The 59,516-nt window shown below is 35.2% G+C and overlaps 12 non-coding genes across 12 annotated transcripts; all 12 read left to right on the top strand.

Annotated features, from left to right (window-relative positions):
- The first annotated feature begins 1,575 nt into the window (after nt 1-1,575).
- On the top strand, nt 1,576-1,649 carry TRNAN-GUU (transfer RNA asparagine (anticodon GUU)). The gene has a single exon. It is a non-coding gene; the product is annotated as a tRNA-Asn (tRNA).
- A 5,459-nt stretch (nt 1,650-7,108) lies between these two features.
- TRNAN-GUU (transfer RNA asparagine (anticodon GUU)) lies at nt 7,109-7,182 on the top strand. The gene has a single exon. It is a non-coding gene; the product is annotated as a tRNA-Asn (tRNA).
- Nucleotides 7,183-13,118: 5,936 nt separating this feature from the next.
- TRNAN-GUU (transfer RNA asparagine (anticodon GUU)) lies at nt 13,119-13,192 on the top strand. The gene has a single exon. It is a non-coding gene; the product is annotated as a tRNA-Asn (tRNA).
- Nucleotides 13,193-16,229: 3,037 nt separating this feature from the next.
- Nucleotides 16,230-16,303, top strand: TRNAN-GUU (transfer RNA asparagine (anticodon GUU)). The gene has a single exon. It is a non-coding gene; the product is annotated as a tRNA-Asn (tRNA).
- A 6,048-nt stretch (nt 16,304-22,351) lies between these two features.
- TRNAN-AUU (transfer RNA asparagine (anticodon AUU)) lies at nt 22,352-22,425 on the top strand. The gene has a single exon. It is a non-coding gene; the product is annotated as a tRNA-Asn (tRNA).
- Nucleotides 22,426-23,612: 1,187 nt separating this feature from the next.
- TRNAN-GUU (transfer RNA asparagine (anticodon GUU)) lies at nt 23,613-23,686 on the top strand. The gene has a single exon. It is a non-coding gene; the product is annotated as a tRNA-Asn (tRNA).
- Nucleotides 23,687-31,120: 7,434 nt separating this feature from the next.
- TRNAN-GUU (transfer RNA asparagine (anticodon GUU)) lies at nt 31,121-31,194 on the top strand. Its single transcript has one exon. It is a non-coding gene; the product is annotated as a tRNA-Asn (tRNA).
- Nucleotides 31,195-34,231: 3,037 nt separating this feature from the next.
- Nucleotides 34,232-34,305, top strand: TRNAN-GUU (transfer RNA asparagine (anticodon GUU)). Its single transcript has one exon. It is a non-coding gene; the product is annotated as a tRNA-Asn (tRNA).
- Nucleotides 34,306-43,363: 9,058 nt separating this feature from the next.
- Nucleotides 43,364-43,437, top strand: TRNAN-GUU (transfer RNA asparagine (anticodon GUU)). The gene has a single exon. It is a non-coding gene; the product is annotated as a tRNA-Asn (tRNA).
- Nucleotides 43,438-50,747: 7,310 nt separating this feature from the next.
- On the top strand, nt 50,748-50,821 carry TRNAN-GUU (transfer RNA asparagine (anticodon GUU)). The gene has a single exon. It is a non-coding gene; the product is annotated as a tRNA-Asn (tRNA).
- A 1,437-nt stretch (nt 50,822-52,258) lies between these two features.
- On the top strand, nt 52,259-52,332 carry TRNAN-AUU (transfer RNA asparagine (anticodon AUU)). The gene has a single exon. It is a non-coding gene; the product is annotated as a tRNA-Asn (tRNA).
- Nucleotides 52,333-55,267: 2,935 nt separating this feature from the next.
- Nucleotides 55,268-55,341, top strand: TRNAN-GUU (transfer RNA asparagine (anticodon GUU)). The gene has a single exon. It is a non-coding gene; the product is annotated as a tRNA-Asn (tRNA).
- The last annotated feature ends 4,175 nt before the right edge of the window (nt 55,342-59,516 follow it).

Here is a 59,516-nt window from a genome sequence, read left to right on the forward strand (position 1 = left end):
CTTTTAAGTAGTTTAAGTTCAGTTCTGCTGGTTCATCTTCGCTTACTGATAATATCCATTAGAAAGCACTTTCATGTGACTCTGTGGCGCAATTGGTTAGCGCGTTCGGCTGTTAACTGAAAGGTTAGTAGTTCAAGACCACCCAGGGATGTGTTTAGTATTTGTTATTTTGTGGTATTAGACAAAATTTACCAGGCATTTGTCTTCATTTTACCTCAATACACAAACTTACATGGAAATTAACAGCTATGACTTTACTAACTCTACATCCATGGCTTTCGAGCTAGTGTTAGATAATACTAGAAAGAACTTTACAAATTGAAAACAATTGATCAGTTCTAAGAAGATATAGAGAATAAGCTAAAAATTCACAGTGACTTTTAGCCAGAAGAATAAGAAAAATTTATTAATATATACCAGATACTGGGATCCACTGGGTTAATTCTGAGAAGTGGATTCAATTATTTAAAAAGGGGGTAAGTTACCTTGCAAATGTCTAGTAATACCAGTTACAGCAGTTGAAATTGGACCCCTAGTAACACCATATCACTTTTTTATGCAGCATTATGGGGCTACAACAAATTGGTGCAAGTTTGGAGCTACCATAAGTGTGGCTTATAGTCAGTTACTCACAGGAAATGTGGTGTATCAGCTCTTTGACTCAACCCCAAATTGTTTGCATGTAATTTTCAAGACAACAATATGTCACTCCGCATTCCTCTGGGGCATCAGATGAAAATAAAAACAGTGAAAAATTTTGGTCTGGAATGTTATTCTTCACTTGATATATTGCAGCAAATTTTGGTTGCAAAATCTTATCTGGAGAATGCAGACTGGATTACATTTAGAAATAACATCTCAAAAACTTCCATTAGCCTCAAGTTTAGTGAAATCCCATTATCGTTGGTATTTAGTACCTTAATGATTTCATAAAATGTTTCCTTCTTTATCACCATTGTGTTGGAGACTTTGTGGGGCTGAGGAAACTGTCTCACATCTGGTGGCACTGTCCCAACTTACTTCCATTGTGGACAGAGATACATTGTCTTACTTACCTTCTCATCGGAATTTTAATGCCCAACTCCCTGTCATATTCCCTTTTATCTCATTATATTTCTGATATTCCTAAGTATACCCACAAATTTATAACACATATTTTAAGTGCTAGCAAATGCCATATAGCTTTATATTGAAAAAACTCAGTTCCACCATTCTCTATCTTTATTATAAATACAATTTGGCACATCTATCATTGTGAATACATCACCAGAATTTTTCATAACACTGCAAATAAGTTCTCATATACTTGGATCCTTGGACTAACTGAAATCCCCCTATTTCAACCCTTTTATAACAGGATTGATTCGCCCCCATCATGACTAAGATATTTTCACACCCTGACAAAATTCTCAATTCACAGGGTATAATCCTGTTATTTCTTACTTTGCACAAGTTCATATTATAGTGTCCATTTGTAAGAAATGATCCATGTTAGAAACTTTTAAGTAGTTTAAGTTCAGTTCTGCTGGTTCATCTTCGCTTACTGATAATATCCATTAGAAAGCACTTTCATGTGTCTCTGTGGCGCAATTGGTTAGCGCGTTCGGCTGTTATCTGAAAGGTTGGTGGTTCAAGCCCACCCAGGGACGTGTGTAGTATTTGTTATTATGTGGCTGGAGGATTATATTTTTGACAAAATTTCCATGGCATTTGTCATCATTTTACCTCAATACACAAACTTACATGGAAATTAACAGCTATGACTTTACTAACTCTACATCCATGGCTTTCCAGCTAGTGTTAGATAATACTAGAAAGAACTTTACAAATTGAAAACAATTGATCAGTTCTAAGAAGATATAGAGAATAAGCTAAAAATTCACAGTGACTTTTATCCAGAAGAATAAGAAAAATTTATTAATATATACCAGATACTGGGATCCACTGGGTTAATTCTGAGAAGTGGATTCAATTATTTAAAAAGGGGGTAAGTTACCTTGCAAATGTCTAGTAATACCAGTTACAGCAGTTGAAATTGGACCCCTAGTAACACCATATCACTTTTTTATGCAGCATTATGGGGCTACAACAAATTGGTGCAAGTTTGGAGCTACCATAAGTGTGGCTTATAGTCAGTTACTCACAGGAAATGTGGTGTATCAGCTCTTTGAATCAACCGCAAATTGTTTGCATGTAATTTTCAAGACAACTATATGTCATTCCGCATTCCTCTGGGGCATCAGAAGAAAATAAAAACAGTGAAGAATTTTGGTCAGGAATGTTATTCTTCACTTGATATATTGCAGCAAATTTTGGTTCCAAAATATTATCTGGAGAATGCGGGAATCGATCCCACTAGCTCTCGCATGCTAAGCGAGCACTCTATCATTTGAGCTAATTCCCTTTGATGTTAAAAGCATTTACACCACTCACACCAAGAGGACTGGAGTACATTTAGAGATAACATCTCAAAAACATCCATTAGCCTCAAGTTTAGTGAAATCCCATTATCGTTGGTATTTAGTACCTTAATGATTTCATAAAATGTTTCCTTCTTTATCACCATTGTGTTGGAGACTTTGTGGGGCTGAGGAAACTGTCCCACATCTGGTGGCACTGTCCCAACTTACTTCCATTGTGGACAGAGATACATTGTCTTACTTACCTTCTCATTGGAATTTTAATGCCCAACTCCCTGTCATATTCCCTTTTATCTCATTATATTTTTGATATTGTAAGAAATGATCCAAGTTAGAAACTTTTATGCAGTTTAAGTTCAGTTCTGCTGGTTCATCTTCCCTTACTGATAATATCCATTAGAAAGCAATTTCACGTGTCTCTGTGGCGCAATTGGTTAGCGCGTTCGGCTGTTAACCTGAAAGGTTGGTAGTTCAAGACCACCCAGGGACGTGTTTAGTATTTGTTATTTTGTGGTATTAGACAAAATTTACCTGGTATTTGTCTTCATTTTACCTCAATACACAAACTTACATGGAAATTAACAGCTATGACTTTACTAACTCTACATCCATGGCTTTCCAGCTAGTGTTAGATAATACTAGAAAGAACTTTACAAATTGAAAACAAGTGATCAGTCCTAAGAAGATATAGTGAATAAGCTAAAAATTCACAGTGACTTTTAGCCAGAAGAATAAGAAAAATGTATTAATATATACCAGATACTGGGATCCACTGGGTTAATTCTGAGAAGTTGATTCAATTATTTAAAAAGGGAGTAAGTTAATCTTGCAACAGTATAGTAACACAAGTTACAGCAGTTGAAATTGGACCCCTAGCAATCCGATATCCCTTTTTTATGTAGCATTATGGGGCTACAACAAATTGGTGCAAGTTTGGAGCTACCATAAGTGTAGCTTATAGTCAGTTACTCACAGGAAATGTGGTGTATCAGCTCTTTGAATCATCCCCAAATTGTTTGCATGTAATTTTCAAGACAACTATATGTAACTCAGCATTCCTCTGGGGCATCAGAAAAAAATAAAAACAGTGAAGAATTTTGGTCAGGAATGTTATTCTTCACTTGATATATTGAATCAAATTTTGGTTCCAAAATCTTATCTGGAGAATGCGGACTGGATTACATTTAAAAATAACATCTCAAAAACATCCATTAGCCTCAAGTTTAGTGAAATCCCATTATCGTTGGTATTTAGTACCTTAATGATTTCATAAAATGTTTCCTTCTTTATCACCATTGTGTTGGAGACTTTGTGGGGCTGAGGAAACTGTCCCACATCTGGTGGCACTGTCCCGACTTACTTCAATTGTGGACAGAGATACATTGTCTTACTTACCTTCTCATCGGAATTTTAATGCCCAACTCCCTGTCATATTCCCTTTTATCTCATTATATTTCTGATATTCCTAAGTATACCCACAAATTTATAACACATATTTTGAGTGCTACCAAATGCCATATAGCTTTATTTTGAAAAAACTCAGTTCCACCATTCTCGATCTTTATTAAAAATACAATTTGGCACATCTATCATTATGAATACATCACCAGTATTTTTCATAACACTGCAAATAAGTTCTCATATACTAGGATCCTTGGACTAACTGAAATCCCCCTATTTCAACCCTTTTATAACTAAATTGATTCACCCCCATCATGACTAAGATATTTTGACACCCTGACAAAATTCTCAATTCACAGGGAATAATCCTGTTATTTCTTACTTTGCACATGTTCATATTATAGTGTACATTTGTAAGAAATGATCCAAGTTAGAAACTTTTAAACAGTTTAAGTTCAGTTCTGCTGGTTCATCTTCTCTTACTGATTATATCCATTAGAAAGCACTTTCACGTGTCTCTGTGGTGCAATTGGTTAGCGCGTTCGGCTGTTAACCAAAAGGTTGGTGGTTCCATCCCACCCAGTGACATGTTTAGTATTTGTTATTCTGTGGCAGGAGGATTCTGTATTTGACAAAAATTACCAGGCATTTGTATTCATTTTACCTCAATACACAAACTTACATGGAAATTAACAGCTATGACTTTACTAACTCTACATCCATGGCTTTCCAGCTAGTGTTAGATAATACTAGAAAGAACTTTACAAATTGAACACAAGTGATCAGTCCTAAGAAGATATAGAGAATAAGCTAAAAATTCAAAGTGACATTTAGCCAGAAGAATAATAAAAATTTATTAATATATACCAGACACTGGGATCCACTGGGTTAATTCTGAGAAGTTGTTTCAATTATTTACAAAGGGGGTAAGTTAACCTTGCAACATTATAGTAACACCAGTAACAGCAGTTGAAATTGGACCTCTAGCAACCCGATATCACTTTTTTATGCAGCATTATGGGGCTACAACAAATTGGTGCAAGTTTGGAGCTACCATAAGTGAAGCCTATAGTCAGTTTCTCACAAGAAATGTGGTTTATCAGCTCTTTGAATCAACCCCAAATTGTTTGCATGTAATTTTCAAGACAACTATATGTCACTCCGCATTCCTCTGGGGCATCAGAAGAAAATAAAAACAGTGAAGAATTTTGGTCTGGAATGTTATTCTTCACTTGATATATTGCAGCAAATTTTGGTTGCAAAATCTTATCTGGAGAATGCGGACTGGATTACATTTAGAAATAACATCTCAAAAACTTCCATTAGCCTCAAGTTTAGTGAAATCCCATTATCGTTGGTATTTAGTACCTTAATGATTTCATAAAATGTTTCCTTCTTTATCACCATTGTGTTGGAGACTTTGTGGGGCTGAGGAAACTGTCCCACATCTGGTGGCACTGTCCCAACTTACTTCCATTGTGGACAGAGATACATTGTCTTACTTACCTTCTCATCGGAATTTTAATGCCCAACTCCCTGTCATATTCCCTTTTATCTCATTATATTTCTGATATTCCTAAGTATACCCACAAATTTATAACACATATTTTGAGTGCTACCAAATGCCATATAGCTTTATATTGAAAAAACTCAGTTACACCATTCTCTATCTTTATTATAAATACAATTTGGCACATCTATCATTGTGAATACATCACCAGAATTTTTCATAACACTGCAAATAAGTTCTCATATACTTGGATCCTTGGACTAACTGAAATCCCCCTATTTCAACCCTTTTATAACTAAATTGATTCACCCCCATCACGACTAAGATATTTTCACACCCTGACAAAATTCTCAATTTACAGGGTATAATCCTGTTATTTCTTACTTTGCACATGTTCATATTATAGTGTACATTTGTAAGAAATGATCCAAGTTAGAAACTTTTAAACAGTTTAAGTTCAGTTCAGCTGGTTCATCTTCGCTTACTGATAATATTCATTAGAAAGCACTTTCACGTGTCTCTGTGGCACAATTGGTTAGCGTGTTCAGCTGTTAACTGAAAAGTTGGTGGTTCAACCCCACCCAGGGACGTGTTTAGTATTTGTTATTCTGTGGCAGGAGGATTCTTTATTTGACGAAATTTACCAGACATTTGTCTTCATTTTACCTCAATACACAAACTTACATGGAAATTAACAGCTATGACTTTACTAACTCAACATCCATGGCTTTCCAACTAGTGTTAGATAATAATAGAAAGAACTTTACAAATTGAAAACAAGTGATCAGTCCTAAGAAGATATAGAGAATAAGCTAAAAATTCACAGTGACTTTTAGCGAGAAGAATAAGAAAAAATGTATTAATATATACCAGATACTGGGATCCACTGGGTTAATTCTGAGAAGTTGATTCAATTATTTACAAAGGGGGTAAGTTAACCTTGCAACAGTATAGTAACACCAGTTACAGCAGTTGAAATTGGACAACTAGCAACCCGATATCACTTTTTTATACAGCATATGGTGCTACAACAAATTGGTGCAAGTTTGGAGCTACCATAAGTGTGGCTTATAGTCAGTTACTCACATTAAATGTGGTGTATCAGCTCTTTGAATCAACCCCAAATTGTTTGCATGTAACTTTCAATACAACTATATGTAACTCTGCATTCCTCTGGGACATCAGAAGAAAATAAAAACAGTGAAGAATTTTGGTCAGGAATGTTATTCTTCACTTGATATATTGCAGCAAATTTTGGTTCCAAAATATTATCTGGAGAATGCGGGAATCGATCCCACTAGCTCTCGCATGCTAATCGAGCACTCTATCATTTGAGCTAATTCCCTTTGATTTTAAAAGCATTTACACCACTCACACCAAGAGGACTGGATTACATTTAGAGATAACATCTCAAAAACATCCATTAGCCTCAAGTTTAGTGAAATCCCATTATCGTTGGTATTTAGTACCTTAATGATTTCATAAAATGTTTCCTTCTTTATCACCATTGTGTTGGAGACTTTGTGGGGCTGAGGAAACTGTCCCACATCTGGTGGCACTGTCCCAACTTACTTCCATTGTGGACAGAGATACATTGTCTTACTTACCTTCTCATTGGAATTTTAATGCCCAACTCCCTGTCATATTCCCTTTTATCTCATTATATTTTTGATATTGTAAGAAATGATCCAAGTTAGAAACTTTTATGCAGTTTAAGTTCAGTTCTGCTGGTTCATCTTCCCTTACTGATAATATCCATTAGAAAGCAATTTCACGTGTCTCTGTGGCGCAATTGGTTAGCGCGTTCGGCTGTTAACCGAAAGGTTGGTAGTTCAAGACCACCCAGGGACGTGTTTAGTATTTGTTATTTTGTGGTATTAGACAAAATTTACCTGGTATTTGTCTTCATTTTACCTCAATACACAAACTTACATGGAAATTAACAGCTATGACTTTACTAACTCTACATCCATGGCTTTCCAGCTAGTGTTAGATAATACTAGAAAGAACTTTACAAATTGAAAACAAGTGATCAGTCCTAAGAAGATATAGAGAATAAGCTAAAAATTCACAGTACCTTTTAGCCAGAAGAATAAGAAAAATGTATTAATATATACCAGATACTGGGATCCACTGGGTTAATTCTGAGAAGTTGATTCAATTATTTAAAAAGGGAGTAAGTTAATCTTGCAACAGTATAGTAACACAAGTTACAGCAGTTGAAATTGGACCCCTAGCAATCCGATATCACTTTTTTATGTAGCATTATGGGGCTACAACAAATTGGTGCAAGTTTGGAGCTACCATAAGTGTAGCTTATAGTCAGTTACTCACAGGAAATGTGGTGTATCAGCTCTTTGAATCATCCCCAAATTGTTTGCATGTAATTTTCAAGACAACTATATGTAACTCAGCATTCCTCTGGGGCATCAGAAAAAAATAAAAACAGTGAAGAATTTTGGTCAGGAATGTTATTCTTCACTTGATATATTGAATCAAATTTTGGTTCCAAAATCTTATCTGGAGAATGCGGACTGGATTACATTTAGAAATAACATCTCAAAAACATCCATTAGCCTCAAGTTTAGTGAAATCCCATTATCGTTGGTATTTAGTACCTTAATGATTTCATAAAATGTTTCCTTCTTTATCACCATTGTGTTGGAGACTTTGTGGGGCTGAGGAAACTGTCCCACATCTGGTGGCACTGTCCCAACTTACTTCAATTGTGGACAGAGATACATTGTCTTACTTACCTTCTCATCGGAATTTTAATGCCCAACTCCCTGTCATATTCCCTTTTATCTCATTATATTTCTGATATTCCTAAGTATACCCACAAATTTATAACACATATTTTGAGTGCTACCAAATGCCATATAGCTTTATTTTGAAAAAACTCAGTTCCACCATTCTCGATCTTTATTAAAAATACAATTTGGCACATCTATCATTGTGAATACATCACCAGTATTTTTCATAACACTGCAAATAAGTTCTCATATACTAGGATCCTTGGACTAACTGAAATCCCCCTATTTCAACCCTTTTATAACTAAATTGATTCACCCCCATCATGACTAAGATATTTTGACACCCTGACAAAATTCTCAATTCACAGGGAATAATCCTGTTATTTCTTACTTTGCACATGTTCATATTATAGTGTACATTTGTAAGAGATGATCCAAGTTAGAAACTTTTAAACAGTTTAAGTTCAGTTCTGCTGGTTCATCTTCTCTTACTGATTATATCCATTAGAAAGCACTTTCACGTGTCTCTGTGGTGCAATTGGTTAGCGCGTTCGGCTGTTAACCGAAAGGTTGGTGGTTCCATCCCACCCAGTGACATGTTTAGTATTTGTTATTCTGTGGCAGGAGGATTCTGTATTTGACAAAAATTACCAGGCATTTGTATTCATTTTACCTCAATACACAAACTTACATGGAAATTAACAGCTATGACTTTACTAACTCTACATCCATGGCTTTCCAGCTAGTGTTAGATAATACTAGAAAGAACTTTACAAATTGAACACAAGTGATCAGTCCTAAGAAGATATAGAGAATAAGCTAAAAATTCAAAGTGACTTTTAGCCAGAAGAATAATAAAAATTTATTAATATATACCAGATACTGGGATCCACTGGGTTAATTCTGAGAAGTTGTTTCAATTATTTACAAAGGGGGTAAGTTAACCTTGCAACATTATAGTAACACCAGTAACAGCAGTTGAAATTGGACACCTAGCAACCCGATATCACTTTTTTATGCAGCATTATGGGGCTACAACAAATTGGTGCAAGTTTGGAGCTACCATAAGTGAAGCCTATAGTCATTTTCTCACAAGAAATGTGGTTTATCAGCTCTTTGAATCAACCCCAAATTGTTTGCATGTAATTTTCAAGACAACTATATGTAACTCAGCAGTCCTCAGGGGCATCAGAAGAAAATAAAAACAGTGAAGAATTTTGGTCAGGAATGTTATGTTTCACTTGATATATTGCTGCAAATTTTGGTTCCAAAATCTTATCTGGAGAATGCGGACTGGATTACATTTAGAAATAACATCTCAAAAACATCCATTAGCATCAAGTTTAGTGAAATCCCATTATCGTTGGTATTTAGTACACTAATGATTTCATTAAATGTTTCCTTCTTTATCATCATTGTGTTGGAGACTTTGTGGGGCTGAGGAAACTGTCCCACATCTGGTGGCACTGTCCCAACTTACTTCCATTGTGAACAGAGATACATTGTCTTACTTACCTTTTCATAGGAATTTTAATGCCCAACTCCCTGTCATATTCCCTTTTATCTCATTATATTTCTGATATTCCTAAGTATACCCACAAATTTATAACACATATTTTGAGTGCTACCAAATGCCATATAGCTTTATATTGAAAAAACTCAGTTCCACCATTTTCTATCTTTATTATAAATACAATTTGGCACATCTATCATTGTGAATACATCAATAGAATTTTTCATAACACTGCAAATAAGTTCTCATATACTTGGATCCTTGGACTATCTGAAATCCAACTATTTCAACCCTTTTATAACTGGATTGATTTGCCCCCATCATGACTAAGATATTTTCACACCCTGACAAAATTCTCAATTCACAGGGTATAATCCTGTTATTTCTTACTTTGCACAAGTTCATATTATAGTGTCCATTTGTAAGAAATGATCCAAGTTAGAAACTTTTATGCAGTTTAAGTTCAGTTCTGCTGGTTCATCTTCCCTTACTGATAATATCCATTAGAAAGCAATTTCACGTGTCTCTGAGGCGCAATTGGTTAGCGAGTTCGGCTGTTAACAGAAAGGTTGGTAGTTCAAGACCACCCAGGGACGTGTTTAGTATTTGTTATTTTGTGGTATTTGACAAAATTTACCAGGCATTTGTCTTCATTTTACCTCAATACACAAACTTACATGGAAATTAACAGCTATGACTTTACTAACTCTACATCCATGGCTTTCCAGCTAGTGTTAGATAATACTAGAAAGAACTTTACAAATTGAAAACAAGTGATCAGTCCTAAGAAGACATAGAGAATAAGCTAAAAATTCACAGTGACTTTTAGCCAGAAGAATAAGAAAAATGTATTAATATATAGCAGATACTGGGATCCACTGGGTTAATTCTGAGAAGTTGATTCAATTATTTAAAAAGGGAGTAAGTTAATCTTGCAACAGTATAGTAACACCAGTTACAGCAGTTGAAATTGGACCCCTAGCAAACCGATATCACTTTTTTATGTAGCATTATGTGGCTACAACAAATTGGTGCAAGTTTGGAGCTACCATAAGTGTAGCTTATAGTCAGTTACTCACATAAAATGTGGTGTATCAGCTATTTGAATCAACCCCAAATTGTTTGCATGTAATTTTCAAGACAACTATATGTAACTCAGTATTCCTCTGGGGCATCAGAAGAAAATAAAAACAGTGAAGAATTTTGGTCAGGAATGTTATTCTTCACTTGATATATTGCAGCAAATTTTGGTTCCAAAATCTTATCTGGAGAATGCGGACTGGATTACATTTAGAAATAACATCTCAAAAACATCCATTAGCCTCAAGTTTAGTGAAATCCCATTATTGTTGGTATTTAGTACCTTAATGATTTCATAAAATGTTTCCTTCTTTATCATCATTGTGTTGGAGACTTTGTGGGGCTGAGGAAACTGTCCCACATCTGGTGGCACTGTCCCAACTTACTTCCATTGTGGACAGAGATACATTGTCTTACTTACCTTCTCATAGGAATTTTAATGCCCAACTCCCTGTCATATTCCCTTTTTATCTCATTATATTTCTGATATTCCTAAGTATACCCACAAATTTATAACACATATTTTGAGTGCTACCAAATGCCATATAGCTTTATATTGAAAAAACTCAGTTCCACCATTCTCTATCTTTATTATAAATACAATTTGGCACATCTATCATTGTGAATACATCAATAGAATTTTTCATAACACTGCAAATAAGTTCTCATATACTTGGGCCATTGGACTAACTGAAATCCCCCTATTTCAACCCTTTTATAACTGGATTGATTTGACCCCATCATGACTAAGATATTTTCACACCCTGACAAAATTCTCAATTCACAGGGTATAATCCTGTTATTTCTTACTTTGCACAAGTTCATATTATAGTGTCCATTTGTAAGAAATGATCCAAGTTAGAAACTTTTATGCAGTTTAAGTTCAGTTCTGCTGGTTCATCTTCCCTTACTGATAATATCCATTAGAAAGCACTTTCACGTGTCTCTGAGGCGCAATTGGTTAGCGCATTCGGCTGTTAACCGAAAGGTTGGTAGTTCAAGACCACCCAGGGAAGTGTTTAGTATTTCTTATTTTGTGGTATTTGACAAAATTTACCAGGCCTTTGTCTTCACTTTACCTCAATACACAAACTTACATGGAAATTAACAGCTATGACTTTACTAACTCTACATCCATGGCTTTCCAGCTAGTGTTAGATAATACTAGAAAGAACTTTACAAATTGAAAACAAGTGATCAGTCCTAAGAAGATATAGAGAATAAGCTAAAAATCCACAGTGACTTTTAGCAAGAAGAATAAGAAAAATTTATTAATATGTACACGATACTGGGATCCACTGGGTTAATTCTGAGAAGTTGATTCAATCATTTACAAAGGGGGTAAGTTAACCTTGCAACAGTATAGTAACACCAGTTACAGCAGTTGAAATTGGACCCCTAGCAACCCAATATCACTTTTTTATGCAGCATTATGGGGCTACAACAAATTGCTGCAAGTTTGGAGCTACCATAAGTGTGGCTTATAGTCAGTTACTCACAGGAAATGTGGTGTATCAGCTCTTTGAATCAACCCCAAATTGTTTGCATGTAATTTTCAAGACAACTATATGTCACTCCGCATTCCTCTGGGGCATCAGAAGAAAATAAAAACAGTGAAGAATTTTGGTCTGGAATGTTATTCTTCACTTGATATATTGCAGCAAATTTTGGTTGCAAAATCTTATCTGGAGAATGCGGACTGGATTACATTTAGAAATAACATCTCAAAAACTTCCATTAGCCTCAAGTTTAGTGAAATCCCATTATCGTTGGTATTTAGTACCTTAATGATTTCATAAAATGTTTCCTTCTTTATCACCATTGTGTTGGAGACTTTGTGGGGCTGAGGAAACTGTCCCACATCTGGTGGCACTGTCCCAACTTACTTCCATTGTGGACAGAGATACATTGTCTTACTTACCTTCTCATCGGAATTTTAATGCCCAACTCCCTGTCATATTCCCTTTTATCTCATTATATTTCTGATATTCCTAAGTATACCCACAAATTTATAACACATATTTTGAGTGCTACCAAATGCCATATAGCTTTATATTGAAAAAACTCAGTTACACCATTCTCTATCTTTATTATAAATACAATTTGGCACATCTATCATTGTGAATACATCACCAGAATTTTTCATAACACTGCAAATAAGTTCTCATATACTTGGATCCTTGGACTAACTGAAATCCCCCTATTTCAACCCTTTTATAACTAAATTGATTCACCCCCATCACGACTAAGATATTTTCACACCCTGACAAAATTCTCAATTTACAGGGTATAATCCTGTTATTTCTTACTTTGCACATGTTCATATTATAGTGTACATTTGTAAGAAATGATCCAAGTTAGAAACTTTTAAACAGTTTAAGTTCAGTTCTGCTGGTTCATCTTCCCTTACTGATTATATCCATTAGAAAGCACTTTCACGTGTCTCTGTGGTGCAATTGGTTAGCGCGTTCGGCTGTTAACCGAAAGGTTGGTGGTTCCATCCCACCCAGGGACATATTTAGTATTTGTTATTCTGTGGCAGGAGGATTCTGTATTTGACAAAAATTACCAGGCATTTGTATTCATTTTACCTCAATACACAAACTTAAATGGAAATTAACAGCTATGACTTTACTAACTCTACATCCATGGCTTTCCAGCTAGTGTTAGATAATACTAGAAAGAACTTTACAAATTGAACACAAGTGATCAGTCCTAAGAAGATATAGAGAATAAGCTAAAAATTCAAAGTGACTTTTAGCCAGAAGAATAATAAAAATTTATTAATATATACCAGATACTGGGATCCACTGGGTTAATTCTGAGAAGTTGATTCAATTATTTACAAAGGGGGTAAGTTAACCTTGCAACATTATAGTAACACCAGTTACAGCAGTTGAAATTGGACCCCTAGCAACCCGATATCACTTTTTTATGCAGCATTATGGGGTTACAACAAATTGGTGCAAGTTTGGAGCTACCATAAGTGAAGCCTATAGTCAGTTTCTCACAAGAAATGTGGTTTATCAGCTCTTTGAATCAACCCCAAATTGTTTGCATGTAATTTTCAAGACAACTATATGTAACTCAGCAGTCCTCAGGGGCATCAGAAGAAAATAAAAACAGTGAAGAATTTTGGTCAGGAATGTTATGTTTCACTTGATATATTGCAGCAAATTTTGGTTCCAAAATCTTATCTGGAGAATGCAGACTGGATTACATTTAGAAATAACATCTCAAAAACATCCATTAGCCTCAAGTTTAGTGAAATCCCATTATCGTTGGTATTTAGTACACTAATGATTTCATTAAATGTTTTCTTCTTTATCATCATTGTGTTGGAGACTTTGTGGGGCTGAGGAAACTGTCCCACATCTGGTGGCACTGTCCCAACTTACTTCCATTGTGGACAGAGATACATTGTCTTACTTACCTTCTCATAGGAATTTTAATGCCCAACTCCCTGTCATATTCCCTTTTATCTCATTATATTTCTGATATTCCTAAGTATACCCACAAATTTATAACACATATTTTGAGTGCTACCAAATGCCATATAGCTTTATATTGAAAAAACTCAGTTCCACCATTCTCTATCTTTATTATAAATACAATTTGGCACATCTATCATTGTGAATACATCAATAGAATTTTTCATAACACTGCAAATAAGTTCTCATATACTTGGGCCATTGGACTAACTGAAATCCCCCTATTTCAACCCTTTTATAACTGGATTGATTTGACCCCATCATGACTAAGATATTTTCACACCCTGACAAAATTCTCAATTCACAGGGTATAATCCTGTTATTTCTTACTTTGCACAAGTTCATATTATAGTGTCCATTTGTAAGAAATGATCCAAGTTAGAAACTTTTATGCAGTTTAAGTTCAGTTCTGCTGGTTCATCTTCCCTTACTGATAATATCCATTAGAAAGCACTTTCACGTGTCTCTGAGGCGCAATTGGTTAGCGCGTTCGGCTGTTAACCGAAAGGTTGGTAGTTCAAGACCACCCAGGGAAGTGTTTAGTATTTCTTATTTTGTGGTATTTGACAAAATTTACCAGGCATTTGTCTTCATTTTACCTCAATACACAAACTTACATGGAAATTAACAGCTATGACTTTACTAACTCTACATCCATGGCTTTCCAGCTAGTGTTAGATAATACTAGAAAGAACTTTACAAATTGAAAACAAGTGATCAGTCCTAAGAAGATATAGAGAATAAGCTAAAAATTCACAGTGACTTTTAGCAAGAAGAATAAGAAAAATTTATTAATATGTACACGATACTGGGATCCACTGGGTTAATTCTGAGAAGTTGATTCAATCATTTACAAAGGGGGTAAGTTAACCTTGCAACAGTATAGTAACACCAGTTACAGCAGTTGAAATTGGACCCCTAGCAACCCAATATCACTTTTTTATGCAGCATTATGGGGCTACAACAAATTGCTGCAAGTTTGGAGCTACCATAAGTGTGGCTTATAGTCAGTTACTCACAGGAAATGTGGTGTATCAGCTCTTTGAATCAACCCCAAATTGTTTGCATGTAATTTTCAAGACAACTATATGTCACTCCGCATTCCTCTGGGGCATCAGAAGAAAATAAAAACAGTGAAGAATTTTGGTCTGGAATGTTATTCTTCACTTGATATATTGAATCAAATTTTGGTTCCAAAATCTTATCTGGAGAATGCGGGCATCTATCCCGCTACCTCTTGCATGCAAAGCGAGCGCTCTACCATTTGAGCTAATTCCCCTTTGATGTTAAAAGCATTTACACCACTCACACCAAGAGGACTGGATTACATTTAGAGATAACATCTCAAAAACATCCATTAGCCTCTAGTTTAGTGAAATCCCATTATCGTTGATATTTAGTACCTTAATGATTTCATAAAATGTTTCCTTCTTTATCACCATTGTGTTGGAGACTTTGTGGGGCTGAGGAAACTGTCCCACATCTGGTGGCACTGTCCCAACTTACTTCAATTGTGGACAGAGATACATTGTCTTACTTACCTTCTCATAGGAATTTTAATGCCCAACTCCCTGTCATATTCCCTTTTATCTCATTATATTTCTGATATTCCTAAGTATACCCACAAATTTATAACACATATTTTGAGTGCTACCAAATGCCATATAGCTTTATATTGAAAAAACTCAGTTCCACCATTCTCTATCTTTATTAAAAATACAATTTGGCACATCTATCATTGTGAATACATCACCAGAATTTTTCATAACACTGCAAATAAGTTCTCATATACTAGGATCCTTGGACTAACTGAAATCCCCCTATTTCAACCCTTTTATAACTAAATTGATTCACCCCCATCATGACTAAGATATTTTGACACCCTTACAAAATTCTCAATTCACAGGGAATAATCCTGTTATTTCTTACTTTGCACATGTTCATATTATAGTGTACATTTGTAAGAAATGATCCAAGTTAGAAACTTTTAAACAGTTTAAGTTCAGTTCTGCTGGTTCATCTTCCCTTACTGATTATATCCATTAGAAGACACTTTCACGTGTCTCTGTGGTGCAATTGGTTAGCGCGTTCGGCTGTTAACCGAAAGGTTGGTGGTTCCATCCCACCCAGGGACATGTTTAGTATTTGTTATTCTGTGGCAGGAGGATTCTGTATTTGACAAAAATTACCAGGCATTTGTATTCATTTTACCTCAATACACAAACTTACATGGAAATTAACAGCTATGACTTTACTAACTCTACATCCATGGTTTTCCAGCTAGTGTTAGATAATACTAGAAAGAACTTTACAAATTGAACACAAGTGATCAGTCCTAAGAAGATATAGAGAATAAGCTAAAAATTCAAAGTGACTTTTAGCCAGAAGAATAATAAAAATGTATTAATATATACCAGATACTGGGATCCACTGGGTTAATTCTGAGAAGTTGATTCAATTATTTACAAAGGGGGTAAGTTAACCTTGCAACATTATAGTAACACCAGTTACAGCAGTTGAAATTGGACCCCTAGCAACCCGATATCACTTTTTTATGCAGCATTATGGGGCTACAACAAATTGGTGCAAGTTTGGAGCTACCATAAATGATGCCTATAGTCAGTTTCTCACAAGAAATGTGGTTTATCAGCTCTTTGAATCAACCCCAAATTGTTTGCATGTAATTTTCAAGACAACTATATGTAACTCAGCATTCCTCTGGGGCATCAGAAAAAAATAAAAACAGTGAAGAATTTTGGTCAGGAATGTTATTCTTCACTTGATATATTGAATCAAATTTTGGTTCCAAAATCTTATCTGGAGAATGCGGGCATCTATCCCGCTACCTCTCGCATGCAAAGCGAGCGCTCTACCATTTGAGCTAATTCCCCTTTGATGTTAAAAGCATTTACACCACTCACACCAAGAGGACTGGATTACATTTAGAGATAACATCTCAAAAACATCCATTAGCCTCTAGTTTAGTGAAATCCCATTATCGTTGATATTTAGTACCTTAATGATTTCATAAAATGTTTCCTTCTTTATCACCATTGTGTTGGAGAATTTGTGGGGCTGAGGAAACTGTCCCACATCTGGTGGCACTGTCCCAACTTACTTCAATTGTGGACAGAGATACATTGTCTTACTTACCTTCTCATAGGAATTTTAATGCCCAACTCCCTGTCATATTCCCTTTTATCTCATTATATTTCTGATATTCCTAAGTATACCCACAAATTTATAACACATATTTTGAGTGCTACCAAATGCCATATAGCTTTATATTGAAAAAACTCAGTTCCACCATTCTCTATCTTTATTAAAAATACAATTTGGCACATCTATCATTGTGAATACATCACCAGAATTTTTCATAACACTGCAAATAAGTTCTCATATACTAGGATCCTTGGACTAACTGAAATCCCCCTATTTCAACCCTTTTATAACTAAATTGATTCACCCCCATCATGACTAAGATATTTTGACACCCTGACAAAATTCTCAATTCACAGGGAATAATCCTGTTATTTCTTACTTTGCACATGTTCATATTATAGTGTACATTTGTAAGAAATGATCCAAGTTAGAAACTTTTAAACAGTTTAAGTTCAGTTCTGCTGGTTCATCTTCCCTTACTGATTATATCCATTAGAAAACACTTTCACGTGTCTCTGTGGTGCAATTGGTTAGCGCGTTTGGCTGTTAACCGAAAGGTTGGTGGTTCCATCCCACCCAGGGACATGTTTAGTATTTGTTATTCTGTGGCAGGAGGATTCTGTTTTTGACAAAAATTACCAGGCATTTGTATTCATTTTACCTCAATACACAAACTTACATGGAAATTAACAGCTATGACTTTACTAACTCTACATCCATGGTTTTCCAGCTAGTGTTAGATAATACTAGAAAGAACTTTACAAATTGAACACAAGTGATCAGTCCTAAGAAGATATAGAGAATAAGCTAAAAATTCAAAGTGACTTTTAGCCAGAAGAATAATAAAAATGTATTAATATATACCAGATACTGGGATCCACTGGGTTAATTCTGAGAAGTTGATTCAATTATTTACAAAGCGGGTAAGTTAACCTTGCAACATTATAGTAACACCAGTTACAGCAGTTGAAATTGGACCCCTAGCAACCCGATATCACTTTTTTATGCAGCATTATGGGGCTACAACAAATTGGTGCAAGTTTGGAGCTACCATAAATGATTCCTATAGTCAGTTTCTCACAAGAAATGTGGTTTATCAGCTCTTTGAATCAACCCCAAATTGTTTGCATGTAATTTTCAAGACAACTATATGTAACTCAGCAGTCCTCAGGGGCATCAGAAGAAAATAAAAACAGTGAAGAATTTTGGTCAGGAATGTTATGTTTCACTTGATATATTGCAGCAAATTTTGGTTCCAAAATCTTATCTGGAGAATGCAGACTGGATTACATTTAGAAATAACATCTCAAAAACATCCATTAGCCTCAAGTTTAGTGAAATCCCATTATCGTTGGTATTTAGTACACTAATGATTTCATTAAATGTTTTCTTCTTTATCATCATTGTGTTGGAGACTTTGTGGGGCTGAGGAAACTGTCCCACATCTGGTGGCACTGTCCCAACTTACTTCCATTGTGGACAGAGATACATTGTCTTACTTACCTTCTCATAGGAATTTTAATGCCCAACTCCCTGTCATATTCCCTTTTATCTCATTATATTTCTGATATTCCTAAGTATACCCACAAATTTATAACACATATTTTGAGTGCTACCCAATGCCATATAGCTTTATATTGAAAAAACTCAGTTCCACCATTTTCTATCTTTATTCTAAATACAATTTGGCACATCTATCATTGTGAATACATCAATAGAATTTTTCATAACACTGCAAATAAGTTCTCATATACTTGGATCCTTGGACTATCTGAAATCCCCCTATTTCAACCCTTTTATAACTGGATTGATTTGCCCTCATCATGACTAAGATATTTTCACACCCTGACAAAATTCTCAATTCACAGGGTATAATCCTGTTATTTCTTACTTTGCACAAGTTCATATTATAGTGTCCATTTGTAAGAAATGATCCAAGTTAGAAACTTTCATGCAGTTTAAGTTCAGTTCTGCTGGTTCATCTTCCCTTACTGATAATATCCATTAGAAAGCACTTTCACGTGTCTCTGAGGCGCAATTGGTTAGCGCGTTCGGCTGTTAACCGAAAGGTTGGTAGTTCAAGACCACCCAGGGAAGTGTTTAGTATTTGTTATTTTGTGGTATTTGACAAAATTTACCAGGCATTTGTCTTCATTTTACCTCAATACACAAACTTACATGGAAATTAACAGCTATGACTTTACTAACTCTACATCCATGGCTTTCCAGCTAGTGTTAGATAATACTAGAAAGAACTTTACAAATTGAAAACAAGTGATCAGTCCTAAGAAGATATAGAGAATAAGCTAAAAATTCACAGTGACTTTTAGCCAGAAGAATAAGAAAAATGTATTAATATGTACACCATACTGGGATCCACTTGGTTAATTCTGAGAAGTTGATTCAATCATTTACAAAGGGGGTAAGTTAACCTTGCAACAGTATAGTAACACCAGTTACAGCAGTTGAAATTGGACCCCTAGCAACCCAATATCACTTTTTTATGCAGCATTATGGGGCTACAACAAATTGCTGCAAGTTTGGAGCTACCATAAGTGTGGCTTATAGTCAGTTACTCACAGGAAATGTGGTGTATCAGCTCTTTGAATCATCCCCAAATTGTTTGCATGTAATTTTCAAGACAACTATATGTAACTCAGCATTCCTCTGGGGCATCAGAAAAAAATAAAAACAGTGAAGAATTTTGGTCAGGAATGTTATTCTTCACTTGATATATTGAATCAAATTTTGGTTCCAAAATCTTATCTGGAGAATGCAGAGTGGATTACATTTAGAAATAACATCTCAAAAACATCCATTAGCATCAAGTTTAGTGAAATCCCATTACCGTTGGTATTTAGTACACTAATGATTTCATTAAATGTTTCCTTCTTTATCATCATTGTGTTGGAGACTTTGTGGGGCTGAGGAAACTGTCCCACATCTGGTGGCACTGTCCCAACTTACTTCCATTGTGAACAGAGATACATTGTCTTACTTACCTTTTCATAGGAATTTTAATGCCCAACTCCCTGTCATATTCCCTTTTATCTCATTATATTTCTGATATTCCTAAGTATACCCACAAATTTATAACACATATTTTGAGTGCTACCAAATGCCATATAGCTTTATATTGAAAAAACTCAGTTCCACCATTTTCTATCTTTATTATAAATACAATTTGGCACATCTATCATTGTGAATACATCAATAGAATTTTTCATAACACTGCAAATAAGTTCTCATATACTTGGATCCTTGGACTATCTGAAATCCAACTATTTCAACCCTTTTATAACTGGATTGATTTGCCCCCATCATGACTAAGATATTTTCACACCCTGACAAAATTCTCAATTCACAGGGTATAATCCTGTTATTTCTTACTTTGCACAAGTTCATATTATAGTGTCCATTTGTAAGAAATGATCCAAGTTAGAAACTTTTATGCAGTTTAAGTTCAGTTCTGCTGGTTCATCTTCCCTTACTGATAATATCCATTAGAAAGCACTTTCACGTGTCTCTGAGGCGCAATTGGTTAGCGCGTTCGGCTGTTAACCGAAAGGTTGGTAGTTCAAGACCACCCAGGGAAGTGTTTAGTATTTCTTATTTTGTGGTATTTGACAAAATTTACCAGGCCTTTGTCTTCACTTTACCTCAATACACAAACTTACATGGAAATTAACAGCTATGACTTTACTAACTCTACATCCATGGCTTTCCAGCTAGTGTTAGATAATACTAGAAAGAACTTTACAAATTGAAAACAAGTGATCAGTCCTAAGAAGATATAGAGAATAAGCTAAAAATCCACAGTGACTTTTAGCAAGAAGAATAAGAAAAATTTATTAATATGTACACGATACTGGGATCCACTGGGTTAATTCTGAGAAGTTGATTCAATCATTTACAAAGGGGGTAAGTTAACCTTGCAACAGTATAGTAACACCAGTTACAGCAGTTGAAATTGGACCCCTAGCAACCCAATATCACTTTTTTATGCAGCATTATGGGGCTACAACAAATTGCTGCAAGTTTGGAGCTACCATAAGTGTGGCTTATAGTCAGTTACTCACAGGAAATGTGGTGTATCAGCTCTTTGAATCAACCCCAAATTGTTTGCATGTAATTTTCAAGAAAACTATATGTCACTCCGCATTCCTCTGGGGCATCAGAAGAAAATAAAAACAGTGAAGAATTTTGGTCTGGAATGTTATTCTTCACTTGATATATTGCAGCAAATTTTGGTTGCAAAATCTTATCTGGAGAATGCGGACTGGATTACATTTAGAAATAACATCTCAAAAACTTCCATTAGCCTCAAGTTTAGTGAAATCCCATTATCGTTGGTATTTAGTACCTTAATGATTTCATAAAATGTTTCCTTCTTTATCACCATTGTGTTGGAGACTTTGTGGGGCTGAGGAAACTGTCCCACATCTGGTGGCACTGTCCCAACTTACTTCCATTGTGGACAGAGATACATTGTCTTACTTACCTTCTCATCGGAATTTTAATGCCCAACTCCCTGTCATATTCCCTTTTATCTCATTATATTTCTGATATTCCTAAGTATACCCACAAATTTATAACACATATTTTGAGTGCTACCAAATGCCATATAGCTTTATATTGAAAAAACTCAGTTACACCATTCTCTATCTTTATTATAAATACAATTTGGCACATCTATCATTGTGAATACATCACCAGAATTTTTCATAACACTGCAAATAAGTTCTCATATACTTGGATCCTTGGACTAACTGAAATCCCCCTATTTCAACCCTTTTATAACTAAATTGATTCACCCCCATCACGACTAAGATATTTTCACACCCTGACAAAATTCTCAATTTACAGGGTATAATCCTGTTATTTCTTACTTTGCACATGTTCATATTATAGTGTACATTTGTAAGAAATGATCCAAGTTAGAAACTTTTAAACAGTTTAAGTTCAGTTCAGCTGGTTCATCTTCGCTTACTGATAATATTCATTAGAAAGCACTTTCACGTGTCTCTGTGGCGCAATTGGTTAGCGTGTTCAGCTATTAACTGAAAGGTTGGTGGTTCAACCCCACCCAGGGACGTGTTTAGTATTTGTTATTCTGTGGCAGGAGGATTCTTTATTTGACGAAATTTACCAGACATTTGTCTTCATTTTACCTCAATACACAAACTTACATGGAAATTAACAGCTATGACTTTACTAACTCAACATCCATGGCTTTCCAACTAGTGTTAGATAATAATAGAAAGAACTTTACAAATTGAAAACAAGTGATCAGTCCTAAGAAGATATAGAGAATAAGCTAAAAATTCACAGTGACTTTTAGCGAGAAGAATAAGAAAAAATGTATTAATATATACCAGATACTGGGATCCACTGGGTTAATTCTGAGAAGTTGATTCAATTATTTACAAAGGGGGTAAGTTAACCTTGCAACAGTATAGTAACACCAGTTACAGCAGTTGAAATTGGACAACTAGCAACCCGATATCACTTTTTTATACAGCATATGGTGCTACAACAAATTGGTGCAAGTTTGGAGCTACCATAAGTGTGGCTTATAGTCAGTTACTCACATTAAATGTGGTGTATCAGCTCTTTGAATCAACCCCAAATTGTTTGCATGTAACTTTCAATACAACTATATGTAACTCTGCATTCCTCTGGGGCATCAGAAGAAAATAAAAACAGTGAAGAATTTTGGTCAGGAATGTTATTCTTCACTTGATATATTGCAGCAAATTTTGGTTCCAAAATATTATCTGGAGAATGCGGGAATCGATCCCACTAGCTCTCGCATGCTAATCGAGCACTCTATCATTTGAGCTAATTCCCTTTGATGTTAAAAGCATTTACACCACTCACACCAAGAGGACTGGATTACATTTAGAGATAACATCTCAAAAACATCCATTAGCCTCAAGTTTAGTGAAATCCCATTATCGTTGGTATTTAGTACCTTAATGATTTCATAAAATGTTTCCTTCTTTATCACCATTGTGTTAAAGACTTTGTGGGGCTGAGGAAACTGTCCCACATCTGGTGGCACTGTCCCAACTTACTTCCATTGTGGACAGAGATACATTGTCTTACTTACCTTCTCATTGGAATTTTAATGCCCAACTCCCTGTCATATTCCCTTTTATCTCATTATATTTTTGATATTGTAAGAAATGATCCAAGTTAGAAACTTTTATGCAGTTTAAGTTCAGTTCTGCTGGTTCATCTTCCCTTACTGATAATATCCATTAGAAAGCAATTTCACGTGTCTCTGTGGCGCAATTGGTTAGCGCGTTCGGCTGTTAACCGAAAGGTTGGTAGTTCAAGACCACCCAGGGACGTGTTTAGTATTTGTTATTTTGTGGTATTAGACAAAATTTACCTGGTATTTGTCTTCATTTTACCTCAATACACAAACTTACATGGAAATTAACAGCTATGACTTTACTAACTCTACATCCATGGCTTTCCAGCTAGTGTTAGATAATACTAGAAAGAACTTTACAAATTGAAAACAAGTGATCAGTCCTAAGAAGATATAGAGAATAAGCTAAAAATTCACAGTGACTTTTAGCCAGAAGAATAAGAAAAATGTATTAATATATACCAGATACTGGGATCCACTGGGTTAATTCTGAGAAGTTGATTCAATTATTTAAAAAGGGAGTAAGTTAATCTTGCAACAGTATAGTAACACAAGTTACAGCAGTTGAAATTGGACCCCTAGCAATCCGATATCACTTTTTTATGTAGCATTATGGGGCTACAACAAATTGGTGCAAGTTTGGAGCTACCATAAGTGTAGCTTATAGTCAGTTACTCACAGGAAATGTGGTGTATCAGCTCTTTGAATCATCCCCAAATTGTTTGCATGTAATTTTCAAGACAACTATATGTAACTCAGCATTCCTCTGGGGCATCAGAAAAAAATAAAAACAGTGAAGAATTTTGGTCAGGAATGTTATTCTTCACTTGATATATTGAATCAAATTTTGGTTCCAAAATCTTATCTGGAGAATGCGGACTGGATTACATTTAGAAATAACATCTCAAAAACATCCATTAGCCTCAAGTTTAGTGAAATCCCATTATCGTTGGTATTTAGTACCTTAATGATTTCATAAAATGTTTCCTTCTTTATCACCATTGTGTTGGAGACTTTGTGGGGCTGAGGAAAGTGTCCCACATCTGGTGGCACTGTCCCAACTTACTTCAATTGTGGACAGAGATACATTGTCTTACTTACCTTCTCATCGGAATTTTAATGCCCAACTCCCTGTCATATTCCCTTTTATCTCATTATATTTCTGATATTCCTAAGTATACCCACAAATTTATAACACATATTTTGAGTGCTACCAAATGCCATATAGCTTTATTTTGAAAAAACTCAGTTCCACCATTCTCGATCTTTATTAAAAATACAATTTGGCACATCTATCATTGTGAATACATCACCAGTATTTTTCATAACACTGCAAATAAGTTCTCATATACTAGGATCCTTGGACTAACTGAAATCCCCCTATTTCAACCCTTTTATAACTAAATTGATTCACCCCCATCATGACTAAGATATTTTGACACCCTGACAAAATTCTCAATTCACAGGGAATAATCCTGTTATTTCTTACTTTGCACATGTTCATATTATAGTGTACATTTGTAAGAAATGATCCAAGTTAGAAACTTTTAAACAGTTTAAGTTCAGTTCTGCTGGTTCATCTTCTCTTACTGATTATATCCATTAGAAAGCACTTTCACGTGTCTCTGTGGTGCAATTGGTTAGCGCGTTCGGCTGTTAACCGAAAGGTTGGTGGTTCCATCCCACCCAGTGACATGTTTAGTATTTGTTATTCTGTGGCAGGAGGATTCTGTATTTGACAAAAATTACCAGGCATTTGTATTCATTTTACCTCAATACACAAACTTACATGGAAATTAACAGCTATGACTTTACTAACTCTACATCCATGGCTTTCCAGCTAGTGTTAGATAATACTAGAAAGAACTTTACAAATTGAACACAAGTGATCAGTCCTAAGAAGATATAGAGAATAAGCTAAAAATTCAAAGTGACTTTTAGCCAGAAGAATAATAAAAATTTATTAATATATACCAGATACTGGGATCCACTGGGTTAATTCTGAGAAGTTGTTTCAATTATTTACAAAGGGGGTAAGTTAACCTTGCAACATTATAGTAACACCAGTAACAGCAGTTGAAATTGGACACCTAGCAACCCGATATCACTTTTTTATGCAGCATTATGGGGCTACAACAAATTGGTGCAAGTTTGGAGCTACCATAAGTGAAGCCTATAGTCATTTTCTCACAAGAAATGTGGTTTATCAGCTCTTTGAATCAACCCCAAATTGTTTGCATGTAATTTTCAAGACAACTATATGTAACTCAGCAGTCCTCAGGGGCATCAGAAGAAAATAAAAACAGTGAAGAATTTTGGTCAGGAATGTTATGTTTCACTTGATATATTGCTGCAAATTTTGGTTCCAAAATCTTATCTGGAGAATGCGGACTGGATTACATTTAGAAATAACATCTCAAAAACATCCATTAGCATCAAGTTTAGTGAAATCCCATTATCGTTGGTATTTAGTACACTAATGATTTCATTAAATGTTTCCTTCTTTATCATCATTGTGTTGGAGACTTTGTGGGGCTGAGGAAACTGTCCCACATCTGGTGGCACTGTCCCAACTTACTTCCATTGTGAACAGAGATACATTGTCTTACTTACCTTTTCATAGGAATTTTAATGCCCAACTCCCTGTCATATTCCCTTTTATCTCATTATATTTCTGATATTCCTAAGTATACCCACAAATTTATAACACATATTTTGAGTGCTACCAAATGCCATATAGCTTTATATTGAAAAAACTCAGTTCCACCATTTTCTATCTTTATTATAAATACAATTTGGCACATCTATCATTGTGAATACATCAATAGAATTTTTCATAACACTGCAAATAAGTTCTCATATACTTGGATCCTTGGACTATCTGAAATCCAACTATTTCAACCCTTTTATAACTGGATTGATTTGCCCCCATCATGACTAAGATATTTTCACACCCTGACAAAATTCTCAATTCACAGGGTATAATCCTGTTATTTCTTACTTTGCACAAGTTCATATTATAGTGTCCATTTGTAAGAAATGATCCAAGTTAGAAACTTTTATGCAGTTTAAGTTCAGTTCTGCTGGTTCATCTTCCCTTACTGATAATATCCATTAGAAAGCACTTTCACGTGTCTCTGAGGCGCAATTGGTTAGCGAGTTCGGCTGTTAACAGAAAGGTTGGTAGTTCAAGACCACCCAGGGACGTGTTTAGTATTTGTTATTTTGTGGTATTTGACAAAATTTACCAGGCATTTGTCTTCATTTTACCTCAATACACAAACTTACATGGAAATTAACAGCTATGACTTTACTAACTCTACATCCATGGCTTTCCAGCTAGAGTTAGATAATACTAGAAAGAACTTTACAAATTGAAAACAAGTGATCAGTCCTAAGAAGACATAGAGAATAAGCTAAAAATTCACAGTGACTTATAGCCAGAAGAATAAGAAAAATGTATTAATATATAGCAGATACTGGGATCCACTGGGTTAATTCTGAGAAGTTGATTCAATTATTTAAAAAGGGAGTAAGTTAATCTTGCAACAGTATAGTAACACCAGTTACAGCAGTTGAAATTGGACCCCTAGCAAACCGATATCACTTTTTTATGTAGCATTATGTGGCTACAACAAATTGGTGCAAGTTTGGAGCTACCATAAGTGTAGCTTATAGTCAGTTACTCACATAAAATGTGGTGTATCAGCTATTTGAATCAACCCCAAATTGTTTGCATGTAATTTTCAAGACAACTATATGTAACTCAGTATTCCTCTGGGGCATCAGAAGAAAATAAAAACAGTGAAGAATTTTGGTCAGGAATGTTATTCTTCACTTGATATATTGCAGCAAATTTTGGTTCCAAAATCTTATCTGGAGAATGCGGACTGGATTACATTTAGAAATAACATCTCAAAAACATCCATTAGCCTCAAGTTTAGTGAAATCCCATTATTGTTGGTATTTAGTACCTTAATGATTTCATAAAATGTTTCCTTCTTTATCATCATTGTGTTGGAGACTTTGTGGGGCTGAGGAAACTGTCCCACATCTGGTGGCACTGTCCCAACTTACTTCCATTGTGGACAGAAATACATTGTCTTACTTACCTTCTCATAGGAATTTTAATGCCCAACTCCCTGTCATATTCCCTTTTATCTCATTATATTTCTGATATTCCTAAGTATACCCACAAATTTATAACACATATTTTGAGTGCTACCAAATGCCATATAGCTTTATATTGAAAAAACTCAGTTCCACCATTCTCTATCTTTATTATAAATACAATTTGGCACATCTATCATTGTGAATACATCAATAGAATTTTTCATAACACTGCAAATAAGTTCTCATATACTTGGGCCATTGGACTAACTGAAATCCCCCTATTTCAACCCTTTTATAACTGGATTGATTTGACCCCATCATGACTAAGATATTTTCACACCCTGACAAAATTCTCAATTCACAGGGTATAATCCTGTTATTTCTTACTTTGCACAAGTTCATATTATAGTGTCCATTTGTAAGAAATGATCCAAGTTAGAAACTTTTATGCAGTTTAAGTTCAGTTCTGCTGGTTCATCTTCCCTTACTGATAATATCCATTAGAAAGCACTTTCACGTGTCTCTGAGGCGCAATTGGTTAGCGCGTTCGGCTGTTAACCGAAAGGTTGGTAGTTCAAGACCACCCAGGGAAGTGTTTAGTATTTCTTATTTTGTGGTATTTGACAAAATTTACCAGGCCTTTGTCTTCACTTTACCTCAATACACAAACTTACATGGAAATTAACAGCTATGACTTTACTAACTCTACATCCATGGCTTTCCAGCTAGTGTTAGATAATACTAGAAAGAACTTTACAAATTGAAAACAAGTGATCAGTCCTAAGAAGATATAGAGAATAAGCTAAAAATCCACAGTGACTTTTAGCAAGAAGAATAAGAAAAATTTATTAATATGTACACGATACTGGGATCCACTGGGTTAATTCTGAGAAGTTGATTCAATAATTTACAAAGGGGGTAAGTTAACCTTGCAACAGTATAGTAACACCAGTTACAGCAGTTGAAATTGGACCCCTAGCAACCCAATATCACTTTTTTATGCAGCATTATGGGGCTACAACAAATTGCTGCAAGTTTGGAGCTACCATAAGTGTGGCTTATAGTCAGTTACTCACAGGAAATGTGGTGTATCAGCTCTTTGAATCAACCCCAAATTGTTTGCATGTAATTTTCAAGACAACTATATGTCACTCCGCATTCCTCTGGGGCATCAGAAGAAAATAAAAACAGTGAAGAATTTTGGTCTGGAATGTTATTCTTCACTTGATATATTGCAGCAAATTTTGGTTGCAAAATCTTATCTGGAGAATGCGGACTGGATTACATTTAGAAATAACATCTCAAAAACTTCCATTAGCCTCAAGTTTAGTGAAATCCCATTATCGTTGGTATTTAGTACCTTAATGATTTCATAAAATGTTTCCTTCTTTATCACCATTGTGTTGGAGACTTTGTGGGGCTGAGGAAACTGTCCCACATCTGGTGGCACTGTCCCAACTTACTTCCATTGTGGACAGAGATACATTGTCTTACTTACCTTCTCATCGGAATTTTAATGCCCAACTCCCTGTCATATTCCCTTTTATCTCATTATATTTCTGATATTCCTAAGTATACCCACAAATTTATAACACATATTTTGAGTGCTACCAAATGCCATATAGCTTTATATTGAAAAAACTCAGTTCCACCATTCTCTATCTTTATTATAAATACAATTTGGCACATCTATCATTGTGAATACATCAATAGAATTTTTCATAACACTGCAAATAAGTTCTCATATACTTGGGCCATTGGACTAACTGAAATCCCCCTATTTCAACCCTTTTATAACTGGATTGATTTGACCCCATCATGACTAAGATATTTTCACACCCTGACAAAATTCTCAATTCACAGGGTATAATCCTGTTATTTCTTACTTTGCACAAGTTCATATTATAGTGTCCATTTGTAAGAAATGATCCAAGTTAGAAACTTTTATGCAGTTTAAGTTCAGTTCTGCTGGTTCATCTTCCCTTACTGATAATATCCATTAGAAAGCACTTTCACGTGTCTCTGAGGCGCAATTGGTTAGCGCGTTCGGCTGTTAACCGAAAGGTTGGTAGTTCAAGACCACCCAGGGAAGTGTTTAGTATTTCTTATTTTGTGGTATTTGACAAAATTTACCAGGCCTTTGTCTTCACTTTACCTCAATACACAAACTTACATGGAAATTAACAGCTATGACTTTACTAACTCTACATCCATGGCTTTCCAGCTAGTGTTAGATAATACTAGAAAGAACTTTACAAATTGAAAACAAGTGATCAGTCCTAAGAAGATATAGAGAATAAGCTAAAAATCCACAGTGACTTTTAGCAAGAAGAATAAGAAAAATTTATTAATATGTACACGATACTGGGATCCACTGGGTTAATTCTGAGAAGTTGATTCAATCATTTACAAAGGGGGTAAGTTAACCTTGCAACAGTATAGTAACACCAGTTACAGCAGTTGAAATTGGACCCCTAGCAACCCAATATCACTTTTTTATGCAGCATTATGGGGCTACAACAAATTGCTGCAAGTTTGGAGCTACCATAAGTGTGGCTTATAGTCAGTTACTCACAGGAAATGTGGTGTATCAGCTCTTTGAATCAACCCCAAATTGTTTGCATGTAATTTTCAAGACAACTATATGTCACTCCGCATTCCTCTGGGGCATCAGAAGAAAATAAAAACAGTGAAGAATTTTGGTCTGGAATGTTATTCTTCACTTGATATATTGCAGCAAATTTTGGTTGCAAAATCTTATCTGGAGAATGCGGACTGGATTACATTTAGAAATAACATCTCAAAAACTTCCATTAGCCTCAAGTTTAGTGAAATCCCATTATCGTTGGTATTTAGTACCTTAATGATTTCATAAAATGTTTCCTTCTTTATCACCATTGTGTTGGAGACTTTGTGGGGCTGAGGAAACTGTCCCACATCTGGTGGCACTGTCCCAACTTACTTCCATTGTGGACAGAGATACATTGTCTTACTTACCTTCTCATCGGAATTTTAATGCCCAACTCCCTGTCATATTCCCTTTTATCTCATTATATTTCTGATATTCCTAAGTATACCCACAAATTTATAACACATATTTTGAGTGCTACCAAATGCCATATAGCTTTATATTGAAAAAACTCAGTTACACCATTCTCTATCTTTATTATAAATACAATTTGGCACATCTATCATTGTGAATACATCACCAGAATTTTTCATAACACTGCAAATAAGTTCTCATATACTTGGATCCTTGGACTAACTGAAATCCCCCTATTTCAACCCTTTTATAACTAAATTGATTCACCCCCATCACGACTAAGATATTTTCACACCCTGACAAAATTCTCAATTTACAGGGTATAATCCTGTTATTTCTTACTTTGCACATGTTCATATTATAGTGTACATTTGTAAGAAATGATCCAAGTTAGAAACTTTTAAACAGTTTAAGTTCAGTTCTGCTGGTTCATCTTCCCTTACTGATTATATCCATTAGAAAGCACTTTCACGTGTCTCTGTGGTGCAATTGGTTAGCGCGTTCGGCTGTTAACCGAAAGGTTGGTGGTTCCATCCCACCCAGGGACATGTTTAGTATTTGTTATTCTGTGGCAGGAGGATTCTGTATTTGACAAAAATTACCAGGCATTTGTATTCATTTTACCTCAATACACAAACTTAAATGGAAATTAACAGCTATGACTTTACTAACTCTACATCCATGGCTTTCCAGCTAGTGTTAGATAATACTAGAAAGAACTTTACAAATTGAACACAAGTGATCAGTCCTAAGAAGATATAGAGAATAAGCTAAAAATTCAAAGTGACTTTTAGCCAGAAGAATAATAAAAATTTATTAATATATACCAGATACTGGGATCCACTGGGTTAATTCTGAGAAGTTGATTCAATTATTTACAAAGGGGGTAAGTTAACCTTGCAACATTATAGTAACACCAGTTACAGCAGTTGAAATTGGACCCCTAGCAACCCGATATCACTTTTTTATGCAGCATTATGGGGTTACAACAAATTGGTGCAAGTTTGGAGCTACCATAAGTGAAGCCTATAGTCAGTTTCTCACAAGAAATGTGGTTTATCAGCTCTTTGAATCAACCCCAAATTGTTTGCATGTAATTTTCAAGACAACTATATGTAACTGAGCAGTCCTCAGGGGCATCAGAAGAAAATAAAAACAGTGAAGAATTTTGGTCAGGAATGTTATGTTTCACTTGATATATTGCAGCAAATTTTGGTTCCAAAATCTTATCTGGAGAATGCAGACTGGATTACATTTAGAAATAACATCTCAAAAACATCCATTAGCCTCAAGTTTAGTGAAATCCCATTATCGTTGGTATTTAGTACACTAATGATTTCATTAAATGTTTCCTTCTTTATCATCATTGTGTTGGAGACTTTGTGGGGCTGAGGAAACTGTCCCACATCTGGTGGCACTGTCCCAACTTACTTCCATTGTGGACAGAGATACATTGTCTTACTTACCTTCTCATAGGAATTTTAATGCCCAACTCCCTGTCATATTCCCTTTTATCTCATTATATTTCTGATATTCCTAAGTATACCCACAAATTTATAACACATATTTTGAGTGCTATCAAATGCCATATAGCTTTATATTGAAAAAACTCAGTTCCACCATTCTCTATCTTTATTATAAATACAATTTGGCACATCTATCATTGTGAATACATCAATAGAATTTTTCATAACACTGCAAATAAGTTCTCATATACTTGGGCCATTGGACTAACTGAAATCCCCCTATTTCAACCCTTTTATAACTGGATTGATTTGACCCCATCATGACTAAGATATTTTCACACCCTGACAAAATTCTCAATTCACAGGGTATAATCCTGTTATTTCTTACTTTGCACAAGTTCATATTATAGTGTCCATTTGTAAGAAATGATCCAAGTTAGAAACTTTTATGCAGTTTAAGTTCAGTTCTGCTGGTTCATCTTCCCTTACTGATAATATCCATTAGAAAGCACTTTCACGTGTCTCTGAGGCGCAATTGGTTAGCGCGTTCGGCTGTTAACCGAAAGGTTGGTAGTTCAAGACCACCCAGGGAAGTGTTTAGTATTTCTTATTTTGTGGTATTTGACAAAATTTACCAGGCATTTGTCTTCATTTTACCTCAATACACAAACTTACATGGAAATTAACAGCTATGACTTTACTAACTCTACATCCATGGCTTTCCAGCTAGTGTTAGATAATACTAGAAAGAACTTTACAAATTGAAAACAAGTGATCAGTCCTAAGAAGATATAGAGAATAAGCTAAAAATTCACAGTGACTTTTAGCAAGAAGAATAAGAAAAATTTATTAATATGTACACGATACTGGGATCCACTGGGTTAATTCTGAGAAGTTGATTCAATCATTTACAAAGGGGGTAAGTTAACCTTGCAACAGTATAGTAACACCAGTTACAGCAGTTGAAATTGGACCCCTAGCAACCCAATATCACTTTTTTATGCAGCATTATGGGGCTACAACAAATTGCTGCAAGTTTGGAGCTACCATAAGTGTGGCTTATAGTCAGTTACTCACAGGAAATGTGGTGTATCAGCTCTTTGAATCAACCCCAAATTGTTTGCATGTAATTTTCAAGACAACTATATGTCACTCCGCATTCCTCTGGGGCATCAGAAGAAAATAAAAACAGTGAAGAATTTTGGTCTGGAATGTTATTCTTCACTTGATATATTGAATCAAATTTTGGTTCCAAAATCTTATCTGGAGAATGCGGGCATCTATCCCGCTACCTCTTGCATGCAAAGCGAGCGCTCTACCATTTGAGCTAATTCCCCTTTGATGTTAAAAGCATTTACACCACTCACACCAAGAGGACTGGATTACATTTAGAGATAACATCTCAAAAACATCCATTAGCCTCTAGTTTAGTGAAATCCCATTATCGTTGATATTTAGTACCTTAATGATTTCATAAAATGTTTCCTTCTTTATCACCATTGTGTTGGAGACTTTGTGGGGCTGAGGAAACTGTCCCACATCTGGTGGCACTGTCCCAACTTACTTCAATTGTGGACAGAGATACATTGTCTTACTTACCTTCTCATAGGAATTTTAATGCCCAACTCCCTGTCATATTCCCTTTTATCTCATTATATTTCTGATATTCCTAAGTATACCCACAAATTTATAACACATATTTTGAGTGCTACCAAATGCCATATAGCTTTATATTGAAAAAACTCAGTTCCACCATTCTCTATCTTTATTAAAAATACAATTTGGCACATCTATCATTGTGAATACATCACCAGAATTTTTCATAACACTGCAAATAAGTTCTCATATACTAGGATCCTTGGACTAACTGAAATCCCCCTATTTCAACCCTTTTATAACTAAATTGATTCACCCCCATCATGACTAAGATATTTTGACACCCTTACAAAATTCTCAATTCACAGGGAATAATCCTGTTATTTCTTACTTTGCACATGTTCATATTATAGTGTACATTTGTAAGAAATGATCCAAGTTAGAAACTTTTAAACAGTTTAAGTTCAGTTCTGCTGGTTCATCTTCCCTTACTGATTATATCCATTAGAAGACACTTTCACGTGTCTCTGTGGTGCAATTGGTTAGCGCGTTCGGCTGTTAACCGAAAGGTTGGTGGTTCCATCCCACCCAGGGACATGTTTAGTATTTGTTATTCTGTGGCAGGAGGATTCTGTATTTGACAAAAATTACCAGGCATTTGTATTCATTTTACCTCAATACACAAACTTACATGGAAATTAACAGCTATGACTTTACTAACTCTACATCCATGGTTTTCCAGCTAGTGTTAGATAATACTAGAAAGAACTTTACAAATTGAACACAAGTGATCAGTCCTAAGAAGATATAGAGAATAAGCTAAAAATTCAAAGTGACTTTTAGCCAGAAGAATAATAAAAATGTATTAATATATACCAGATACTGGGATCCACTGGGTTAATTCTGAGAAGTTGATTCAATTATTTACAAAGGGGGTAAGTTAACCTTGCAACATTATAGTAACACCAGTTACAGCAGTTGAAATTGGACCGCTAGCAACCCGATATCACTTTTTTATGCAGCATTATGGGGCTACAACAAATTGGTGCAAGTTTGGAGCTACCATAAATGATGCCTATAGTCAGTTTCTCACAAGAAATGTGGTTTATCAGCTCTTTGAATCAACCCCAAATTGTTTGCATGTAATTTTCAAGACAACTATATGTAACTCAGCATTCCTCTGGGGCATCAGAAAAAAATAAAAACAGTGAAGAATTTTGGTCAGGAATGTTATTCTTCACTTGATATATTGAATCAAATTTTGGTTCCAAAATCTTATCTGGAGAATGCGGGCATCTATCCCGCTACCTCTCGCATGCAAAGCGAGCGCTCTACCATTTGAGCTAATTCCCCTTTGATGTTAAAAGCATTTACACCACTCACACCAAGAGGACTGGATTACATTTAGAGATAACATCTCAAAAACATCCATTAGCCTCTAGTTTAGTGAAATCCCATTATCGTTGATATTTAGTACCTTAATGATTTCATAAAATGTTTCCTTCTTTATCACCATTGTGTTGGAGACTTTGTGGGGCTGAGGAAACTGTCCCACATCTGGTGGCACTGTCCCAACTTACTTCAATTGTGGACAGAGATACATTGTCTTACTTACCTTCTCATAGGAATTTTAATGCCCAACTCCCTGTCATATTCCCTTTTATCTCATTATATTTCTGATATTCCTAAGTATACCCACAAATTTATAACACATATTTTGAGTGCTACCAAATGCCATATAGCTTTATATTGAAAAAACTCAGTTCCACCATTCTCTATCTTTATTAAAAATACAATTTGGCACATCTATCATTGTGAATACATCACCAGAATTTTTCATAACACTGCAAATAAGTTCTCATATACTAGGATCCTTGGACTAACTGAAATCCCCCTATTTCAACCCTTTTATAACTAAATTGATTCACCCCCATCATGACTAAGATATTTTGACACCCTGACAAAATTCTCAATTCACAGGGAATAATCCTGTTATTTCTTACTTTGCACATGTTCATATTATAGTGTACATTTGTAAGAAATGATCCAAGTTAGAAACTTTTAAACAGTTTAAGTTCAGTTCTGCTGGTTCATCTTCCCTTACTGATTATATCCATTAGAAAACACTTTCACGTGTCTCTGTGGTGCAATTGGTTAGCGCGTTCAGCTGTTAACTGAAAGGTTGGTGGTTCCATCCCACCCAGGGACATGTTTAGTATTTGTTATTCTGTGGCAGGAGGATTCTGTATTTGACAAAAATTACCAGGCATTTGTATTCATTTTACCTCAATACACAAACTTACATGGAAATTAACAGCTATGACTTTACTAACTCTACATCCATGGTTTTCCAGCTAGTGTTAGATAATACTAGAAAGAACTTTACAAATTGAACACAAGTGATCAGTCCTAAGAAGATATAGAGAATAAGCTAAAAATTCAAAGTGACTTTTAGCCAGAAGAATAATAAAAATGTATTAATATATACCAGATACTGGGATCCACTGGGTTAATTCTGAGAAGTTGATTCAATTATTTACAAAGGGGGTAAGTTAACCTTGCAACATTATAGTAACACCAGTTACAGCAGTTGAAATTGGACCCCTAGCAACCCGATATCACTTTTTTATGCAGCATTATGGGGCTACAACAAATTGGTGCAAGTTTGGAGCTACCATAAATGATGCCTATAGTCAGTTTCTCACAAGAAATGTGGTTTATCAGCTCTTTGAATCAACCCCAAATTGTTTGTATGTAATTTTCAAGACAACTATATGTAACTCAGCAGTCCTCAGGGGCATCAGAAGAAAATAAAAACAGTGAAGAATTTTGGTCAGGAATGTTATGTTTCACTTGATATATTGCAGCAAATTTTGGTTCCAAAATCTTATCTGGAGAATGCAGACTGGATTACATTTAGAAATAACATCTCAAAAACATCCATTAGCCTCAAGTTTAGTGAAATCCCATTATCGTTGGTATTTAGTACACTAATGATTTTATTAAATGTTTTCTTCTTTATCATCATTGTGTTGGAGACTTTGTGGGGCTGAGGAAACTGTCCCACATCTGGTGGCACTGTCCCAACTTACTTCCATTGTGGACAGAGATACATTGTCTTACTTACCTTCTCATAGGAATTTTAATGCCCAACTCCCTGTCATATTCCCTTTTATCTCATTATATTTCTGATATTCCTAAGTATACCCACAAATTTATAACACATATTTTGAGTGCTACCAAATGCCATATAGCTTTATATTGAAAAAACTCAGTTCCACCATTTTCTATCTTTATTCTAAATACAATTTGGCACATCTATCATTGTGAATACATCAATAGAATTTTTCATAACACTGCAAATAAGTTCTCATATACTTGGATCCTTGGACTATCTGAAATCCCCCTATTTCAACCCTTTTATAACTGGATTGATTTGCCCTCATCATGACTAAGATATTTTCACACCCTGACAAAATTCTCAATTCACAGGGTATAATCCTGTTATTTCTTACTTTGCACAAGTTCATATTATAGTGTCCATTTGTAAGAAATGATCCAAGTTAGAAACTTTCATGCAGTTTAAGTTCAGTTCTGCTGGTTCATCTTCCCTTACTGATAATATCCATTAGAAAGCACTTTCACGTGTCTCTGAGGCGCAATTGGTTAGCGAGTTCGGCTGTTAACCGAAAGGTTGGTAGTTCAAGACCACCCAGGGAAGTGTTTAGTATTTGTTATTTTGTGGTATTTGACAAAATTTACCAGGCATTTGTCTTCATTTTACCTCAATACACAAACTTACATGGAAATTAACAGCTATGACTTTACTAACTCTACATCCATGGCTTTCCAGCTAGTGTTAGATAATACTAGAAAGAACTTTACAAATTGAAAACAAGTGATCAGTCCTAAGAAGACATAGAGAATAAGCTAAAAATTCACAGTGACTTTTAGCCAGAAGAATAAGAAAAATGTATTAATATGTACACAATACTGGGATCCACTGGGTTAATTCTGAGAAGTTGATTCAATCATTTACAAAGGGGGTAAGTTAACCTTGCAACAGTATAGTAACACCAGTTACAGTAGTTGAAATTGGACCCCTAGCAATCCAATATCACTTTTTTATGTAGCATTATGGGGCTACAACAAATTGCTGCAATTTTGGAGCTACCATAAGTGTGGCTTATAGTCAGTTACTCACAGGAAATGTGGTGTATCAGCTCTTTGAATCAACCCCAAATTGTTTGCATGTAATTTTCAAGACAACTATATGTCACTCCGCATTCTTCTGCGGCATCAGAAGAAAATAAAAACATTGAAGAATTTTGGTCTGGAATGTTATTCTTCACTTGATATATTGCAGCAAATTTTGGTTGCAAAATCTTATCTGGAGAATGCGGACTGGATTACATTTAGAAATAACATCTCAAAAACTTCCATTAGCCTCAAGTTTAGTGAAATCCCATTATCGTTGGTATTTAGTACCTTAATGATTTCATAAAATGTTTCCTTCTTTATCACCATTGTGTTGGAGACTTTGTGGGGCTGAGGAAACTGTCCCACATCTGGTGGCACTGTCCCAACTTACTTCCATTGTGGACAGAGATACATTGTCTTACTTACCTTCTCATCGGAATTTTAATGCCCAACTCCCTGTCATATTCCCTTTTATCTCATTATATTTCTGATATTCCTAAGTATACCCACAAATTTATAACACATATTTTGAGTGCTACCAAATGCCATATAGCTTTATATTGAAAAAACTCAGTTCCACCATTCTCTATCTTTATTCTAAATACAATTTGGCACATTTATCATTGTGAATACATCACCAGAATTTTTCATAACACTGCAAATAAGTTCTCATATACTTGGATCCTTTGACTAACTGAAATCCCCCTATTTCAACCCTTTTATAACTGGATTGATTCGCCCCCATCACGACTAAGATATTTTCACACCCTGACAAAATTCTCAATTCACAGGGTATAATCCTGTTATTTCTTACTTTGCACAAGTTCATATTATAGTGTCCATTTGTAAGAAATGATCCAAGTTAGAAACTTTTATGCAGTTTAAGTTCAGTTCTGCTGGTTCATCTTCCCTTACTGATAATATCCATTAGAAAGCACTTTCACGTGTCTCTGAGGCGCAATTGGTTAGCGCGTTCGGCTGTTAACCGAAAGGTTGGTAGTTCAAGACCACCCAGGGAAGTGTTTAGTATTTGTTATTTTGTGGTATTTGACAAAATTTACCAGGCATTTGTCTTCATTTTACCTCAATACACAAACTTACATGGAAATTAACAGCTATGACTTTACTAACTCTACATCCATGGCTTTCCAGCTAGTGTAAGATAATACTAGAAAGAACTTTACAAATTGAAAACAAGTGATCAGTCCTAAGAAGATATAGAGAATAAGCTAAAAATTCACAGTGACTTTTAGCCAGAAGAATAAGAAAAATGTATTAATATGTACACCATACTGGGATCCACTTGGTTAATTCTGAGAAGTTGATTCAATCATTTACAAAGGGGGTAAGTTAACCTTGCAACAGTATAGTAACACCAGTTACAGCAGTTGAAATTGGACCCCTAGCAACCCAATATCACTTTTTTATGCAGCATTATGGGGCTACAACAAATTGCTGCAAGTTTGGAGCTACCATAAGTGTGGCTTATAGTCAGTTACTCACAGGAAATGTGGTGTATCAGCTCTTTGAATCAACCCCAAATTGTTTGCATGTAATTTTCAAGACAACTATATGTCACTCCGCATTCTTCTGGGGCATCAGAAGAAAATAAAAACAGTGAAGAATTTTGGTCTGGAATGTTATTCTTCACTTGATATATTGCAGCAAATTTTGGTTGCAAAATATTATCTGGAGAATGCGGACTGGATTACATTTAGAAATAACATCTCAAAAACTTCCATTAGCCTCAAGTTTAGTGAAATCCCATTATCGTTGGTATTTAGTACCTTAATGATTTCATAAAATGTTTCCTTCTTTATCACCATTGTGTTGGAGACTTTGTGGGGCTGAGGAAACTGTCCCACATCTGGTGGCACTGTCCCAACTTACTTCAATTGTGGACAGAGATACATTGTCTTACTTACCTTCTCATAGGAATTTTAATGCCCAACTCCCTGTCATATTCCCTTTTATCTCATTATATTTCTGATATTCCTAAGTATACCCACAAATTTATAACACATATTTTGAGTGCTACCAAATGCCATATAGCTTTATATTGAAAAAACTCAGTTCCACCATTCTCTATCTTTATTAAAAATACAATTTGGCACATCTATCATTGTGAATACATCACCAGAATTTTTCATAACACTGCAAATAAGTTCTCATATACTAGGATCCTTGGACTAACTGAAATCCCCCTATTTCAACCCTTTTATAACTAAATTGATTCACCCCCATCATGACTAAGATATTTTGACACCCTGACAAAATTCTCAATTCACAGGGAATAATCCTGTTATTTCTTACTTTGCACATGTTCATATTATAGTGTACATTTGTAAGAAATGATCCAAGTTAGAAACTTTTAAACAGTTTAAGTTCAGTTCTGCTGGTTCATCTTCCCTTACTGATTATATCCATTAGAAAACACTTTCACGTGTCTCTGTGGTGCAATTGGTTAGCGCGTTCAGCTGTTAACTGAAAGGTTGGTGGTTCCATCCCACCCAGGGACATGTTTAGTATTTGTTATTCTGTGGCAGGAGGATTCTGTATTTGACAAAAATTACCAGGCATTTGTATTCATTTTACCTCAATACACAAACTTACATGGAAATTAACAGCTATGACTTTACTAACTCTACATCCATGGTTTTCCAGCTAGTGTTAGATAATACTAGAAAGAACTTTACAAATTGAACACAAGTGATCAGTCCTAAGAAGATATAGAGAATAAGCTAAAAATTCAAAGTGACTTTTAGCCAGAAGAATAATAAAAATGTATTAATATATACCAGATACTGGGATCCACTGGGTTAATTCTGAGAAGTTGATTCAATTATTTACAAAGGGGGTAAGTTAACCTTGCAACATTTTAGTAACACCAGTTACAGCAGTTGAAATTGGACCCCTAGCAACCCGATATCACTTTTTTATGCAGCATTATGGGGCTACAACAAATTGGTGCAAGTTTGGAGCTACCATAAATGATGCCTATAGTCAGTTTCTCACAAGAAATGTGGTTTATCAGCTCTTTGAATCAATCCCAAATTGTTTGTATGTAATTTTCAAGACAACTATATGTAACTCAGCAGTCCTCAGGGGCATCAGAAGAAAATAAAAACAGTGAAGAATTTTGGTCAGGAATGTTATGTTTCACTTGATATATTGCAGCAAATTTTGGTTCCAAAATCTTATCTGGAGAATGCAGACTGGATTACATTTAGAAATAACATCTCAAAAACATCCATTAGCCTCAAGTTTAGTGAAATCCCATTATCGTTGGTATTTAGTACACTAATGATTTCATTAAATGTTTTCTTCTTTATCATCATTGTGTTGGAGACTTTGTGGGGCTGAGGAAACTGTCCCACATCTGGTGGCACTGTCCCAACTTACTTCCATTGTGGACAGAGATACATTGTCTTACTTACCTTCTCATAGGAATTTTAATGCCCAACTCCCTGTCATATTCCCTTTTATCTCATTATATTTCTGATATTCCTAAGTATACCCACAAATTTATAACACATATTTTGAGTGCTACCCAATGCCATATAGCTTTATATTGAAAAAACTCAGTTCCACCATTTTCTATCTTTATTCTAAATACAATTTGGCACATCTATCATTGTGAATACATCAATAGAATTTTTCATAACACTGCAAATAAGTTCTCATATACTTGGATCCTTGGACTATCTGAAATCCCCCTATTTCAACCCTTTTATAACTGGATTGATTTGCCCTCATCATGACTAAGATATTTTCACACCCTGACAAAATTCTCAATTCACAGGGTATAATCCTGTTATTTCTTACTTTGCACAAGTTCATATTATAGTGTCCATTTGTAAGAAATGATCCAAGTTAGAAACTTTCATGCAGTTTAAGTTCAGTTCTGCTGGTTCATCTTCCCTTACTGATAATATCCATTAGAAAGCACTTTCACGTGTCTCTGAGGCGCAATTGGTTAGCGAGTTCGGCTGTTAACCGAAAGGTTGGTAGTTCAAGACCACCCAGGGACGTGTTTAGTATTTGTTATTTTGTGGTATTTGACAAAATTTACCAGGCATTTGTCTTCATTTTACCTCAATACACAAACTTACATGGAAATTAACAGCTATGACTTTACTAACTCTACATCCATGGCTTTCCAGCTAGTGTTAGATAATACTAGAAAGAACTTTACAAATTGAAAACAAGTGATCAGTCCTAAGAAGACATAGAGAATAAGCTAAAAATTCACAGTGACTTTTAGCCAGAAGAATAAGAAAAATGTATTAATATGTACACAATACTGGGATCCACTGGGTTAATTCTGAGAAGTTGATTCAATCATTTACAAAGGGGGTAAGTTAACCTTGCAACAGTATAGTAACAACAGTTACAGCAGTTGAAATTGGACCCCTAGCAATCCAATATCACTTTTTTATGTAGCATTATGGGGCTACAACAAATTGCTGCAAGTTTGGAGCTACCATAAGTGTGGCTTATAGTCAGTTACTCACAGGAAATGTGGTGTATCAGCTCTTTGAATCAACCCCAAATTGTTTGCATGTAATTTTCAAGACAACTATATGTCACTCCGCATTCTTCTGGGGCATCAGAAGAAAATAAAAACAGTGAAGAATTTTGGTCTGGAATGTTATTCTTCACTTGATATATTGCAGCAAATTTTGGTTGCAAAATCTTATCTGGAGAATGCGGACTGGATTACATTTAGAAATAACATCTCAAAAACTTCCATTAGCCTCAAGTTTAGTGAAATCCCATTATCGTTGGTATTTAGTACCTTAATGATTTCATAAAATGTTTCCTTCTTTATCACCATTGTGTTGGAGACTTTGTGGGGCTGAGGAAACTGTCCCACATCTGGTGGCACTGTCCCAACTTACTTCCATTGTGGACAGAGATACATTGTCTTACTTACCTTCTCATCAGAATTTTAATGCCCAACTCCCTGTCATATTCCCTTTTATCTCATTATATTTCTGATATTCCTAAGTATACCCACAAATTTATAACACATATTTTGAGTGCTACCAAATGCCATATAGCTTTATATTGAAAAAACTCAGTTCCACCATTCTCTATCTTTATTCTAAATACAATTTGGCACATCTATCATTGTGAATACATCACCAGAATTTTTCATAACACTGCAAATAAGTTCTCATATACTAGGATCCTTGGACTAACTGAAATCCCCCTATTTCAACCCTTTTATAACTAAATTGATTCACCCCCATCATGACTAAGATATTTTGACACCTTGACAAAATTCTCAATTCACAGGGAATAATCCTGTTATTCTTACTTTGCACATGTTCATATTATAGTGTACATTTGTAAGAAATGATCCAAGTTAGAAACTTTTAAACAGTTTAAGTTCAGTTCTGCTGGTTCATCTTCCCTTACTGATTATATCCATTAGAAAACACTTTCACGTGTCTCTGTGGTGCAATTGGTTAGCGCGTTCGGCTGTTAACCGAAAGGTTGGTGGTTCCATCCCACCCAGGGACATGTTTAGTATTTGTTATTCTGTGGCAGGAGGATTCTGTATTTGACAAAAATTACCAGGCATTTGTATTCATTTTACCTCAATACACAAACTTACATGGAAATTAACAGCTATGACTTTACTAACTCTACATCCATGGTTTTCCAGCTAGTGTTAGATAATACTAGAAAGAACTTTACAAATTGAACACAAGTGATCAGTCCTAAGAAGATATAGAGAATAAGCTAAAAATTCAAAGTGACTTTTAGCCAGAAGAATAATAAAAATGTATTAATATATACCAGATACTGGGATCCACTGGGTTAATTCTGAGAAGTTGATTCAATTATTTACAAAGGGGGTAAGTTAACCTTGCAACATTATAGTAACACCAGTTACAGCAGTTGAAATTGGACCCCTAGCAACCCGATATCACTTTTTTATGCAGCATTATGGGGCTACAACAAATTGGTGCAAGTTTGGAGCTACCATAAATGATGCCTATAGTCAGTTTCTCACAAGAAATGTGGTTTATCAGCTCTTTGAATCAACCCCAAATTGTTTGTATGTAATTTTCAAGACAACTATATGTAACTCAGCAGTCCTCAGGGGCATCCGAAGAAAATAAAAACAGTGAAGAATTTTGGTCAGGAATGTTATGTTTCACTTGATATATTGCAGCAAATTTTGGTTCCAAAATCTTATCTGGAGAATGCAGACTGGATTACATTTAGAAATAACATCTCAAAAACATCCATTAGCCTCAAGTTTAGTGAAATCCCATTATCGTTGGTATTTAGTACACTAATGATTTCATTAAATGTTTTCTTCTTTATCATCATTGTGTTGAAGACTTTGTGGGGCTGAGGAATCTGTCCCACATCTGGTGGCACTGTCCCAACTTACTTCCATTGTGGACAGAGATACATTGTCTTACTTACCTTCTCATAGGAATTTTAATGCCCAACTCCCTGTCATATTCCCTTTTATCTCATTATATTTCTGATATTCCTAAGTATACCCACAAATTTATAACACATATTTTGAGTGCTACCCAATGCCATATAGCTTTATATTGAAAAAACTCAGTTCCACCATTTTCTATCTTTATTCTAAATACAATTTGGCACATCTATCATTGTGAATACATCAATAGAATTTTTCATAACACTGCAAATAAGTTCTCATATACTTGGATCCTTGGACTATCTGAAATCCCCCTATTTCAACCCTTTTATAACTGGATTGATTTGCCCTCATCATGACTAAGATATTTTCACACCCTGACAAAATTCTCAATTTACAGGGTATAATCCTGTTATTTCTTACTTTGCACATGTTCATATTATAGTGTCCATTTGTAAGAAATGATCCAAGTTAGAAACTTTTAAGCAGTTTAAGTTCAGTTCTGCTGGTTCATCTTCGCTTACTGATAATATTCATTAGAAAGCACTTTCACGTGTCTCTGTGGCGCAATTGGTTAGTGCGTTCGGCTGCTAACTGAAAGGTTGGTGGTTCAAGCCCACCCAGGGACGTGTTTAGTATTTGTTATTCTGTGGCAGGAGGATTCTTTATTTGACGAAATTTACCAGACATTTGTCTTCATTTTACCTCAATACACAAACTTACATGGAAATTAACAGCTATGACTTTACTAACTCAACATCCATGGCTTTCCAACTAGTGTTAGATAATAATAGAAAGAACTTTACAAATTGAAAACAAGTGATCAGTCCTAAGAAGATATAGAGAATAAGCTAAAAATTCACAGTGAATTTTAGCCAGAAGAATAACAAAAAATGTATTAATATATACAAGATACTGGGATCCACTGGGTTAATTCTGAGAAGTTGATTCAATTATTTAAAAAGGGGGTAAGTTAACCTTGCAACAGAATAGTAACACCAGTTACAGCAGTTGAAATTGGACGACTAGCAACCCGATATCACTTTTTTATACAGCATATGGTGCTACAACAAATTGGTGCAAGTTTGGAGCTACCATAAGTGTGGCTTATAGTCAGTTACTCACATTAAATGTGGTATATCAGCTCTTTGAATCAACCCCAAATTGTTTGCATGTAACTTTCAAGACAACTATATGTAACTCTGCATTCCTCTGGGGCATCAGAAGAAAATAAAAACAGTGAAGAATTTTGGTCAGGAATGTTATTCTTCACTTGATATATTGCAGGAAATTTTGGTCCCAAAATCTTATTTGGAGAATGCGGGAATCGATACCACTACCTCTCGCATGCTAAGCGAGCACTCTACCATTTGAGCTAATTCCCCTTTGATGTTAAAAGCATTTACACCACTCACACCAAGAGGACTGGATTACATTTAGAGATAACATCTCAAAAACATTTATTAGCAACAAGTTTAGTGAAATCCCATTATCGTTGGTATTTAGTACCTTAATGATTTCATAAAATGTTTCCATCTTTATCACCATTGTGTTGGAGACTTTGAGGGGCTGAGGAAACTGTCCCACATCTGGTGGCACTGTCCCAACTTACTTCCATTGTGGACAGAGATACATTGTCTTACTTACCTTCTCATTGGAATTTTAATGCCCAACTCCCTGTCATATTCCCTTTTATCTCATTATATTTTTGATATTGTAAGAAATGATCCAAGTTAGAAACTTTTATGCAGTTTAAGTTCAGTTCTGCTGGTTCATCTTCCCTTACTGATAATATCCATTAGAAATCACTTTCACGTGTCTCTGTGGCGCAATTGGTTAGCACGTTCGGCTGTTAACCGAAAGGTTGGTAGTTCAAGACCACCCAGGGACATGTTTAGTATTTGTTATTTTGTGGTATTAGACAAAATTTACCCGGCATTTGTCTTCTTTTTACCTAAATACACAAACTTACATGGAAATTAACAGCTATGACTTTACTAACTCTACATCCATGGCTTTCCAGCTAGTGTTAGATAATACTAGAAATAACTTTACAAATTGAAAACAAGTGATCAGTCATAAGAAGATATAGAGAATAAGCTAAAAATTCACAGTGACTATTAGCCAGAAGAATAAGAAAAATGTATTAATATATACCAGATACTGGGATCCACTGGGTTAATTCTGAGAAGTTGATTCAATTATTTAAAAAGGGAGTAAGTTAATCTTGCAACAGTATAGTAACACAAGTTACAGCAGTTGAAATTGGACCCCTAGCAATCCGATATCACTTTTTTATATAGAATTATGAGGCTACAACAAATTGGTGCAAGTTTGGAGCTACCATAAGTGTGGCTTATAGTCAGTTACTCACAGGAAATGTGGTGTATCAGCTCTTTGAATCAACCCCAAATTGTTTGCATGTAATTTTCAAGACAACTATATGTAACTCAGCATTCCTCTGGGGCATCAGAAAAAAATAAAAACAGTGAAGAATTTTGGTCAGGAATATTATTCTTCACTTGATATATTGAATCAAATTTTGGTTCCAAAATCTTATCAGGAGAATGCGGGCATCTATCCCGCTACCTCTCGCATGCAATGCGAGCGCTCTACCATTTGAGCTAATTCCCCTTTGATGTTAAAAGCATTTACACCACTCACACCAAGAGGACTGGATTACATTTAGAGATAACATCTCAAAAACATCCATTAGCCTCTAGTTTAGTGAAATCCCATTATCGTTGGTATTTAGTTCCTTAATGATTTCATAAAATGTTTCCTTCTTTATCACCATTGTGTTGGAGACTTTGTGGGGCTGAGGAAACTGTCCCACATCTGGTGGCACTGTCCCAACTTACTTCAATTGTGGACAGAGATACATTGTCTTACTTACCTTCTCATAGGAATTTTAATGCCCAACTCCCTGTCATATTCCCTTTTATCTCATTATATTTCTGATATTCCTAAGTATACCCACAAATTTATAACACATATTTTGAGTGCTACCAAATGCCATATAGCTTTATATTGAAAAAACTCAGTTCCACCATTCTCTATCTTTATTAAAAATACAATTTGGCACATCTATCAATGAGAATACATCACCAGAATTTTTCATAACACTGCAAATAAGTTCTCATATACTAGGATCCTTGGACTAACTGAAATCCCCCTATTTCAACCCTTTTATAACTAAATTGATTCACCCCCATCATGACTAAGATATTTTGACACCCTGACAAAATTCTCAATTCACAGGGAATAATCCTGTTATTTCTTACTTTGCACATGTTCTTATTATAGTGTACATTTGTAAGAAATGATCCAAGTTAGAAACTTTTAAACAGTTTAAGTTCAGTTCTGCTGGTTCATCTTCCCTTACTGATTATATCCATTAGAAAACACTTTCACGTGTCTCTGTGGTGCAATTGGTTAGCGCGTTCGGCTGTTAACTGAAAGGTTGGTGGTTCCATCCCACCCAGGGACATGTTTAGTATTTGTTATTCTGTGGCAAGAGTATTCTGTATTTGACAAAAATTACCAGGCATTTGTATTCATTTTACCTCAATACACAAACTTACATGGAAATTAACAGCTATGACTTTACTAACTCTACATCCATGGTTTTCCAGCTAGTGTTAGATAATACTAGAAAGAACTTTACAAATTGAACACAAGTGATCAGTCCTAAGAAGATATAGAGAATAAGCTAAAAATTCAAAGTGACTTTTAGCCAGAAGAATAATAAAAATGTATTAATATATACCAGATACTGGGATCCACTGGGTTAATTCTGAGAAGTTGATTCAATTATTTACAAAGGGGGTAAGTTAACCTTGCAACATTATAGTAACACCAGTTACAGCAGTTGAAATTGGACCCCGAGCAACCCGATATCACTTTTTTATGCAGCATTATGGGGCTACAACAAATTCGTGCAAGTTTGGAGCTACCATAAATGATGCCTATAGTCAGTTTCTCACAAGAAATGTGGTTTATCAGCTCTTTGAATCAACCCCAAATTGTTTGCATGTAATTTTCAAGACAACTATATGTAACTCAGCAGTCCTCAGGGGCATCAGAAGAAAATAAAAACAGTGAAGAATTTTGGTCAGGAATGTTATGTTTCACTTGATATATTGCAGCAAATTCTGGTTCCAAAATCTTATCTGGAGAATGCAGACTGGATTACATTTAGAAATAACATCTCAAAAACATCCATTAGCCTCAAGTTTAGTGAAATCCCATTATCGTTGGTATTTAGTACACTAATGATTTCATTAAATGTTTCCTTCTTTATCATCATTGTGTTGGAGACTTTGTGGGGCTGAGGAAACTGTCCCACATCTGGTGGCACTGTCCCAACTTACTTCCATTGTGGACAGAGATACATTGTCTTACTTACCTTCTCATAGGAATTTTAATGCCCAACTCCCTGTCATATTCCCTTTTATCTCATTATATTTCTGATATTCCTAAGTATACCCACAAATTTATAACACATATTTTGAGTGCTACCAAATGCCATATAGCTTTATATTGAAAAAACTCAGTTCCACCATTTTCTATCTTTATTCTAAATACAATTTGGCACATCTATCATTGTGAATACATCAATAGAATTTTTCATAACACTGCAAATAAGTTCTCATATACTTGGATCCTTGGACTATCTGAAATCCCCCTATTTCAACCCTTTTATAACTGGATTGATTTGCCCTCATCATGACTAAGATATTTTCACACCCTGACAAAATTCTCAATTCACAGGGTATAATCCTGTTAGTTTTTACTTTGCACAAGTTCATATTATAGTGTCCATTTGTAAGAAATGATCCAAGTTAGAAACTTTTATGCAGTTTAAGTTCAGTTCTGCTGGTTCATCTTCCCTTACTGATAATATCCATTAGAAAGCACTTTCACGTGTCTCTGAGGCGCAATTGGTTAGCAAGTTCGGCTTTTAACCGAAAGGTTGGTAGTTCAAGACCACCCAGGGACGTGTTTAGTATTTGTTATTTTGTGGTATTTGACAAAATTTACCAGGCATTTGTCTTCATTTTACCTCAATACACAAACTTACATGGAAATTAACAGCTATGACTTTACTAACTCTACATCCATGGCTTTCCAGCTAGTGTTAGATAATACTAGAAAGAACTTTACAAATTGAAAACAAGTGATCAGTCCTAAGAAGACATAGAGAATAAGCTAAAAATTCACAGTGACTTTTAGCCAGAAGAATAAGAAAAATGTATTAATATGTACACAATACTGGGATCCACTGGGTTAATTCTGAGAAGTTGATTCAATCATTTACAAAGGGGGTAAGTTAACCTTGCAACAGTATAGTAACACCAGTTACAGCAGTTGAAATTGGACCCCTAGCAACCCAATATCACTTTTTTATGCAGCATTATGGGGCTACAACAAATTGCTGCAAGTTTGGAGCTACCATAAGTGTGGCTTATAGTCAGTTACTCACATTAAATGTGGTGTATCAGCTCTTTGAATCAACCCCAAATTGTTTGCATGTAATTTTCAAGACAACTATATGTCACTCCGCATTCCTCTGGGGCATCAGAAGAAAATAAAAACAGTGAAGAATTTTGGTCTGGAATGTTATTCTTCACTTGATATATTGCAGCAAATTTTGGTTGCAAAATCTTATCTGGAGAATGCGGACTGGATTACATTTAGAAATAACATCTCAAAAACTTCCATTAGCCTCAAGTTTAGTGAAATCCCATTATCGTTGGTATTTAGTACCTTAATGATTTCATAAAATGTTTCCTTCTTTATCACCATTGTGTTGGAGACTTTGTGGGGCTGAGGAAACTGTCCCACATCTGGTGGCACTGTCCCAACTTACTTCCATTGTGGACAGAGATACATTGTCTTACTTACCTTCTCATCGGAATTTTAATGCCCAACTCCCTGTCATATTCCCTTTTATCTCATTATATTTCTGATATTCCTAAGTATACCCACAAATTTATAACACATATTTTGAGTGCTACCAAATGCCATATAGCTTTATATTGAAAAAACTCAGTTACACTATTCTCTATCTTTATTATAAATACAATTTGGCACATCTATCATTGTGAATACATCACCAGAATTTTTCATAACACTGCAAATAAGTTCTCATATACTTGGATCCTTGGACTAACTGAAATCCCCCTATTTCAACCCTTTTATAACTGGATTGATTCGCCCCCATCACGACTAAGATATTTTCACACCCTGACAAAATTCTCAATTTACAGGGTATAATCCTGTTATTTCTTACTTTGCACATGTTCATATTATAGTGTCCATTTGTAAGAAATGATCCAAGTTAGAAACTTTTACGCAGTTTAAGTTCAGTTCTGCTGGTTCATCTTCGCTTACTGATAATATTCATTAGAAAGCACTTTCACGTGTCTCTGTGGCGCAATTGGTTAGCGCGTTCGGCTGTTAACTGAAAGGTTGGTGGTTCAAGCCCACCCAGGGACGTGTTTAGTATTTGTTATTCTGTGGCAGGAGGATTCTTTATTTGACGAAATTTACCAGACATTTGTCTTCATTTTACCTCAATACACAAACTTACATGGAAATTAACAGCTATGACTTTACTAACTCTACATCCATGGCTTTCCAGCTTGTGTTAGATAATACTAGAAAGAACTTTACAAATTGAAAACTAGAGATCAGTCCTAAGAAGATATAGAGAATAAGCTAAAAATTCACAGTGACTTTTAGCCAGAAGAATAAGAAAATTGAATTAATATATACCAGATACTGGGATTCCCTGGGTTAATTCTGAGAAGTTGATTCAATTATTTACAAAGGGGGTAAGTTAACCTTGCAACAGTATAGTAACACCAGTTACAGCAGTTGAAATTGGACCCCTAGCAACCCGATATCACTTTTTTTGAAGCATTATGGGGCTACAACAAATTGCTGCAAGTTTGGAGCTACCGTAAGTGTGGCTTATAGTCAGTTACTCACAGGAAATGTGGTGTATCAGCTCTTTGAATCAACCCCAAATTGTTTGCATGTAATTTTCATGATAACTATATGTAACTCAGCAGTCCTCTGGGGCATCAGAAGAAAATGAAAACAGTGAAAAATTTTGGTCAGGAATGTTATTCTTCACTTGATATATTGAAGCAAATTTTGGTTCCAAAATCTTATCTGGAGAATGCGGAATGGATTACATTTAGAAATAACATCTCAAAAACATCCATTAGCCTCAAGTTTAGTGAAATCCCATTATCGTTGGTATTTAGTACCTTAATGATTTCATAAAATGTTTCCTTCTATATCACCATTGTGTTGGAGACTTTGTGGGGCTGAGGAAACTGTCCCACATCTGGTGGCACTGTCCCAACTTACTTCAATTGTGGACAGATATACATTGTCTTACTTACCTTCTCATACAAATTTTAATGCCCAACTCCCTGTCATATTCCCTTTTATCTCATTATATTTCTGATTTTCCTAAGTATACCCACAAATTTATAACACATATTTTGAGTGCTACCAAATGCCATATAGCTTTATATTGAAAAAACTCAGTTCCACCATTCTCTATCTTTATTATAAATACAATTTGGCACATCTATCATTGTGAATACATCACCAGAGTTTTTCATATCACTGCAAATAAGTTCTCATATACTTGGATCCTTGGACTAACTGAAATCCCCCTATTTCAACCCTTTTATAACTGGTTTGATTCGCCCCCATCATGACTAAGATATTTTCACACCCTGACAAAATTCTCAATTCACAGGGTATAATCCTGTTATTTCTTACTTTGCACAACTTCATATTATAGTGTCCATTTGTAAGAAATGATCCAAGTTAGAAACTTTTAAGCAGTTTAAGTTCAGTTCTGCTGGTTCATCTTCCCTTACTGTTAATATCCATTAGAAAGCAATTTCACGTGTCTCTGTGGTGCAATTGGATAGCGCGTTAGGCTATTAACAAAAAGGTTGGTGGTTCAAGCCCACCCAGGGACGTGTTTAGTATTTGTTATTTTGTGGTATTAGACAAAATTTAACAGGCATTTGTCTTCATTTTACCTCAATACACAAACTTACATGGAAATTAACAGCTATGACTTTACTAACTCTACATCCATGGCTTTCAACTAGTGTTAGATAATACTAGAAAAAACTTTACAAATTGAAAACAAGAGATCAGTCCTAAGAATATATAGAGAATAAGCTAAAAATTCACAGTGACTTTTAGCCAGAAGAATAAGAAAATTGAATTAATATATACCAGATACTGGGATTCCCTGGGTTAATTCTGAGAAGTTGATTCAATTATTTACAAAGGGGGTAAGTTAACCTTGCAACAGTATAGTAACACCAGTTACAGCAGTTGAAATTGGACCCCTAGCAACCCGATATCACTTTTTTTGGAGCATTATGGGGCTACAACAAATTGCTGCAAGTTTGGAGCTACCGTAAGTGTGGCTTATAGTCAGTTACTCACAGGAAATGTGGTGTATCAGCTCTTTGAATCAACCCCAAATTGTTTGCATGTAATTTTCATGATAACTATATGTAACTCAGCAGTCCTCTGGGGCATCAGAAGAAAATGAAAACAGTGAAAAATTTTGGTCAGGAATGTTATTCTTCACTTGATATATTGAAGCAAATTTTGGTTCCAAAATCTTATCTGGAGAATGCGGAATGGATTACATTTAGAAATAACATCTCAAAAACATCCATTAGCCTCAAGTTTAGTGAAATCCCATTATCGTTGGTATTTAGTACCTTAATGATTTCATAAAATGTTTCCTTCTATATCACCATTGTGTTGGAGACTTTGTGGGGCTGAGGAAACTGTCCGACATCTGGTGGCACTGTCCCAACTTACTTCCATTGTGGACAGAGATACATTGTATTACTTACCTTCTCATAGGAATTTTAATGCCCAACTCCATGTCATATTCCCTTTTATCTCATTATATTTCTGATATTCCTAAGTATACCCACAAATTTATAACACATATTTTGAGTGCTACCAAATGCCATATAGATTTATATTGAAAAAACTCAGTTCCACCATTCTCTATCTTTATTAAAAATACAATTTGGCACATCTATCATTGTGAATACATCACCAGAATTTTTCATAACACTGCAAATAAGTTCTCATATACTAGGATCCTTGGACTAACTGAAATCCCCCTATTTCAACCCTTTTAAAACTAAATTGATTCACCCCCATCATGACTAAGATATTTTGACACCCTGACAAAATTCTCAATTCACAGGGAATAATCCTGTTATTTCTTACTTTGCACATGTTCATATTATAGTGTACATTTGTAAGAATTGATCCAAGTTAGAAACTTTTAAACAGTTTAAGTTCAGTTCTGCTGGTTCAACTTCCCTTACTGATTATATCCATTAGAAAGCACTTTCACGTGTCTCTGTGGTGCAATTGGTTAGCGCGTTCGGCTGTTAACCGAAAGGTTGGTGGTTCCATCTCACCCAGGGACGTGTTTAGTATTTGTTATTCTGTGGCAGGAGGATTCTGTATTTGACAAAAATTACCTGGCATTTGTATTCATTTTACCTCAATACACAAACTTACATGGAAATTAACAGCTATGACTTTACTAACTCTACATCCATGGCTTTCCAGCTAGTGATAGATAATACTAGAAAGAACTTTACAAATTGAACACAAGTGATCAGTCCTAAGAAGATATAGAGAATAAGCTAAAAATTCAAAGTGACTTTTAGCAAGAAGAATAATAAAAATTTATTAATATATACCAGATACTGGGATCCACTGGGTTAATTCTGAGAAGTTGATTCAATTATTTACAAAGGGGGTAAGTTAACCTTGCAACATTATAGTAACACCAGTTACAGCAGTTGAAATTGGACCCCTAGCAACCCGATATCACTTTTTTATGCAGCATTATGGGGCTACAACAAATTGGTGCAAGTTTGGAGTTACCATAAGTGTAGCTTATAGTCAGTTACTCACAGGAAATGTGGTGTATCAGCTCTTTGAATCAACCCCAAATTGTTTGCATGTAATTTTCAAGACAACTATATGTAACTCAGCATTCCTCTGGGGCATCAGAAGAAAATAAAAACAGTGAAGAATTTTGGTCTGGAGTGTTATTCTTCACTTGATATATTGCAGCAAATTTTGGTTCCAAAATCTTATCTGGAGAATGCGGACTGGATTACATTTAGAAATAAAATCTCAAAAACATCCATTAGCCTCAAGTTTAGTGAAATCCCATTATCGTTGGTATTTAGTACCTTAATGATTTCATAAAATGTTTCCTTCTTTATCACCATTGTGTTGGAGACTTTGTGGGGCTGAGGAAACTGTCCCACATCTGGTGGCACTGTCCCAACTTACTTCCATTGTGGACAGAGATACATTGTCTTACTTACCTTCTCATCGGAATTTTAATGCCCAACTCCCTGTCATATTCCCTTTTATCTCATTATATTTCTGATATTCCTAAGTATACCCACAAATTTATAACACATATTTTGAGTGCTACCAAATGCCATATAGCTTTATATTGAAAAAACTCAGTTACACTATTCTCTATCTTTATTATAAATACAATTTGGCACATCTATCATTGTGAATACATCACCAGAATTTTTCATAACACTGCAAATAAGTTCTCATATACTTGGATCCTTGGACTAACTGAAATCCCCCTATTTCAACCCTTTTATAACTGGATTGATTTGCCCCCATCACGACTAAGATATTTTCACACCCTGACAAAATTCTCAATTTACAGGGTATAATCCTGTTATTTCTTACTTTGCACATGTTCATATTATAGTGTCCATTTGTAAGAAATGATCCAAGTTAGAAACTTTTAAGCAGTTTAAGTTCATTTCTGCTGGTTCATCTTCGCTTACTGATAATATTCATTAGAAAGCACTTTCACGTGTCTCTGTGGCGCAATTGGTTAGCGCGTTCGGCTGTTAACTGAAAGGTTGGTGGTTCAAGCCCACCCAGGGACGTGTTTAGTATTTGTTATTCTGTGGCAGGAGGATTCTTTATTTGACGAAATTTACCAGACATTTGTCTTCATTTTACCTCAATACACAAACTTACATGGAAATTAACAGCTATGACTTTACTAACTCTACATCCATGGCTTTCCAGCTAGTGTTAGATAATACTAGAAAGAACTTTACAAATTGAACACAAGTGATCAGTCCTAAGAAGATATAGAGAATAAGCTAAAAATTCAAAGTGACTTTTAGCAAGAAGAAAAATAAAAATGTATTAATATATACCAGATACTGGGATCCACTGGGTTAATTCTGAGAAGTTGATTCAATTATTTACAAAGGGGGTAAGTTAACCTTGCAACATTATAGTAATACCAGTTACAGCAGTTGAAATTGGACCCCTAGTAACACCATATCACTTTTTTATGCAGCATTATGGGGCTACAACAAATTGGTGCAAGTTTGGAGCTACCATAAGTGTGGCTTATAGTCAGTTACTCACAGGAAATGTGGTGTATCAGCTCTTTGAATCAACCCCAAATTGTTTGCATGTAATTTTCAAGACAACTATATGTCACTCCGCATTCCTCTGGGGCATCAGAAGAAAATAAAAACAGTGAAGAATTTTGGTCTGGAATGTTATTCTTCACTTGATATATTGCAGCAAATTTTGGTTGCAAAATCTTATCTGGAGAATGCGGACTGGATTACATTTAGAAATAACATCTCAAAAACTTCCATTAGCCTCAAGTTTAGTGAAATCCCATTATCGTTGGTATTTAGTACCTTAATGATTTCATAAAATGTTTCCTTCTTTATCACCATTGTGTTGGAGACTTTGTGGGGCTGAGGAAACTGTCCCACATCTGGTGGCACTGTCCCAACTTACTTCCATTGTGGACAGAGATACATTGTCTTACTTACCTTCTCATCGGAATTTTAATGCCCAACTCCCTGTCATATTCCCTTTTATCTCATTATATTTCTGATATTCCTAAGTATACCCACAAATTTATAACACATATTTTGAGTGCTACCAAATGCCATATAGCTTTATATTGAAAAAACTCAGTTACACCATTCTCTATCTTTATTATAAATACAATTTGGCACATCTATCATTGTGAATACATCACCAGAATTTTTCATAACACTGCAAATAAGTTCTCATATACTTGGATCCTTGGACTAACTGAAATCCCCCTATTTCAACCCTTTTATAACTGGATTGATTCGCCCCCATCACGACTAAGATATTTTCACACCCTGACAAAATTCTCAATTTACAGGGTATAATCCTGTTATTTCTTACTTTGCACATGTTCATATTATAGTGTCCATTTGTAAGAAATGATCCAAGTTAGAAACTTTTAAGCAGTTTAAGTTCAGTTCTGCTGGTTCATCTTCGCTTACTGATAATATTCATTAGAAAGCACTTTCATGTGTCTCTGTGGCGCAATTGGTTAGCGCGTTCGGCTGTTAACTGAAAGGTTGGTGGTTCATGTTTAGTATTTGTTATTCTGTGGCAGGAGGATTCTATATTTGACGAAATTTACCAGACATTTGTCATCTTTTTACCTCAATACACAAACTTACATGGAAATTAACAGCTATGACTTTACTAACTCTACATCCATGGTTTTCCAGCTAGTGTTAGATAATACTAGAAAGAACTTTACAAATTGAACACAAGTGATCAGTCCTAAGAAGATATAGAGAATAAGCTAAAAATTCAAAGTGACTTTTAGCCAGAAGAATAATAAAAATTTATTAATATATACCAGATACTGGGATCCACTGGGTTAATTCTGAGAAGTTGATTCAATTATTTACAAAGGGGGTAAGTTAACCTTGCAACATTATAGTAACACCAGTTACAGCAGTTGAAATTGGACCCCGAGCAACCCGATATCACTTTTTTATGCAGCATTATGGGGCTACAACAAATTCGTGCAAGTTTGGAGCTACCATAAATGATGCCTATAGTCAGTTTCTCACAAGAAATGTGGTTTATCAGCTCTTTGAATCAACCCCAAATTGTTTGCATGTAATTTTCAAGACAACTATATGTAACTCAGCAGTCCTCAGGGGCATCAGAAGAAAATAAAAACAGTGAAGAATTTTGGTCAGGAATGTTATGTTTCACTTGATATATTGCAGCAAATTCTGGTTCCAAAATCTTATCTGGAGAATGCAGACTGGATTACATTTAGAAATAACATCTCAAAAACATCCATTAGCCTCAAGTTTAGTGAAATCCCATTATCGTTGGTATTTAGTACACTAATGATTTCATTAAATGTTTCCTTCTTTATCATCATTGTGTTGGAGACTTTGTGGGGCTGAGGAAACTGTCCCACATCTGGTGGCACTGTCCCAACTTACTTCCATTGTGGACAGAGATACATTGTCTTACTTACCTTCTCATAGGAATTTTAATGCCCAACTCCCTGTCATATTCCCTTTTATCTCATTATATTTCTGATATTCCTAAGTATACCCACAAATTTATAACACATATTTTGAGTGCTACCAAATGCCATATAGCTTTATATTGAAAAAACTCAGTTCCACCATTTTCTATCTTTATTCTAAATACAATTTGGCACATCTATCATTGTGAATACATCAATAGAATTTTTCATAACACTGCAAATAAGTTCTCATATACTTGGATCCTTGGACTATCTGAAATCCCCCTATTTCAACCCTTTTATAACTGGATTGATTTGCCCTCATCATGACTAAGATATTTTCACACCCTGACAAAATTCTCAATTCACAGGGTATAATCCTGTTAGTTTTTACTTTGCACAAGTTCATATTATAGTGTCCATTTGTAAGAAATGATCCAAGTTAGAAACTTTTATGCAGTTTAAGTTCAGTTCTGCTGGTTCATCTTCCCTTACTGATAATATCCATTAGAAAGCACTTTCACGTGTCTCTGAGGCGCAATTGGTTAGCAAGTTCGGCTTTTAACCGAAAGGTTGGTAGTTCAAGACCACCCAGGGACGTGTTTAGTATTTGTTATTTTGTGGTATTTGACAAAATTTACCAGGCATTTGTCTTCATTTTACCTCAATACACAAACTTACATGGAAATTAACAGCTATGACTTTACTAACTCTACATCCATGGCTTTCCAGCTAGTGTTAGATAATACTAGAAAGAACTTTACAAATTGAAAACAAGTGATCAGTCCTAAGAAGACATAGAGAATAAGCTAAAAATTCACAGTGACTTTTAGCCAGAAGAATAAGAAAAATGTATTAATATGTACACAATACTGGGATCCACTGGGTTAATTCTGAGAAGTTGATTCAATCATTTACAAAGGGGGTAAGTTAACCTTGCAACAGTATAGTAACACCAGTTACAGCAGTTGAAATTGGACCCCTAGCAACCCAATATCACTTTTTTATGCAGCATTATGGGGCTACAACAAATTGCTGCAAGTTTGGAGCTACCATAAGTGTGGCTTATAGTCAGTTACTCACATTAAATGTGGTGTATCAGCTCTTTGAATCAACCCCAAATTGTTTGCATGTAATTTTCAAGACAACTATATGTCACTCCGCATTCCTCTGGGGCATCAGAAGAAAATAAAAACAGTGAAGAATTTTGGTCTGGAATGTTATTCTTCACTTGATATATTGCAGCAAATTTTGGTTGCAAAATCTTATCTGGAGAATGCGGACTGGATTACATTTAGAAATAACATCTCAAAAACTTCCATTAGCCTCAAGTTTAGTGAAATCCCATTATCGTTGGTATTTAGTACCTTAATGATTTCATAAAATGTTTCCTTCTTTATCACCATTGTGTTGGAGACTTTGTGGGGCTGAGGAAACTGTCCCACATCTGGTGGCACTGTCCCAACTTACTTCCATTGTGGACAGAGATACATTGTCTTACTTACCTTCTCATAGGAATTTTAATGCCCAACTCCCTGTCATATTCCCTTTTATCTCATTATATTTCTGATATTCCTAAGTATACCCACAAATTTATAACACATATTTTGAGTGCTACCAAATGCCATATAGCTTTATATTGAAAAAACTCAGTTACACTATTCTCTATCTTTATTATAAATACAATTTGGCACATCTATCATTGTGAATACATCACCAGAATTTTTCATAACACTGCAAATAAGTTCTCATATACTTGGATCCTTG

The sequence above is a fragment of the Taudactylus pleione genome, unplaced genomic scaffold (assembly GCF_031769625.1).
Source record: "Taudactylus pleione unplaced genomic scaffold, aTauple2 ptg001569l, whole genome shotgun sequence".
NCBI classification, from domain to species: Eukaryota; Metazoa; Chordata; class Amphibia; order Anura; family Myobatrachidae; genus Taudactylus; species Taudactylus pleione.